Source organism: Mesoplodon bidens, assembly GCF_964165515.1.
Source record: "Mesoplodon bidens genome assembly, chromosome: 10".
Classification (NCBI taxonomy): Eukaryota; Metazoa; Chordata; class Mammalia; order Artiodactyla; family Ziphiidae; genus Mesoplodon; species Mesoplodon bidens.
Window position 1 is genome coordinate 96,587,504 of NC_138172.1, and position 72,089 is coordinate 96,659,592.

At 43.2% G+C, this 72,089-nt stretch overlaps 1 protein-coding gene across 1 annotated transcript; it reads right to left on the reverse strand.

Annotated features, from left to right (window-relative positions):
* Positions 1 to 49,477: 49,477 nt before the first annotated feature.
* On the reverse strand, positions 49,478 to 56,647 carry EDN1 (endothelin 1). The gene is made up of 5 exons (XM_081246228.1): positions 56,019 to 56,647; positions 54,286 to 54,454; positions 52,812 to 52,970; positions 52,542 to 52,655; positions 49,478 to 50,728 (listed from the first exon to the last, which is right to left on the reverse strand). The coding sequence occupies exons 1-5, from the start codon at positions 56,080 to 56,082 to the stop codon at positions 50,626 to 50,628; spliced, it is 609 nt and encodes a 202-aa protein (XP_081102354.1). The 5' UTR covers positions 56,083 to 56,647; the 3' UTR covers positions 49,478 to 50,625.
* Positions 56,648 to 72,089: the final 15,442 nt, after the last annotated feature.

Consider the following 72,089-nt stretch of genomic DNA (forward strand, 5'->3'; position numbering starts at 1 on the left):
ACCAACAGTGAAAGAGGGTTCCCTTTTCTCCACACCCTCTCCCGCATTTATTGTTTGTAGATTTTTTGGTGATGGCCATTCTGACCAGTGTGAGGTGATACCTCATTGTAGTTTTGATTTGCATTTCTCTAATGGTTAATGATGTTGAGCATTCTTTCATGTGTTTGTTGGTAATCTGTATATCTTCTTTGGAGAAATGTCTATTTAGGTCTTTTGCACATTTTTGGATTCTGTAGTTTGTTTTTTCATATCGAGCTGCATGAGCTGCTTATAAATTTTGGAGATTAATCCTTTGTCAGTTACTTCATTTGCAAATATTTTCTCCCATTTTGCACATTCTCTTTTTGTCTTTATGGTTTACTTTGCTGTGCAAAAGCTTTTAAGTTTTATTAGGTCCCATTTGTTTATTTTTGTTTTTATTTCCATTTCTCTAGGAGGTGGGTCATAAAGGATCTTGCTGTGATTTATGTCATAGAATGTTCTGCCTATGTTTTCCTCTAAGGGTTTTATAGTGTCTGGTCTTACATTTAGGTCTTTAATCCATTTTGAGTTTATTTTTGTGTATAGTGTTAGGTTGTGTTCTAACTTCATTCTTTTACATGTATCTGTCCATTTTTCCCAACACCACTTATTGAAGAGACTGTCTTTTCTCCATTGTATGTTCTTGCCTCTTTTGTTGTAAATTAGGTGCCCATATGTGTGTGGGTTTAGCTCTGGGCATTCTATCTTGTACCATTGATCTATATTTCTGTTTTTGTGCCAGTACCATACTGTCTTGATTACTGTAGCTTTGTGGTATAGTTTAAAGTTGGGGAGCCTGAATCCTCTAACTCCGTTTTTCTTTCTCAAGATTGCTTTGGCTATTCAGGGTCTTTTGTGTTTCCATACAAATTGTAAAATTTTTTGTTCTAGTTCTGTGAAAAATGTCACTGATAGTTTGATAGGGATTACATTGAATCTGTAGATTGCTTTGGGTAGTATAGTCATTTTCACAATGTTGATTCTTCCAATCCAAGAACATGGTATATCTCTCCATCTGCTTGTATCACCTTTAATTTCTTTCATCAGTGTCTTATAGTTTTCTGCGTACAGGTCTTTTGTCTCCTTAGGTAGGTTTATTCCTAGGTTTTTATTCTTTTTGTTGCAATGGTAAATGGGAGTGTTTCCTTAATTTCTCTTTCAGGTTTTTATCATTAGTGTATAGCAATGCAAGAGATTTCTGTGCATTAATATTGTATCCTGCTACTCTACCAAATTCATTGATTAGCTCTAGTAGTTTTCTGGCAGCATCTTTAAGATTCTCTCTATATAGTATCATGTCATCTGCAAACAGTGACAGTTTTATACTTCTTTTCCAATTTGGATTCCTTCTATTTATTTTTCTTCTCTGATTGCTGTGGCTAAAACTTCCAAAACTATGTTGAATAATAGTCATGAGAGTGGGCAAACTTGTCTTGTTCCTGATCTTTGAGAAAATAGTTTCAGTTTTTCACCATTGAGAACTATGTTGGCTGTGGATTTGTCATATATGGCCTTTATTATGTTGAGGTAAGTTCCCTCTGTGCCTACTTTCTGGAGAGGTTTTATCATAAATGGGTGTTGAATTTTGTCAAAAGCTTTTTCTGCATCTATTGAAATTATCATATGGTGTTTATCCTTCAATTTGTTAATATGATGTATCACATTGATTGATTTGAGTATATTGAAGAATCCTTGCATTCCTGGGATAAACCCCACTTGATCATGGTGTATGATGTTGGATTCTGTTTGCTACTGTTTTGTTGAGGATTTTTGCATCTATGTTCATCAGTGATATTGGCCTGTAGTTTTCTTTCTTTGTGACATCTTTGTCTGATTTTGGTACCAGGGTGATGGTGGTCTCTTAGAACGAGTTTGGGAGGGTTCCTCCCTCTGCTATATTTTGGAAGAGTTTGAGAAGGATGGGTGTTCCTTCTTGTCTAAGTGTTTGATAGAATTCGCCTGTGAAGCCTTCTGGTCCTGGGCTTTTTTTTGTTGGAAGATTTTTAATCACAGTTTCAACTTCAGTGCTTGTGATTGGTCTGTTTATATTTTCTATTTCTTCCTGGTTCAGTCTCAGAAAGTTGTGCTTTTCTAAGTATTTGTCCATTTCTTCCAGGTTGTCCATTTTATTGGCATATAGTTGCTTGTAGTAATCTCTCATGATCCTTTGTATTTCTGCAGTGTCAGTTGTTACTTCTCCTTTTTCATTTCTAATTCCGTTGATTAGAGTCTTCTCCCTTTTTTTCTTGATGAGTCTGGCTATTGGTTTATTAATTTTGTTTATCTTCTCAAAGAACCAGCTTTTAGTTTTATCGATCTTTGATGTTGTTTCCTTTATTTCTTTTTCATTTATTTCTGATCTGATCTTTATGATTTCTTTCCTTCTGCTAACTTTGAGGGTTTGTTGTTCTTCTTTCTCTAATTGCTTTAGGTGTAAGGTTAGGTATGGGGTTTTTTTTGAGATTTTTCTTGTTTCTTGAGATATAAACTTCCCTGTTAGAACTGCTTTTGCTGCATCCCACAGGTTTTTGGTCATCATGTTTTCACTGTCATTTGTTTGTGGGTATTTTTTTATTTCCTCTTTGATTTCTTCAGTGATCTCTTGGTTATTTAGAGAGATCTGCTAACGGGTGGGGTTGTGTTCCTGTCTTGCTAGTTGTTTGGCATGGGGCGCCCAGCACAGGAGTTTGCTGGCCGTAGGGTGGAGCTGGGTCTTAGCATTGAGATGGAGATCTCTGGGAGAGCTCTCACCGATTGATATTACGTGGGGCCTGGAGGTCTCTGGTGGTCCAATGTCCTGAACTCAACTCTCCCACCTCAGAGGTTCAGGCCTGACACCAGGCTGAGCACCAAGACCCTGTCAGCCACACAACTCCAAACTCCGGAACTCCACACGCCGGAGGCAGCCCTTTGGATGTGCCTACCAATTTTATAAGTTGTCCTTTTAATTTTTCCTTGCTAAGAGTCTATACGGGGAAATGGCAGGTGGTAGACCGGGGAGAAATATGAAGGGTTAAGTGTCCTAGTTTGAGCAACTTATATTTCAGTTGGTAGGCTGACCCCTTTGCTTATCATCTTTTCCACTGGTGGCTTTCAAACTTTATTGACCCAGAGCTGATGAAGCAGGTTCTCTTTGTATTACATGGTGCCAGTTATCATGACAGCTTCTTCCTCTTAGTTCATTAAATTCTGGATTCCCTCTGTAAAACTAGGGCTCAGGTGTTTGGATCTACTCTACTGTCCAGTCCAAAGGAAAAGTTTTTCTACTAGTCTCCAAAACATCGCTAAGGGGGAGCAGAACACTGCCAGATGTATGTATATTATTCAAGTCATCCCCAAAGAAACTCTCCTCGAGCCAGTGAGCTTCTCAACAGAGACTATCCCTTTGTGGCCTCCTCCTCCAATTCAAGCCTCAAAGAGCACATGCTTTCTTAATTCTTTGGACAATATGTGCCTAATGTTCCCTTTATGTTCCAGGAATATTAGCTCTATAAGCCCAAGCCCACTGGCCCTTGAGGGCAAGGACGGAGTTGGTCTTCCTCACTCATGTATCTGCAGGTCTTTGTGTTTATGAGCATTTGTTGAATGAATGCTAAATAGATGCATAACATTTGGGAGGGAGGCATTAAGAACAATAGGAGACATGCTCCTGCTGTCAAAAAGTTTTCTATCATGTTGATGAATTGGGGGAAGTTTGGTTGAGGTACATTGCAAATGCATCAGGAGTACTTTGTGAACACTTATAAAACAAAATATCATCAGTGCAAATTTTTCTAATATTGACCCAAACTTCAATAGATTAAACACAGGGGACAGAGGAAGAGGTAATCAAAGTGGGAGCCTAATTAAAGAAAGTAGCTTCCTGCATGAGGAGTGTAGGTCTTGAGAGCTGAAGAGACAGGAGAGAAGAGCAAATTCCAGATCAGTGGAAAGATTTGAACAAGCCTTAAGGGCAAACCTCTAGCCAGTCTTGTGAAGTGAGGTACAAGCACATTATCTGAGTTGAAAACAGAAAGACCACATTGAAGAGAAGTAAGAGAAGAAGGAAAGACGTAAAAATAAAGCCAATTGGACTTCCCTGGTGGCACAGTGGTTAAGAATCCGCCTGCCAATGCAGGGGACACGGGTTCGCGCCCTGGTCTGGGAAGATCCCACATGCCGCGGAGCAGCTAAGCCCGTCATGCACCATAACTACTGAGCCTGCGCTCTAGAGCCCCCGAGCCACAATTACTGAGCCCGTGCACCACAACTACTGAGCCTGTGCTCTAGAGCCTGCGAGCCACAACTACTGAGCCTGTGCTCTAGAGCCTGCGAGCCACAACTACTGAGCCCGTGTGCCACAACTACTGAGCCCACGTGCCTAGAGCCCGTGCTCCACAACAAGAGAAGCCACCGCAGTGAGAAGCCTGCGCACCGCAATGAAGAGTAGCCCCTGCTCGTCACAACTAGAGAAAACAGCCCGCACGCAGCAAAGAAGACCCAACGCAGCCAAAAAAAAATAGTAATAATAATAAAGCCAATTGATGGAGGTCTAAAGTGATATGCTGAAGTTTTCTTGTGTCATTAGATGCACTGCAAACAGCCTTTGCAGAAGCTTGTTTTGGCAGTTATGTGGAGGACAGAGAGGAAGGCTGAATGCTGGTAAACTGATTAGAAGCTGCTTCCACCATCCAGATGTGAACCTGATTTGAGGTGGTTAGTAGTAATGATTAGGAACACGAGATGACGCACAACTTTAGAAGGTGAAGGGGGTCAGGTGTTCAAAATCGTACTGAGGGTACAGGTATTAGTCACACAAATGAGAAATCTGAGACTGGGTGACCACCTGTTGGAGAAACTGATGCTTTTAACTTGTTCTGTTTGACATTCAATAAGTTTTAGGCCTGGTATTTGGGCAACACCAGCTCACCTTTACAAAGACTGGACCACAGAGAAGGACAAAGGAGGATAATCCCACTCCGTTCCTTCCTCTGGGATATTTTGAATCAGTAAGTCTCACGACTGCATAAAGTTGAGACTATTTCACCCACACTTGCTATCCTCTAGACACATTTAATGTATACATATGCCCTCCAGGAGAAATATAAGAGAAACAGTTAAGACAAACCTGGAGAAACTGATGGGACCACCACTTTCTGGCCAGGTAAAAGGGGCCTCTGCAGCTTACAGGTCTGACTAAGCCCTTGTCTGCAAACATTTGAACATCCCTGATTTGGAGCCAATAAACGAGAGCCCGAGAACCTCCCACAACTGCACATCAGAACTTAATAACAGCAAAAGCTAGACAGTGAGATGATTGTGTCCCTTTAAAAGGTGCCCTATGATTAATAACTGTGTTTATATCTTACTGTAGATATGCCAGCAAAGATAGACACAGTCAGAAGAGATTCTTCAGGGTGAGAACTGATACACCACAGATTTCATAAAATCCTCGCATGCCACGGAGAGCATTTATTTCATAATTGCCCAGGTGCATCACTGGTGGTCTCTTTTCCCTAAATTGTCAAATACTAGAAGCAAAGTAGCAGAACTGAAGAGGCAATAACAAAGTCTGACATGACCATTCTTAGAGACAGTGGGAGAGTATATTTTACCTCTCGGGTCGCTAAGCTGCTGATTGTGGATGTGAAAATAACAACAACAATAATAATACCCTCCAGGCTCTGGAGGATACATAGTGTTCTTGTGGCAGCAAAGAAGGGAACATAGGGGCTAGGTGATCTTTTTGCCAGGAACTCCTCCAGGAAATTGTTCAGGTAATTTATGTCACGGAACTATACAAATTGTCATCTTCCAGACAGCAAAAAAACAAAGGAAAGGAAAGGAAAGGAAATAATCAAAATAGAGCACAGAATAATATTCTTTGCAATATAGGACTTTAAATGTAGTTTGCCCCTATGATCTTTCTTTTTTTCCTTAATGAAATGAATGACTCCTAATATACTTGTTCCTGTTCTGGCACAGTGTTAAAAAAATCTTTTATTGTCACTAAGATGGGATTAATGCATTTTTAATTTGGGCATAGCATTTCTCTCTCTTTTTTTTTTTTTTTGCTAGTCTATATAAATGGTTCACCGAATTAAGCTAAAATTTGTTGCTTTGCCATGATTACACCATAGCCAGACACCCACTTTTCTGTTGCAAGCTACTTTGATCAACTACAGTGACTAAATGGCAATGGTAACACAAGTTCATGATAGGTTATGAACCTAGCGTTTTAACTCAAGATATGCACCATAGAAATGTGGAAAATATTCATCATTTCAGGCATACATGGCCTTGTACAAGTCAATCTCAGATTCCACTTGGTCAAAAATTCTGTTACACAGTATAGAGGTTCCTTAAAAAACTAAAAATAGAACTACCATATGACCCAGCAATCCCACTACTGGTCATATACCCTGAGAAAACCATAATTCAAAAAGATCCATGTAAAACAATGTTCATTGCAGCACTATTTATAATAGCCAGGACATGGAAACGACCTAAGTGTCCATCGACAGATGACTGGATAAAGAAGATGTGGCACATATAGACAATGGAATATTACTAAGCCATAAAAAGAAATGAAATTGAGTTATTTGTAGTGAGGCGGATGGACCTAGAGTCTGTCATACAGAGTGAAGTAAGTCAGAAAGAGAAAAACAAATACCATATGCTAACACATATATATGGAATCTAAAAAAAAAAAAAAAAAGGTTCTGAAGAACCTAGGGGAAGGACAGGAATAAAGACACAGATGTAGAGAATGGACTTGAGGATATGGGGAGGGGGAAGGGTAAGCTGGGACGAAGTGAGAGAGTGGCATGGACATATATACACTACCAGATATAAAATAGCTAGCTAGTGGGAAGCAGCCACATAGCACAGGGAGATCAGCTCGGTGCTTTGTGACCACCTAGAGGGGTGGGATAGGGAGGGTAGGAGGGAGATGCAAGAGGGAGGGGATATGGGGATATATGTATACTATAGCTGATTCACTTTGTTATATAGCAGAAACTAACACACCATTGTAAAGCAATTACACTCCAATAAAGGTGTTAAAAAAAATTCTGTTACAGCTGAAACAATATTGTTGAGGGAATTGGCAAAACTATAGCAGACACCAGAGGAAATTCTGTGAAGCCTCTTAAGTTATAACTGAAGTTGGGATTGGCTCTAAGTAACATTGTGAGAGGCAAAATGGGTCTTTGATGGCTCAATTTCAGAGGTATTTTTATGGAGGATGAAGGAGGAAAAGTGACCAGTAGACTATGTTCAGGCGATCATTAGTGGAGGAGAATTAAAAGATAAATCAGGGCTTCCCTGGTGGCACAGTGGTTGAGAGTCCGCCTGCCGATGCAGGGGATGTGGGTTCGTGCCCCGGTCCGGGAAGATCCCACATACCGCGGAGCAGCTGGGCCCGTGCGCCATGGCCGCTGAGCCTGCGCGTCCGGAGCCTGTGCTCCGCAACGGGAGAGGCCACAACAGTGAGAGGCCCGCGTACCGCAAAAAAAAAAAAAAAAGATAATTCAAAGGGCTCACTTGCCAATCAGGATAAATTATAGTCTCTGTTTGCAACAACAGAGGATCATTGAGAACAAAAACAACAACAAAAGCACGTGTCTGTTCATGTGCACCCAGACTCCTTTACTCTTTGTTCCCAGGGATCTGTCTTCATTTCCTCCTTTTGTAATAGAAAGATTATTTAAGTTAAGGTGGGGAGAAATGTGTCCTCCAAGCTGAAGCTACAACAAAAGTATTTTCTCACTTTGGTATTTTTAACATTCCTTGTCATGGAATTTGTTTGATGGGAGGTAAAGTGTGCATCAGTTCTTAAATCCAGGAATCCCGGTGTAAACAGAGGCGGCAGAATTGGCTTATGCTAAGGGTGAGTCTATTGTTTCTTGGGCTCTAAGTGTTCAACAAGTAAAAGCATAGTAAAAATACCTCTGCGACTAAGAATAAAACACCCATAAAAGTGAAAATGAGTGACCAAACCCAGTTTACAATCTGTGTTATTCAAGTTTCTTGCAAATAACACTGAGCAGTAAGCTTCGATGCTTGCCCATAAAGTTAAGGTGGGGAGGAATATTCTATCTTACCCTTAGCCAGAACATCCCATTAGGGTATTAAGAGTGATTCAGAGAAACTCAAAACCCATTCAAAACTCATTCAGAATACAGAGTAGCTCCTGGCCTGAGCATAAGACTAGAAGTTCAGGGGTTCTAATCCCAAATTGCTAAACGCACTATGGTTCGACTCCCAGAAGCCACCCAACACCCAAAACCAGCCATGGTCACACATTCTTTCATTGACTCATTGAACAAATATTTATTGTACCTTTGGTAGGAGCAAGGTACTCTGTTAATGCTTTGAGGGTGAAAAGATGAAAAGGCACAGAATCAAGTGTGGGAGGGACGTGTAAATCAGCAATAAGATTGTAGGGTGCTGGCAGGCTGTGACGGAGGTATGGCCTAAGGAGACCACACAGGTGGTGGCACCTAGCTCAGCCCGGAGGTGGCAGGGAAGCTGGGGGATCGCATTGCAGGTGTGAATGAACACAGTCCCTCGAGATCAAGAATTCAGGAGCTCAAGGTATGTGTAAAAGAGCAACAGGAGATGATGTTGTCTAGTTTAGGGCGTGTTAAAGACTCCTGCACCTCAAAGTGTTTCCTCATTAACTCAATGCTTGAAATGCTCTCGTCTCTGATGACTATAAATTAAGGTTCTGTTAATATGGAAATATTTCTTTGAATGAGTAAAATATCTGAGTATTATTTGCCACCAGCATTTTAGCTTAAATTAACAAGCCTTGAGAGAATGAAACCTTAGATAAGAAAGTGTCATGGAGGAGATAAAAAGAAAGACAAGATTCGTCTAGGCATAAAAGGTTTACAATGGACCAATTCAGTAGGACACCCAAAGTCAGGGAAAGTGGTCCTGGATGCTTGAAGAAACCGTACCAACAGAGAAAAGCAGAGTGTAAGAAGAAAGCAAGTAAGACCTTAAAAACAAACAATGTCATTATTGCCAGCTCATTTAGATAGATGTCGTGGCACCAGAAAGCACTGGCCATAGCTACTGAGCTGTTGTGATGCCTGAACACAGGGTCAAAGTCTTCTCTCATTTCACCCTGCCAGGCAGGCAGCCTTAAAGCAGTGCTTTTGGAATTTCAAAGGGAGCACATGGATCACTTGGAGGTCCTGTCAAAATGCAGAGTCCGATTCAGTAGAACTAGAGTGGGGTCTGAGAATTTACCTTTCTCACAATCTCCCAAGTGATGCTGAGACTGCTGGTCCCAAGACCATGCTTGGAGTCACCAGGGTCTAGCAGGCTGACCTCCCTGGCATCACCCACATCTGTTCTCTTGTAACCGTGCCCTCTGTTACTGCCTTAGTTCAGGCCCTCCTTCTCTGCCTCTCTCCTGGAGAATTATTTCTGGGCCAATTGATTGCCCACACAGCCCAGATTGATATATATATTTTTAAATAACGATGTTATAGCCCTGCTTAAGTCCCTTCAAATGACCCCCTTTGCCAAAGAAGTTATTTTAGAATTTTTTCTAGTTAAACTCTCAATACAGAAGCTTTCCTGAAATCTAATATTTAAAATGTATACAAGTGGCACTGCTCTGGAGAGGAGAAAAGCCTAGATTCTGTGTCCTCACTCACCCAGCTTCCTCTGTTTCCTGGTGAAGCCCTGAGAGACCTCCATGTAATCCTGGATTCTGATGAACCAGGGGTCTAACAATTAAGTCCAGAAGCTATTTCAGGCTGAAGTCATTATGTACCTTAAGAGAGGTTACTCTCATTTTCCTCCTTGGGTAAAGGAATATAAAACTGCCTCCACACAGAATTGTTCTGAAGATCAAATTAGACCACGTGCACAGCATGATACCTAGGACATAGTAAGCACTCAATAATTGCTTGTTCCACTACCCTTGAAACTTTGCAGTTAGATATGTTTTCCTTTGACTTAAGTCTTCTTTCCCTTAATAAAGATAACATGCCAATATTATTGGAAGAGGTAATATATTGAACTTTTTAGTGTGAATGGACTTGGTTTCGGCTCTTTTCCTGTGAACAGGTTTTGACTGGGGGTGGGTGTTGTTCAAAGAGATGAAGAGACCACCTCTGAGCAACTAGAAAGAGGGGATGGAGAGCTGGCCCAGCGGGTAGAGAAATGCACAAGATATGGGGCCTAGGCCATTGGAGGGGGGACCAGTTTCACACTAGTGCTTATCATCAGTCTAATGACCTTCATATTAATTTGTATACTGAATGCTTAGAAATTTGGAGCAAGTTGAAAGTAACTAGACAAAGCTCTTGCAGTGTATATACTCAAGGCATCAAACTTCCTAGAAAAGGGTCTAGTCCTGTTTGCCTCATTCAGGCTGTTTGTGACAGCAAGTTAGGGCTGAAGCAGGTTCCTTAGATCTGTAGCCGTGCTCCACAGGCGTGAGCACTGTCCCTGCGTGGAGTCCTCACTACTCACGGGCAAAAGCGGGGGCAGTGGTCCTTCTCCTCGTCCACATCTCTCCCCCTTTGACCCCCTAACCCTTCTCCTTGCCTCCCAGAGTCCACGTCGCGTCCACCCCACAAGAACTCTCCGTACGCAGTCCCAGAGGCCTGACTCTGGATGCATCTCCAGAATCGTCCTTCCCTTACGCTCCGCAAGGAGCAGGTTGCGCAGCACATGTCAGAGTGTCCTCGGGCAGCCCGGAGAAGTGGGCCACAATCGATGTGAACAGGCTGCTTATTTTCACCCGATAGGACAGCTCTACCTGAAACCCAAACCTTGTTACCACAAGGCTTTTGGCTGCGCAAGTTCCTGGTGTCACAGAAGGGCACTCTCCCTGCCCCCCTCCCCCCACTGCTCCCCGGCAGTTCATCCCCTCTGCAGGAACATGGGTCAGGCCCCCTGTAGGGCCACGGTTCCATGTCAGGCTCCTGGGAGCCCCCAGGAGCACAGTCTCAGAAGGTCTTATCCAGCCTCAGCATCTCAAAGCCCCCTGCAGCGCTACTAACATCAAATGATAACCTAGCCTATCCGGCAAAGTTAATAATTAGTTACAAGCCGTGAAAAGCTAAACACATCCCCAGCTCCAGTCAACAAAAGGGAAGCAGTAGAAATACCAGCCGGCTGGGAGCCTGGCAAAGCAGATGAAAGAAAGACAGATGAGGGCAAAGAAAAGAGCCACCCAAATCCACAGACTCGAGGTTGTGTAGACCAGGAGGGTGGAACGCACCTCACAGATTCATGCAGTCTCTCTCTCCCATCAGAAATGTGTTAGTAGCTAAAATTCTGCACAGGCAAGAACCGTGACCGACCATATCTTTCCGCACAATGGGACTGATTCCAACAATGCCCGCCGAATCCCTGCCAGAAGCAGCTGGCTGTCTCTCAACCCTTTTGCAAATACAACGAAATCAGAATATGTACACCTAGAAAATCTTTCAGGTGTCAAGCAACTGCAGATGGACTTTCCTGACACTCTCCTTACACTTGCCTCTGACAACACCCAGGGGTAAATGTCTAAGGCAATTTATCCAAAGACTATCATGCCACCTGTTTCTCCAGAGAGCTAATTTTGTAGCAAGTGAGAAGAAGAAGCATGGAACTCAGTATTATATCCAAAAGATGCACAGAGGACCTCTGCAAGTTTTCTGGGTTGGAGGTTAATTCTAGCAAGTCCTCAAGGAGTAGGAAGGGCACGTTCTACTCCTGTGAATTGCAATTCATTACAAGCCCAGATAATAAAACCTTTATTCACGCTTTAAAGAAATGCTTTCCTATGTGGTCTCCCAGTGGCCACACACCACCTTGAGAGGGAGTCATGTCGTGGTGAAGGAAGAAAAGCATGAAGATGCTGAGTGGTCTGAGCTTGGCTTTTTTTTTTTTTTTTTTTTTTTGCAGGATGCGGGCCTCTCACTGTTGTGGCCTCTGCCGCTGCGGAGCACAGGCTCCGGACGCACAGGCTCCGGACGCGCAGGCTCCGGACGCGCAGGCTCGGCGGCCATGGCTCACGGGCCCAGCCGCTCCGCGGCACGTGGGATCTTCCCGGACCGTGGCATAGGACCCGTGTCCCCTGCATCGGCAGGCAGACTCTCAACCACTGCACCACCAGGGAAGCCCTGAGCTTGGCTCTTTTGATCCCTGGCCTGGTGCTTCTCCTCTATGGGCTGCTATGACTCAATTCAAAGTCAGGCTGAAAAAACAGGGAGCGTCATTGAACATAACTAATCCAAAACCCTGACCTGAGCCAGTACAAGAGCTTGGGCCTCAGCAAGTCAATCCTTTGTCAGAAGCAACACTGAAGGACTTAAAAGAAGTTGGTAAACATGGAAAAGAAATAATACTTTCATTTTCCCCTTTGACTTTCCTAATTTTTTAGCAGAAGGAGACTTCAGAAAAAAGAAAAAACACAAATTATGCAATGAAGAGAGTTCCCTTTCATTTCTTTGATTAACAGAAACACAGACTTGCTGTTCCTTGATTGTGTGTTTTTTTAAAGTAAGGCTCCAAAGTAAGAAGAAGGTGAAGGTTTTTAGGGAGTGAGGTAGTATATTCGAAAGCATTTTGTCTATGACACAAATGAACTTATTTACAAAACAGAAACAGACTCACAAACATAGAAAACAAACCTATGGTTACCGAAGGGGAAAGGGGGTAGGGGAGAGATAAATTAGGAGTTTGGGATTAGCAGATACAAACTACTATAAATAAAATAGATAAACAACAAGGTCCTACTGTATAACATAGGGAACTATATTCAATATCCTGTAATAAACCATAATGGAAAAGAATATGAAAAAGAATATATATATATGTATACCTGAATCACTGAGTCACTTAGTACACCAGAAACTAACAACATTGTAGATCAACTATATTTCAATTAAAAAAAAATTTTTTTAAAGAAAGCATTTTGTATATTGTACAGTGTGATTGTTGAAGAGACTAGAATTTGAGAGCTTTTTGGTGACATACAGTATTAACAAAGGACTAAATAGTAGCTCCTAGAGAGTTTTTGTTTTTGTTTTTGTATTTTTTTTGCAGTACGCGGGCCTCTCACTGTTGTGGCCTCTCCCATTGTGGTGCACAGGCTCCAGACGCGCAGGCTCAGCGGCCATAGCTCACGGGCCCAGCCACTCCGCGGCATGTGGGATCCTCCCGGACCGGGGCACGAACCTGCGTCCCCTGCATCAGCAGGCGGACTCCCAACCACTGCGCCACCAGGGAAGCCCGGGTTTTTGGTTTTTGATAGCTCTGCCCCAGCCATGCTTTTCAAGCTTTGAGGCTGTCGACCAACGATCCCAGCTTTACCCAACCTCAAGGGAGTCAGAATCTCACCTCCACCAATATCTCACCTGCACAAAGCTTTATGGACTGTGGACAGAGCTGACTCTCACTGGATGCTAATGTGTAGGGGATTCATTGGTCCCTTGATTTAAGAACAGGTGCTACAGGGCAGCCAACTCAGAGACGCAGCCATTCCCAACGTGGTGCTGAGGGGGCAGGGAGGAACTGGTGTCTTCTTGATCTTCTTGCAGGTGTCAGGAAAGACCCTTGAGTGGACTTCAGTGATCTTCACTCGCCTGTAGTGTAAAAAGGGGTAAAGGATCCCTTTCTAAACCTTTGGTTATCCGCGGAGGGAAGCTGATACTGTGGGAATGGAAAGGGTTAGAATTCCATTTGCCATGTTACTGTAGAGGCCGTTTCTGCTACATCACCTCACTGATCCTAACTCAGTGTAATTTACAAACACAGAAGTGCTTCATGCATCGGTACCATGAGATGTAGTCCTTGGAAAGGATATTTCCAGACAACTGAAACGTGTTTCCCGAAGCACCAACATTTTTATATCAGGATCATTTTCATGGAATTTTTTTCTAAAGTTTACTGCACCTGGATCTTCCTTATGAAACAGAGCACAGCAAACATGAGTAGCCTTTGCACGACGACTATGAAAAATGGTTGTTCCAGTGAAACAATGAAAATTTTTGCTCCACTGGACAGAAGTGCCCCGGGGACCCAGGGTGGGTATGAGACCTTTTGTCTCTGCCCTTGGTGGTGGTGACAGGTGACTGTGTCTTTTGAACTCTCCTTTCTGCCTGTATGGAGGTGGGTCTTCCCCTCACTCTCACCTGTTCCCTCTATCTGCCCTGGGCTGAAAATGCCAGGCTTGTCCCAGTTGTGCTTACATGAGCAGATCAGCCTCCAAGTAAAGGACTGAATAACTGAATACATCCCAGCAGTGTCTGGAGCGGGGATTTAATGGCATTGACTTTATACGTTCGGAAATGTTCTTACTCTCATCTCTCTGGGGTGTGGTGAACGTTACTGGACAAACCCCCTCGAGATGGATGAAATGCAACTGTATATTCCAGCTGGTCAAACTGGTGGAACAGTTACTGATCAAGCCAGCATAGAAGTCACTAGAAGCAGCGAGAAGTTTGAGAGTCCTTGTCTGGTAGAATTATGGAAGATATGGACTCAGATCTTCAGCGGGCATTTGAAGAACCTGCGTCCCGGTTTCCTCGTTCCTGGAAGAGGGGTGGAAAGGAGGTGAACTTGGGAGCATCCAGCCATTCTCACTGTGGGGTGGGGACCAGGCTGGCAGAAATGATTGTGCGTTTTCTCAGGTTCAAAGGGGAGGGGAATGAAATACAAAGCTTGTCACTCCTGTTACTTTAAGAAACAAAAAACAGGACTTGCAGCTTCAGGGTAAGTGCAAACTCCTTAGACAGTTCATGGTGACGCTCACCTCGACGTCTCCCTTTTCACCACTTGCCCCAACGAAGATGACGCTGTCCCCTCTTCCCAGAACGCCCTCCCCTCTGACCTCAGCAGCAGCGCCTTCCTCAGGCCTTCCCCCGCCCCGCAGTGATGTCTCTAAGGTCACAGGCTCACTGGACCTGTGACCCATGGCTCACATCCTGTCCTAAAATTGCACTTTTACCGGCTGGCCCCCTTGACTGTGAGGGTTCGAAGGACGGAAACTGCTTATCATCCACTTCAGTAACTGCAGCACCGAGCCCCGGGCCTGCCACACAGGGGCTTTATGAATGTGGAATGAATGAGTGGATGAATGTACATTTTTATTCCTGAAAGCAGCACAAGGGAAGCGAGATGCATTAAGACGTCACCTTGGGAGTCTGTTAACTGTTTAGATACCTGGGCCCACCCCAGTGCCACTACGCCAAAGGGACTCTAGGAACACATATTTTATTTACTTATTTTTATATTTGTGTCTCTGTATTTTTTTAAATTTTTATTGGAATATGGTTGATTTACAATGTTGCGTTAGTTTCAGGTGTACGGCAAAGTGAATCCGTTATACATATATCCACTCTTTTTGTCTTTTTTAGATTCTTTTCCCATATAGGCCATTACAGAGTATTGAGTAGAGTTGCCTGTGCTATACAGCAGGTTCTTATGAGTCATCTGTTTTATACATAGTAATGTGTATATGTCAATCCCAATCTCTCCGTTTATCCCTCCCAGCCCCTTATCCCCTGGTAACTATACGTTTGTCTCCTACATATTTTCAGTAAGTGTTCCCAGGAATTCTGATATGGAGAGGAGTTGAGGGTCGCACAAGCCACACTTCGGAAGGCATATGGTCTATTACGGCCAGACAGAGGTAATTACCGATGGACAGGGAAACCGAGCGCCAGAGAAGGTTAGTGACTTATCCAAGACCACACGGTAAAGTCATGGTGTGGCCTGCATTTCTGGGAGAGGAGTGGGGAAGGCTGGGGTCACAGTCATTCATGCTGGCCCATGGTGGGGTGTCCCAGGTCCGGGGCCAGCCCCAGGCTGCCGTGCCTCCAGGACGACACCCTGATTAACAGGATGGGACCCCTGGCGTCTGAGAGAAAGGGAGGGAGAAAAAGCACCTGCTGTCTCTCTCAGCAGCTCCACGGCCCTGAGGACTCACTGGGGACCACCAAGTCGGCTCCCACCCTCATTTTTCTCCTGACTGGACAGTTCATTCCAGCCACCGAGCTGCTCCACAGGGGATGTCGGGCTCACGGCTGGGCTGACAGAGAAATGTCATCTGCACATTGTTACCTGGTGGAATGCCTCTTCCCCACGTGTCAAATGAACAAATGAATCAGCTGACAAATGGCCCAGGTGGGGACACAGCCAGGCGCCCAGCCTCCGGCTCCACTTCCAGGCAGGTGGCATTTCGGTGGCACCTCAAGCAGAACTTTCTTTCTCCACCTTGACAGACCCAAACAGCTGATAAGTCACCGGAGCGAGTTGCCGCCGTCCTGATGAACTTTGATCTTCCCAAGAGTCCATTTATCACCGATGAGTGGACCTCCCATGGATAAGGCTGCAGAGAGAGAAGGGATGTCAACACTCCCCAGAACAGAGCAGAGTCTCTGTAGCCCCCCGTCCCTCACCCCTCAACAAAAGGTGACACAGAGTGACCAGAGTCCTCCGGCCTCTGGCCCCAACACCAGAATCCCAGGGGAGACAGGACTTGAGCCAGCCCTCCAGGGCAGTCTGTGTCCTGCATCACACATCGTTACCATGGCAACACACAAGGGCTCCCACCTCCAATTCCACTCAGTCCCCTTGAAGTCCCTGACAACTCTCGTCAACTCCCAGTATGGATCAGAGAGATGGGTTGATGGGGATGCAGGGGTCCCCAGCTTCACTCCAAGAGCCTCTCCTAGCCTTAGAGGCTCACTGTGAGAGGAAGCAGACGGTGAGGTATTTCTCGTGCCTGTTGGGGTCCTGCTGCACCACGACCCTGGGCAAGCCACTTCATCCTCTGGGCTTCTGTTTCCTTATTTGTAAATTAAAGGGTTTGGATTAAGTTGCCTTTCGGTTCACTTCCAGCTTTGTGGGTTACAAGTCCACCCCTCCCATGTCAGAGACCCTGAATTTGGTTTTTTTGTTGTTGTTGTTTCCTACTGGGTGCAGGTCCAGGAAGGGCGAAGTTCTAGCAATCGTTCCAGGCAGGAGGGCAGACACCTGTTTATAAGATTCTTAACGGTAAAGCCCTTACCTTGTTTATCTTTGCATCATTAAGACAAAACAGGTGTTCAATAAATGCTTGTAAAATGATTGTGCAACTCATCTGAAAAACAGGGCTCCACATGGCCTATTCCTGACCTGCTAGTCTATTCAGAGGAACCATGTGTAGCCACCAATAAAAATGTAAAAGTAATGACAATCATTAATATGTCTCTGGAGGAACTTTTAGGGAGGAAGTCTAATTCACAACCCTCAGAAATCCTTCTTAAAACTCCCATCTGGGGCTTCCCTGGCGGCGCAGTGGTTGAGAGTCCGCCTGCCGATGCAGGGGACGCAGGTTCGTGCCCCGGTCTGGGAGGATCCCACATGCCGCGCAGCAGCTGGGCCCGTGAGCCATGGCCACTGAGCCTGCGCGTCCGGAGCCTGTGCTCCGCAACGGGAGAGGCCACAGCAGTGAGAGGCCCGCGTACTGCAAACAAAACAAAGCAAAACAAAAAAATCTCCCGTCTGTTTCTGTCCAGCTCCCTTCCACGCCTACTACTCATGAACCTCTTACACTGTAAAAGTCAGATGCAAGCAAAGACCACATTTCCTTTGCATACTTGGGGGAGTAAGAACCGGGAGAGCAAAGGAAAAATTGTTTCTAGGAGACCAGGGCTGAGGGAGGGGCTGGAGAGAAGTATAAGAGGAAAGATTAGGATGCCCTAGTTATTAACTTTTTTCTCTCCTATTGAGTGAGTGTCAGTGTCAGTGGACAGATACTGGGGTGTCGGCATCATCAGCTTTGTAGATCTGTTGCCCACACATCAACAGTTTTGAAGGAGCCGCCTAGGTGCTCTGATGTCCAAAAGAGTCAGAAAGTTTTCCCAGCCTCTGTCAACTGTAAGATCTATTATTCTAAATAGACACCTTCATTGCCTTAAGTCTCAGAGGCTTCTGGGCTTCCATTGGTCAAATAACATAGGAAGCAATGTGACCGGTAACTTTCCGGGGACCCTAGACAGTTACCCAACGTCTCCAGGGTTCTGTTAAATTGAAAGCACAGGATTGGGTGAGGAAGGGTGACACATGATTCCACCAGAATGGGCTGCAAGAACGGGCTTGGGAACGTTTTTAACGCTTAGTTTCAGACCGTTCCTGCATTAAGTGGAGACACTTAGAGCTATCGTGAGGTTTCAATCCAATAATAAAATATAAACATTTAGCAAAAGTCTTGGTCCATAGAAAGCACCCAATAAGTGTTAGCTGTTATTATTAATACTATTTTTATTGTTAGTGTTGTTGTGAATCTCCAATGTTGCTTTGAGCCTGAATGGCCCATGGATCTCTAGGTGTTGTCTGACTCAAACTAGGAACTACCTAGGTGAAGATGGTAAGTAAAATGAGTATGAGTAGCCAGAAATTACATATGACAGTGTCTGGAATGGAAGAGGTCTCATTAAGTGGGGGTACTTGATTAAGTAGTTCCTCAATTCTCATTGGAAAGAGAACTACACAAGAGGAAATAAACATTCAACACTAAATTAGTACTGGAGGATTCCCCACTTCACCTGTCAAAAGGTAAATTTTCCCTGTAGGAAAGTGACAAGGAAACTGTGGTATCAGCTGGCAACCGAAACCACAACACTGCCTAGGTGAGGGGTGTGGGATGAAGGCCCAGAGACAAGCCCTTCATTCTTTCCCTGCCGTGCTTAGGGCCATTTCTGTGGCCTTGTGCCAAGCAGGTGAAACGTAGTTGCTTGTAATAGCTTCAAGGACTGTTTCTAGGTTCTTTCAGGTTTAAGGCCAGGGCTGCGTGACTGCAGAAGCAGTTTCCAGTGATTTCTTGACTTCCAGCTATTTCTCTGTTTGCTCTTGTGTTATGGCTACTAGTAAAAACTCCTCCTTTGTTTATTTGTTTGTCAGTAGGTATGTGAGATTAGTCAGCTCTCAGCCAGGCTCTGCCCTGAAGGACTCTGCGGGGAAAGGGCTCACTTTACCACCAGGGACCCACCGGGAAAGTCTGGATGTGGTCTTTCTTCATTCCAGCCCAAAGAAGCAAAAAGGGAAGAAACATACAAATAAGGAATTTTTGAAAGCAGGGAAGATCGAAAGATTGGCCTAAGAAAATAGGGCAGTTGGAAAACCTGGGCTGTTGAGAAAAGGCAAAATCCCTGAGTTAATCGCAGAAGAGGACAGATCTCTATCTGCTTCTGCAGGGAGGAAACCTAGGGTGGGATTGGCATCGGCTCACATTTTCTTCTCTGACCTCTCTCCAGGGCTGAGGGAGCAACCCTTGAGAGGCTCAGTTAATCAGTCCACCTAAGGAAACCCTGGAAGCCCAGAGGACTGGTGTTTTCATTGTGAGTGCAGTGTTTTCAGGAGCCTGGAGGGACTCTGATAAAAAGCCCACTGTTCGCTTTGATAAGCGAACCCCTTGTGCTAACCCCTGCCTCCATTGGCCCATCAGCCTGAGCAATGAGCAGAGCAATACCATACCATACCCACTGCCGTGTTCCCGATCCTTGCCCTCCTCCTCCTTTGGAGAAGCAATAATCCCACATGGGTGATATCAGAGTAGCACTTTACAAATGGCTCAGTGGCATTCATCCCAGGAGCCACCAGCTATTCTTGCACCAGCTATTCTTACTCCTTGTTCAGCTCCTTTAATAATTTTGTTTTCAACTGCTTCCCAGTTTGGCAGGGCCTCTTTTCGGGATGAGCCCAGTTAGCAAGAATGTGTCTATAATCAGCAGAGGCCCCTGTTCTACTGCCCCGAATAAAATTATGTGAGACAGGGCTTCCCTGGTGGCGCAGTGGTTGAGAGTCCGCCTGCCGATGCAGGGGACACGGGTTCGTGCCCCGGTCCGGGAGGATCCCACATGCCGCGGAATGGCTGGGCCCGTGAGCCATGGCCACTGAGCCTGCGCGTCCGGAGCCTGTGCTCCGCAATGGGGGAGGCCACAACAGTGAGAGGCCCGCCTACCACACACACACACACACAAAAAATTACGTGAGACAAAAATTTTAAAATTTCATTAGTTCTAAACCTGTACCTCCCTAGTCAGAGCTCAAGCTAAACTCTTCTGTCCTCTTTCCCTCTGCATTAACGCTTTGCTGATCCTCAGGGACCACTCCCCCAGCACCCCTTTACCTGAGTGAGGGATGCTGGCAGAGCCCATTTTCACGTGCTGCAGGTGGGAGTGTGCTAACATGTTTGCTCTTGGTTGATGGACAAGGTAGAGGCCAGGGAGTGAAAAGAGTCAACGGTGAGAAGGGAGAAGGTGTCTGATTCATAGTCACTTCCCTTTGTGTGAAGGTTAGGGTGATGGCTTCTCCCCACTTTAGTGTTCTCAAACAGACTTTGGATACCTTCTCTCTTCCCAGAGCCCAGATGTCTTACAGGTGAGCTCTGATGTGGAAACAACAGGAGGTGTGGGAAAGGAGTGGGACTTCGTGTGTTTGCATGAGTGTGTTTAGCTTCAGGCCTTGGGAATTGGCAAGGTGGGGGGAAGGAAGGAGAGCAAAACCTTTGGAAGGTGTTTCTTGTACCTGCGGATCCTGCTCTGAATCTCCTCCACTGTGAATTGGGATGGGGATGAGGGAGCGAGGGGTGCTGGGGAATAAATCTTGTATGAGAACAACAACAAAAAATGTCTCCTATGAGACAACAGGTTCTAGTGAACAGAACAAGGGCTTTGGAGTCTTGGCTACAACTCTCTCTGTTTACTAGTTATGTGAGCTATGGCAAATGATTCAACTTCTCTTAGGCTCTCTTTCATTACCTATAGATAATAATAATAATAAATTAAAAGAAGAAGAAGAAGAATATATGTATTACAGGGCTATTGAACATTGAATCTGAGATAAGAGATGGCTTGTACTTGGCACAGTGTCTGGCCCAGGGCAACCCTCAATAAAAGTTATTTACTGAACATCATTTAATAAACTGGCCCTTCACATTGAATGCTCCTAGACTTGCAAGAACTTTTTGGTTGGACTTCATATGTGACCTTCCAGGAAGGAAGCAAACCTAGCAGCCTATTAGCGTATAGTGGGCCAATTTCTGTGGTTAAGTAAATAACTCACTCACTAAAAACATGAAAGCTACTCTGGGAGCATTCTGGTTGCTGTTTGAAATTACAGGAGTAATATAATAATTGTCATAAGAATAAACATACTGAGACTTCCCTGGTGGCACAGTGGTTAAGAACCCGCCTGCCAATGCAGGGGCACGGGTTCGAGCCCTGGTCCGGGAAGATCCCACATGTCATGGAGCAACTAAGCCCGTGCGCCACAACTACTGAGCCTGCACTCTAGAGCCCGCGAGCCACAACAACTGAAGCCCACGCGCCTAGAGCCTGTGCTCCGCAACAAGAGAAGCCACCGTAATGAGAAGCCCGTGCACCGCAATGAAGAGTAGCCCCTGCTCACTGCAACTAGAGAAAGCCCATGTGCAGCAACGAAGACTCAACACAGCCAAAAATAAATAAATAAAATATAAATAAATTTTTTTTTAAAAAAGAAAAAACATACTAATCCAGACAAATAAGTGAAAGCTCTAGGGTTTTATTATTCACTTCCAAGTAACTAGAAGTGCCTGAATCTTCAAACATAGAGTAACAAGAAGTGGAATCCAAAGGCTGGGATTTTCCTTGAGCTTCTTTAGGGATACTTTAGGGTAAATCCTGTGCTTCAGATTCTAGATGTATCAGATTCCAATACACAAGTTGAAAATTGTGTCTTGAAGTGGGAATTATTTCTCTCAGAGGCCAAATTGCTAAGGAAGAGTTTGATACTCTGCCTTAAGGGATTAAAGACTATTTCATGGAGGAATGTAACAACCAGTTTTTAGTTTACCATTCACAATGTCATTCATTCATTCATTCCATTCATCATAAAAAGAGCATTTATCAAATTGAAATGTTACATATATTATTTACTTAAATTAAACATCAGTATTATGGGAAAAAAAAAAGGGCATTTATCTACTCTATTTCAGGCACCATGCAAGATGTCGGAGATACAAACCTGAATTGGACAGGAACTAGACATGGTTTCTGCCCTCAAGGCTCCTGTGCATGAGTCAGGAGTACAAACCCACAGAGTTAAAGGGCTTAATGTGACAAAGCAGGACAATGGGTATGGGGTACGCTGTTGTGACAGCTGAGGGGAGGTGCCCTCGAATAGAGGCATTAGGAAAGCCTTGATAATGCATGAAATCGCTTTTGAGTTGGTTCTTAAAGAATAAGCGGGGTTTGTTAGGTAGAAAAGAGGAAACATGAAAATCCAGGCAGACAGAACAGTCTGAAAGTATCAACCACAATAGAGGTTCCAGGTACAGCAACAGTAGGTGAAGTTTATTATGTGGATTTGTGCCAAGCGGGACATGGGACTGGGAATATGGGCAGCTGGAATTCACTGGGAGAAGTTTATTTTTATTATTATTTTTTTTTATTAGTTTCTGCTTTATAACAAGGTGAATCAGTCATACATATACATCTGTTCCCACATCCCTTCCCTCTTTCGTCTCCCTCCCTCCCACCCTCCCTATCCCACCCCTCCAGGCGGTCACAAAGCACCGAGCTGATCTCCCTGTGCTATGCGGCTGCTTCCCACTAACTATCGATTTTACGTTTGGTAGTGTATATATGTCCATGCCTCTCTTTCGCTTTGTGAGAAGTTTAGAATGCCATCCTAAGCGAGAAAGAAGAAGAAACACGTGTGAAATGGAAGAGAGGAGTTAGGTCCAGGGAAAGGAGGACTTTCTCTCAAGACAAAAACACTCAGACATTGGTAGAATTAGGAGAGGGGCATCTCAGACGATGAATCATTACCTGATGAACCCCAGGACCAGAGATGAATTGTGCTGTGTGATTTCTCAGCCTTCCCTGGTCCTCCACATACGTGTTTGTGCAAGTTTTTGAAGGTAGGTTGGAGATTTAATAGCAAGTGCAAGAAAAGTCAACCTAAGGTGGGGAAGGGGATTATATTTTGCCTGGTGTGAGATATTATGGAACGAGTGCATATTTCATTTGTTTTAATTATTAAACACATGTTTTTATATTTTCTAATTCAAGAAATTTTATATTTTCAATTCAAGAGTCATATATGTTAGTGTTTAAAATATGAAAGTGAAGGCTTGAAGAAGGAAATAAAGCTTTCTATGTGGATTCTGATATAATACATATGAGGTGCTCTTCTGTTATCGACTTTCTACTTGGGCTTTTGTGCTTAGAAATGTCTCCCTTTCAAGAGATCAGATAAAAGTGATCCTCTTATATTTTCTTACAATTCTTTTATGTTTCATGTTTAACTCTGAAGTCCATATTGAATTTATTTTTATGAATGATCTTGGGTAAGGTAAAGTCATGGTACATTTATGAGCCTTGGACCTCTTTTTTCCCATTAAACTGTTTATTTCTTCATCATGTCATTAGTTTTGTCCATTTCCTGTTTTTGTAGTTATCAACAGTAGGACATGCATTTCCTGGGTAGTTTTCTTGCACTCATAGTAAAGTACCATTGCTAAAGCCAATCCTTCTGCTCTTGTTATTTCTGTCCCCAAACTTGGCCTTTTGCCCCACTGGCCACCTCCTTGACTCATTGAGCCTTTGCTAGCAGCTTAGAAACTGAAAGCAGGGCCTGTCAAAGGGGCCCCCACTTGGAAAGATTTGCAGCAACAGCCAGGCATCTGTGTGACATATTCCTGTGCTTATCTGGGGACCTTCCAAGCTGAGGATGGGGTGGGACTATCCCAAAAGGTTATCTCACATCCACCCCTTGAGCAATACAGACCTCCACTCGTTCCCTAAGCAAACATTGTGCACCAGATACAGGGGTGCATGAGCGGCTGCCCCTGCCCCCAAGGTCCTCACTCGCCTTCTAGAATGTTCCAAAGGAGCTGCTGAGCTGAGCTACCTCATGGGCTGACATCATGGGAATCTCCCCAATCTCATTCAATTGACTCAACAAATATTTGTTAACCTCCTACTATTTGCCAAGAACTGTGCTGGGTGCTGGGCTACAAGACCTCAAGGAGCTGACTGCCAACCGAAAAACAGATAAATAAATAGGCGGTTCCACTACAGTGTGACAGAGCTAAAGTAGGTGAAAGCTTAGGCCTCAGATGTTATGGGTTTCTGGGTTACTCATTCTCGCCTGCCAAGGACTTATCAGCTATGTTAACCAAAGCATTTCTTTTATATTCAAAGCAATAGCAACTTCATTGTACTCTAGCTCACTCCCTTCAGACCCAACTATTAGAGTTACAGAGGAACTCTGCTAAGGTGGGTGACTGGATGGATGAAAAAATGACTGAAAGGATTACAAGAAGTAAGGAATGAGGGAATGATTTAGTCCTCTCAACCAGGAATTTCATTGGCTACTTGGCCTCAGAGCAGTCAACGCCAAGAGCAGCAGCCTGGGAAGAGATAACACAACCCAGGCAGGTTATAAATGTCTTTTCCTTTTATCCCAGTGACCCAAATCCATGGGCCCCACTGATGTTTGTTTTGGGTTCTTTGCTCTGAAGCCTAGGGCAGCTCTTGTGTGGTTGGCTGTTTAGTTGACAAATCTTTTAATGGACGAATTAGCAAACTTCTTATGTGGTCACCTGATATGTCAAACAACTTTCAGCCACACACAAAAAACTGGAGAATCAGCTTTTTTTTTTTAAACCCCCAAACTTTAAGCGACCAAATCTTGATCATTCTATGATAAAATCTTGGAATAATCTGTGCTCCCTTTGTCTGCCCATTTTCCTATTAGGAAAGGAAGAGAAAAGACATAGAAGGAAAGTAAAATATAAGTTATGAATTTAGCTACTTTTTAGCAGTCTTTCAAGCAGGTTGGTTGAAGGAAATTAAAATGAGGTTTTGATATTGTTTCATTTTGTTTTTTATTTTTATGTCCCTCCCTTCTTCCTGGGACCCTTAATGACAAGCAATCAAGAGTGGGTTTTAGAACAGATATTTGCTTCCTTATAATCCCCTTGAAATGTTCTCTTACATCCTCTTTTTTTTTTCCCCCAGCAACTACTTCAAATCTTCTTACAGTCTCCTTTGCAGTTCTAACACTTGAACCTCCTTCCCCAAAGAAATAAGTCTGCTTATGTTTAACATTGATAATTCACACTTTTAACCACACAGTATTGTCATTCTAACATGGCGGCTGGGGTAAGGTGGGGAGGTATATATGCAAGTGACCCCCTCCTGTTGGTACCCTGTCTGCTCTCATTCCTCTTGGATACTTTTATTCATCCCCTGAACTCCAGTCTGCCAGGGGTATATTAAAGCACAGTGTCACACGCTACTACACTGTCAAAGATAATTAGAATCTAGTTTTTGGAGCTTTCCTATTTTCCTTCAATTCATTACTGCTTAGAGTAACTCTCAGCTCTACTCAAGGCTATACGTGGGCTTCTGTGAGAGAGAAAATAGCAGAGAGAAAGGTTTCCAAGGAACAAAATTTCTAGATTCATTTAGTGTTTCCTAAGCCTCGATTTCTTCATATATAAAATAGAGAGAATCCCCACCTTAGAATGCTATTGTGAGAAGTGGGGATAACACATGGAAAGGGCCTTCTACTGAGCTTAGTGAGGGGAGGCACTCAACAATCAGTGGACATTACAGCTGGCCATTGAACAACATAAGTTTGGGCTACGTGAGTCCACTTATACATGGATTTTTTCAATAAATATATTGGACAATGTTTTGGAGATTTGCAGCAGTTTGAAAAAAACTTGCAGACAAATCATGTGGACTAGAAATATCAAAAAAAATTAAGAAAAAGTTAGGTATGTCTTGAATGCATAAATTATATGTAGATACTAGCTTATTTTATCATTTACTACCATAAAATATGCACAAATCTATTATAAAAAGTTTAAATTTATCAAAACTTGTGCACACACTTACAGACTCTACATGACACCATTGATTAGACTAGACTACCATGATGCAATCGGATTGCTGCTTCTTCGTTATCAATGCATGAATCATTATACCTGTAATAAAATATGAGTTTCTTTTTCACATTATCTTTTCATTTTTAATGTCTAACATTAGTAATATGTGTAACATTACAATGTTTTGTATCATTTAAGACAATACAAATGCAGGTACTGACAGACAATTATCTTGTAAACAGATGATGTATAGTTATGGTATTGATAAATACAATGCAATACTGTAAATGTATTTTCTCTTCCTTATGATTTTCTTAATAAAGTTTTCTTTTCTCTAGCTTACTTTATTGTAAGAATGCAGTATAGAATACATATAACATACAAAATATGTGTTACTTGACTGTCTAGATTATTGGTAAGGCTTCCATCCAACAAAAATTAGAGGATAAGTAGTTAAGGTTGGGGGGAGTCAAAAGTTATATTTTTAACTGTGTAAGTGGTCCGTTCTTAAGCCTCACATTGTTCAAGGGTCAGCTGTATTATCATTATCATGTATAACATTTCTAGTGCCTTATTTTCTGAGATTTAAGTTGTGGTGCAAGTATCTGTGATCCAGCAAGAAAAAGATCCAAGCAACTGCTGTGTTTCTTCTCCCAGTTGGTGATACACAGTAGGAGGGACAGGAGAGAAGCAATCCCTAATGGAGAAAATGCGAGTGAATTCTCACATCCTCCTCCCTATTCCACCTGGCTGGTTTTTTATATCATACTTACGCCAAAATCCTTTCTTGGTTCCACTACTTGCTTTTCTTCTTTCCTCTCACTCTTCTTCATTCTCTGTTTTGCTCATTGAGTTGTCACAACTAGTTTCTTCTTTATGCTCCCAGCCTAAAGAGACCTTAGTCACCTGAACAGGAAGTGACCTGAGTCTCACAAGACGTGGAAGGACAGACAGGCCGAGTGATGGATGACAGCACACACTTGCTTAACTTCCCCCCTGCCCACCCCACCCAGGGCTGCCTGGCTTGGAATTCCATTGCCCAGAGGCCACTTTTGCATCCCAACCCCAGGGAGGGGGGCCAGATCAACCCTCTCCCCTCTGTCTCCCTCAGGAAGGCTTGTTTAATAAGACAAAGCGCATCACTGATGTGCCTTGTTCCAAGCCAAAAATAAAATGAATAAGATTATTTGAAAACAATTCCCCACCACGATCGTTATGAATCCTCAAGGGAATCCTTAGTTGCTGGCTAGGTTTTCACTCTACTTCAAGTCTCTCTTCTACTCTATGGTCTCTCCCTATACAACATCATTCATTCAGTCATTCATTCATCCATTCATTCAACATTTATTTATTAATTACCTACCTTGTTCCAGGCACCACTGTAAGCTTTGGAGATATAACAACCGCAACAAAACCCGTACTCCTACAGATTTACATTCTAATGGAGTCAGGGGAGGGGAGTTGGCAGATAGTAAACAAACGTATAAACCCTGTAAATTAAAGACAGTCAGGGGCTTCCCTGGTGGCGCAGTGGTTGAGAGTCTGCCTGCCAATGCAGGGGACACTGGTTCGTGCCTCGGTCCGGGAAGATCCCACATGCCGCGGAGCGGCTGGGCCCGTGAGCCATGGCCACTGAGCCTGCATGTCCGGAGCCTGTGCTCCGCAACGGGAGAGGCCACAACAGTGAGAGGCCCGCGTATCCCAAAAATAAATAAATAAATAAATAAATAAAGAGAGGTCAGGGATGGGAAGTGAGAGTGGAGGAAAGCTCAGCAGGAAAGGGGAAACGGGGATGTCAGCAGCAAGAAGATGGCATTTGAGAAAAGAGGTCAAAGGAAGGAAAGATGAGTCAGGTGGACTTCTGAAGGAAGAGCATCCCTGCAGAGCAAACAATGAATGCAAGTGCGCAGCATGAAAAAGTGCTTCAAGTGTTTGAGCAACGAGGAGAGGAAAATGAGATGACAATAGAGTAAGAATTAGGGGAGCAGCCGGAGATGAGCTCAGGAAAGAAGCCAGGGACCCATCCAGTAGGAACTTGCTGGGTAAGGTTACGGAAGTGGATTTCATTTTAAATGAAACGGCTGCAATTGGAGAGTTTTGAACAGAATACAGTCTGACAAGTTTTAATACAATCATTTGGGCTACTTGGTGGAACAAAACATTGGAGAGTGAGGGCAAAAGAGAGGAGACTATTCAGGAACCCATTTCCACAGTCCAGACAGTGGATGGTGTTGTTCATCCTTGGCGGTAATGGAGTCCATACCAGCTGTTGTGCTCACCCCTTCCTCCAGCAATCCAGACAGAACTTCACAAGGGGTCTCAAATTCTTCACACACAAAAAAACAACGCAAAAGCCATATAAACCTTTGTCTATTTTACTGAAGATTCCTTTGAGAGGCCTGAAGAAGGGGACTGTTTATCTCGCAAACACCACAGGAAGCCATATTGAAAGCTTTGACCATTATGCTCCCCTGGGCTCCTCTGTGGTACATAGCTCTCTTCTCCCTCCTGGATCCCCATTCCCTATAGACTTAAGATTTCCTTCCTCCCTACTGTGCCAAGATATCCATCTCTGCCCCAGTTTCTGCACTCAAAAAGCACATAATAAAATCTCCCACAGAGTTTTTGGAAAATAAAGCACCCCATCAGTTAACAAGATCTACTCTTCCCTCAAGGCAATGCAGAAACCATCCATGGTTATGTCAGTATATTTTTGCAATTTTACTTCCTACCCCAAATAGTTCATCCAAACAAAGAATTTTCTCCAAAAAGAATTTGGCTAATTGAGATTTTCTACATCTCGCCACACCTATATTTAGTATATATTTCTTTCAATCTTACAGTGAATCTGTTTATGACAACGTGCTTCAGTAGACTAAACCTTCCTGAGAACATGCAATCCCGTCTAACCCCACACCTCTGGCCTTACTAGCACATGCCTGTCACTTAGCAAACATCAGTGGAATAGACCCAAAGGGACTGAAGTCTTTATCTTGTTATCTTTTTATGAACCATACTATATAGATTTGGAGCTGATGGGTTGATGGTTTTCTGAGTCTTGTACGCTGCATGTGAACTAAGAAGCCGGGATTTCAAAGTGGAGTGTGGAAGTTTAAGTATCAACTGTTCTTGTCTGAGACAGTAATAAAATCCTCACCTTACTTCTTCTCTTCCTTCTTCCCTTTATTCCTGGATTGTGTACACAGGTTTCTGAGCCTTCCTCTTGCTTTGCCAGTTCAAGCGCCTGCAGTATTCTTGGGGGAAGGGGAAGGAATATCAGTGTTCCATGGAAAATGGAAACTTCTCAGGGGTGGGGACCTACTGGCTCCATGTTCTTCTGTTCAGTACCTGGGACGTGTTTCTCTTAACCACTGCACCAGGATACACACTTTCCCGGAAATTTGTCTAATTGCACTGAACAGAATATGCATGAATTAATTCGGTAAGTCCCTGTGACCTATGTGCATCTGGTTACAGAACTTTGTATGAAGGGTGCCCAGTAACTACTGTGGATCGGCTGCCATGTATTCTACTTTCACCACCTCTCTCTCAACAGCTCTTTGAATGTAGAGTTGAGGGTGGAAGGCAGCCCCAAGGCAGCAGCATAAGAAGCCAAAGAGGTGAGCTGTGACCAACACACAAGCTCATCTGTGAGACCAATCTTTAAAAAAGCAAACTGTGATGCATAGAGGATCTCTAGCATCTAGCCTGATCTATATATAATGCCAGGCTTTAAAATCTAGTTTTTCAATATTACTATGTATTTTATACTAAGTAAAAAACAACAAGAAACCTTAATAAATCATTGCATTCTATGGTGGGTCGATTATGAGCTACATGAGGGTTAAAGGGTGGGTGCAACTAACTTATTCCCCAGGATAATCTTGCACACTCTCTGTCTCTTGGCAGGTGCTTGAGTTAACTTTTCTGAGTGAATGAATAATCATCCTCTGTGTGCTTCCTCCAGGTTGGCTTTATCTTGCTAATTGTAGAGAAATTATGCTTCATCATGTTCTTTAAGATAGTTTGGGGAAGAAAAATCTCACAATATTCTTTAGTCTTAACATCAAGTGCCTAGTAATTCTTCCTGCTGGGAGTCTTTATTACTCTCTTCCAAGTCTCAGCAGTTACTATATGTTTAAAGATTGTCATATTGTCACCCCATTCCTGTTCCTTTTTCTTAAACCACTTAAAAAAAGAAATACCTCTAATTCCACCAGAAAAATTTTAATTAGATACCTGGATCCTGAAACAAAAACTTAATGAGTGAGCTCTTGTAACAACCCTTGTGATGTTGACAAGGTCCTTCCTCAGCCCAGTCTCCCACCATGAGCTGGGGCTCCTACCACCCAGAAAGTGATAGACAAACCAACTTTAGATGCCCTGCCCCTCGGACTACTACAAACTGGGAAAACAAGGCAGGGCCCCATCCAGAGCAGTGAGATAACCTGATAGGCCTGCAGTGGGGAGGGGGTTCGGGGGCTCCCTGTCCCTGTATTTCCTAACTACATCCTTGCTGGAAGAGCAGATGAGGAGGTGAAGCCTCAATTAGTCACCAGCAGCACTCAGCATGTATCTGCTGACCTTATCTTCATTATGATTACACAGTAACAGCTTAAAGCGCAAATACCCCGTCTCCTTTCCCAGAGTGAAGGAGAAAAGAGACCTACATGGCGGGAAGTAGGAGACATATTGATTTGGGCTCCATTCTCCATTGACGAGATCAGCATTCCTGAGTCCAGACCTTCTGAGAAATAAAAAGGAAATGATTCCCCCACGACCTAAGACAGGGTAGGTGCACCAAGATCAACAGAGATCCAGCCTTTTGGATTACAGATCCCCTCTTTCTAATTCAGAATCATGCAGTCCTGTTTGGCAAGCCAGGATATTGGCTGAATAAAGAGTGCTACAAGGATAGCAAATACTGCCTGTGGCCTCCTTAGGCTGAGTTAACAAATTCCATGCTCCTGACTCACACCTGGGACACGCCTTGTCCCCAGAGGCCCGTAGAAATGAGTCGCTAGGCACTGTATGCCTTTCACTTTCTTGTATTTCTTCCATAGACTGACCTCTTCATTTGAGATGGGCTTTCTCTTCTTTGACTTATATAGTCATTTAAGAGGCCCCCATTCACAGTAACATATCTGGGAGGTGGATATCTAGAGTGCAACCACAAGCAGATGGAGCTGGCTGGGGTCCTATGTCAGGATGGGTTTGATGGGGACAGGTGTGTGCTCCAAATACTCACCTGTGCCTGCGACCTGGCAATGACATGTCCTCAGTCCTCAACCAGAGCTCTTAAAACCATAGCAATTTTAAGAAAGAGTTCTAAATCTCATGGACCCAGGATATCTATTTAAAAAATCGAATGGGTAAATAAGGGGACAGTAATTAAAAGAATTAACGAAAAGATGAAGAAATTGTATTTCATCCATTGATGAGATTTTCATTATTTATTAGTCTGAGAAGATTTTTAACGGAAAAGGAAAACTGCTGGAACTTTCTGTGAGAAAGTTGTATGACAATACAGAACAAAAATATACCTGCCCACACATACACACATCATTTACTTAAATGGTTTGAATTGAAATATATTTGAAAAACATTTCCCCACTAACTATTCAAGCCTCAGTGAAAAAGCCTCAGGACCCAAGCATAATAATAAATCATCCATTCAAATATTTACCTCAGATAACTAGAGCAAAAATAACCAAAATAAAAGCCAGCAACCCACATAAGTCTAACTCATAGTACTTCTCTGTCTGGGTAAATTGGTTGTAAGACTTATCTTGTCCCCAAATTGATTTTGGAAAACATAACTTTCTACTGGTAATTGAAAAAATGCATTTTTAAAAAATGCTGAGTTTCAACAAGTGAGTTAAATTTATAACTCAAGACTACAGCCTAATCAGTTGTTTATCTTTTCACAATTTAAACAGTATTTGAGGCGATGCTTTCAGAATAGCCATGATCACGAACATGGCTTCACTGACACGCTTTTCTGTTGGGCAGGTATTTCCTTCCTCCAAAGGCAAAGTCCGAGTAGTCACCCATATATTATCTCAGGGTCCAATACAGTGCTTCAGAGTAGTAGCCAATCACAACTGTGGAAACGAAGGGATGGTTTTGCAAGAACAACCAAATAAAGTGAGGAGATACCTGACCTAGTTAACTTCAAGCTGCAGAATGTAGCTGTATTAACTCTTGGGACATGTATTTCAAATGCCTTAGTCCTTTGACAAGTACTGGAATGCAAGCACTGGAATGCTTGGGGAAAGGCTTCCTAGAAGCGACCTACCAGATGACAGGTGGCATCTAAACTTCATTCCCTGAGTCATTCACTCACTCATCCATGCGTTCATTCAGTCAGCATTTATTATCAACCTTACCATGGCAAGTCATTGTGACCAGGGATGTGGCCGTGTGTAAATCCACTCACTGCCTTCCCAGGATGAGGTAGATAATACATCTACTCTTCCTTTCCTTCCCATTCCTTTTTGATTTGCTTGGTAGCCACCAGAACTTGTTGATGGGGAAACAATGACTGAATCTGCCGTGGGCATTTGTTCATGCTCCTTTCAAACAAGGTTTCTCAACATCAGCACCATTAACATTTTGGATCAGATGACTTTGCTGCTGGGAACCGTCCTACTCATTGTAGGATGTTTGGCAGCAACCCTGGTTTTTACCCACCAGATGCCAATAGCACTCTCTTCCCATCCACAACCATCAAACAAAAATATCCCCTGGGGGTCAAAAGCATCCCCAGTTGAGAACCAGTGACTTAGAAGAGGTGGGCATAGAAAGTGATGTGGTTGGCTGAGTAGGGAAAGTCTTAAGAGAAATTAGGAAATAGGGAGTGGCTTTGTACTTTTTTTTAATGGGTGGTATAGAATTTCAGTTGCCAAGTGATTTTTTAATATCATTTTTAGACATTTGCTTCCTGCTAGGATATAAAAAGTAGCAAGAGATTATTGCTTCTACCTTTATAGCAAAACACATCCAGACAAGCTACGTAATGATAGTTTTAAGAAACCCATCAAAGAACCGTGGAGCAAAAAAACCTAGATGAGATGGATTTCAGGACAGAGAAGCCCATGACCTTGACTGAAACCCTGGTGAAAAGGAAGAGTCTTCTGATGCCCACGGGTTAGCTGGCATGGTGGACTGGAGTCTCAAGGAGGCCTAGTCACAAATCGAGTGACTCACTCTCCCAGTCTTTCCTCCAGGCCTTCACCGGCTGCACGGGGACAGTGCACAGAAGGCTGGGGGCCAGGGCAGAGTCCTGACAGAAGCCATATGAGATACAAGGGGAGTTGACTCATGCAAGGCAGAGGCTGCCAAGAGCTGGAGACCAGGCAGGAGAGCTGATAGGATCCCAAGAACGCACTCTGGGCTTTTGCTGGAGGCAGGGTAGGAGCCCTGCAAGATGGACCCCTGGGACCAGGACCTCACAAAGGGCAGCCCAGTAGCCTGCTGAAGGCTGGGGTCAGGGCGAAAGAACTGAGATAAATCCTTTCATGGTACAGTTACCCACAGTAACCGCCTGTTTAGGAACTGAACACAGGGAGGAGAAAGGCCTCATAAAGTACAGGAGACCAGAGGAGTGATCAGAGAGAAAAACCTGATAGGAAAATCTGGCAGCCAGACGAAAAAGCAGAGAGAGAGATCTCAAGAGTCAGAAAGCTGAGTCTCCCAAGCCCAGGTGAATAAAAAGTCCTGATCGTGCCTTCAAAGATTCGAGCCGATGGTGAATGGAAACTAACAAGGCACGCCAACTACCCAAACCTGAAGGGAGAGCAGAAGAATCGAGAACCTGCCTCCTCCCTCAGGCCTTACACCAAGCCCCAGGGAGTGACCGTGACAACAGGGAAAGGGCTGGGAATTCTGAGGAATGCAAGAGAATGCCATGTGCCTGTGTGAGGGCGAAGCGGGAGAGTGAAGAAATCTGCCCAACCCGTCTACACTCCAGAACCCACACTGAGTATCAGGCAGGAGCAGCCTGCCACCAGGGGGGTCAGAGCATGGAAAGGGACCCCCCTGAAACACAGGTTCTCATGGTCTGCGGAAGTCTGAGGGCAGAGCCTGAAAACCAAGAGAATCCATCCTGGACTCTAGACCAGATGCTAAGTACGAGGCACCATTGTCTGCCTGTGGAGGAGGGGGCGGGGTAGCTGAGAAAGCACAGGTGCAGGAGGCTTGTGAGAGTAGAGGTGGGTCAGAAGAACTCAGAGAAACCCGATCTCCTGGCTTTACACCAAGTGCCACCTCTCACTGGGGTAAGGGAGAAATACTACGAGAGACCCCCTCCTGCTGTGCAGGGCACAGGGACTCCTGAAGTCTGAGGGTAGAACAGGGGAACTGAGGGACACCTGGGACTCCTGTGCTTATAATAAATAGGAGGCTGCAGAGGGCGTTGCTGGGAAATGTGTGGTGTACGGGCATAACTAAAACGACGTGGAGCTCAGCCCAACCCAACTGCAATCGTTACTGACCAAACCACTCTACTAAGTTTTTTTCTTTTTTTTTTTTTTGCGGTACGCGGGCCTTTCACTGCTGTGGCCTCTCCCTTTGCGGAGCACAGGCCCCGGACACACAGGCTCAGCGGCCATGGCTCACAGGCCCAGCCGCTCGTGGCATGTGGGATCTTCCCGGACCGGGGCACGAACCCGTGTCCCCTGCATCAGCAGGCGGACTCCCAACCACTGCGCCACCAGGGAAGCCCTCTACTAAAAGTTTGACAGAAGATGAGACATGCCCTTTCCTGGATGTAAATAGATTTGTCTTAGTCTCTACTGTTGTTTTCAATGCACAATGTTTGCAGTAAATCTACAATTAAGAAAAGTATGACAAAGCAACAAAAACAAGCAAAAAATAAAAAAAACAAAAATCATTGTCAAAAGAAAAAAGTCAATATAACTAGACCTCAAAAAATATTGGTATTTTCAAAGAGAAACTTTAACATTATATAAATATATATAAGCCTTAATGAAATATTAGCAAATAAAATCTAGCGACATACAAAAAGCCATAATTAACAAATAATAAGTCACGACAAGTAGGGCTTATCCAGAAGTGCAAGATAGATTGCTTTAACATGTGAAAGTTAAAAATCAATGTTATTTGCTGTATTAGGAGAATAAAGAAAAAAAAATCTCAATATATGCAGAAACTTCACTCAGCAAAATCAAACACCCACTCATCATAAAAACTATCAGCAAACTAGAAATAGGAGAAAAGTTTCTCCATCTAATTACAAACTACTCTTCAAACTAGTAGCACTGAATGCTTTCCCTCTAAGGTTGTGAGTAAGACAAGAATGTCCCCTCATAACAGTTCTAACATGGCCAAATCCCTAAAACATTATGTTGAGCAAAATTAGCCAAACCCAAAAGAATACATATTGTATGACTCCATTTTATATAGGCAAAGCTAATTTATGATAAGAGAAATCAGAATATGATAAGAGAAATCCGAACATGATTGGTTTTTCTAGATGATGGTCATGTTCTGTATCTTTGTTTGAATGGGTGTATGGAATTGTCAGATCTCACTAAACTGAATAAATAAGGTCTGGGCATTTTATTGCATATAAATTATACCTCATAAAATTATTTTAAATAAAAAAGATTCATAATTTGCCAAACTGCTTGAGAAACCAAAGGCAAGCCCTCTGAAAACATGTATTGGAGTAAAAACAAAACAAAAGCATCCTGAATCCAGGTGGCTGCAACACTACTGCAACCTGACAGCAAAGATAAGTCTTTGCATCTACTTCCTGTGCACTTAGCACAAGCCTTTCTGGCGTTGCAATTGTGTCTAGCTTAGTAGAGGTGCTAAGTTCTCTGGCCCTGGGTCAGATAGTCATGGAATTGACCAAGTGGAAGGACCAGAGGAATTGACTGGAAGAAAGCAAATGGTTGGTTTGATCTTAAAGTCATGTGTCAACCGACAAACACTTACTGCCAAATGATGCTCATCCTCATCCCTGGTTTCAGGTCACAGGTAGAGAGAAAGACGTTCTTAGGGAGCCTACTGCTGTCTGTGAGTTCCAGGAGTAGAATTCTCCAAGCTGCTCAAGGCAGTCAGCGACAGCGAAGAATTGCATACACACAGGGCAGACCTTCCTGATGCTCTTTATTTTTCTGGATGTATGTGTTGATGGGCATGGGCAACAAAGACAGCTTAGAGCGAAACCCAAACATTAGTAAGAAATCACAGTTGACACATCAGCATGGAGTGGGTGGGGAAGGAGGGAGGGGGAACAGCATCTCCAATGTCAAGCGTATTTCCCACTAGTTACAATGCTCCGTATTCTCTGATGTGTCCTTCCCCACCCAGGAAGTCCTTTGGGGTGGGGGATGGGGATTGAGCTAGCTCATGGGAAAATATGTCTCAGGCTGTGAGCAATAAACTGTCTCGTGCCCAAGCAATGTCTTCCAGGTGTGCCACGAGAGGTGAAATCACCTGGCTCATTTTACCATCTTTGGGATGGTGTCAGGACCTGACAAAGCCAGGCAACACGTACAAGGAAACTAATCTGAGGCAGGGCAGTGGTGCTCATGGAGCCTTTTGTATGCAGCCAAGATGGGGACCTTATTCAGGAAAAAAAATGCTAAGGAGGCCTTTACTCCAAAGAGGAAAGCCAGGTTGTGGAACAATGAAATGAGTTGCATCAAGTGAAATGCACATCTGATGCCCAGACAGACCAAAACATATATGCCCCGTGAAGCATGCTACACTTCTGGCACTACTTCAAACTATTATTCTGTATATATTTGTTCAGCATTTATTTACTGAAGAAAGGGGGAAAAATGCTTTAAGGAAGGGAGAAGTAAGCATTCTTGAAATATGACACACCCAGAGAAGAGCATATGTCATAAGGTACAGCTCAAAGAATTCCCCCAAAGTCAACACAACCGTGTTTTCAGCACCCAGAACAAGAAATAGAACATCACGAGTCCCTTGTACTCTCCCCTGGTCATGGCCACCCCTCAAAGGGAGGGACTCTCTTCACTCCTAACGTTGAAACAGCTTTCCTTTTCACGAGGTTGTAAAGCTCTTTATGTTCACGTGATACTAAATTTATCATTTGAACTTATTGGGAATTATCTTCCATTTCATGGCTTATTTGGTTGCTCATAGCTAGAGAGTAATGTTTATTCACACTCCTAAGTGCAGGTCAGCAAATAATTACAAAACATTGTTCCCTAGAACGAGCACCTCATCGTGCCTTATTTGGTTTCAGAATGGCGGCTGCTTGTTACCACTGATTCTGGGTGACTGTCAGATGGGTGCACTCAGAGATGGTAGCACCCTGTCATGGCCCTAGTAACATATTCATGCACAAAAATAGCAGAGATAGGTTGATGCTGAAAATGTTTTTATTTCTACTCAAAGGCACTGTCTACTTTGGCAGAAGTAGAATAAATGTCTATTTTACCAGTAATGGAATGAGTTGCATGTGGAAACCTGAATTAATAGGCACCATTCTTCGAACTTATTACTGTCATGTGTTAGCATCCTTTCTTAGAGACTGGTACCCCAGAGAGATGTCCCGTCTTTCATCCAATATATGCATTGCAAATATTTTTTTCCAGTCTGTGGCTTGACAGACCTCACTGCTTTCTGGCCTGAACCTTTGTAAGACTCTCAGTTCAGGATTTTAGATGAATTTAAAGCCAAGGACAGGGGACATCCCAATCATTCTCCTCGAAATTTAGTGTTGAGATTGTCACTTCATCTAGCAGACATTCAAAGCCTACCTCCTCTTGATGCTGAGGACACAGAGATAAGTTAAGACCCAGCCCTTCCTCTACAAGAGTTCATTGTCAGTGTGGAATTAGACATGTAAACAAATACCAGAGGAGAGATGACAAAGCCCTTTTACCTTGGGGAGTCCAAGAAGACCTCATAAAAGAGAAAACATTTGAAAGGAGCCTTGACGAATAAATAAAATTTCACCAGCAGAACCCTGAACAAAGAGCATTCTGCTCTGAGAAAGCAGCATATGAAAACGCAGGGTGGAGACAAAGTCCACGGCCGCGAACAGCTTATGTAATATTTTTTTCAATTGTAATCTGAAGACCATCTACGTTGGAACCGCCTGGATGGTAGCTAAAGCAAAGTTTTCTAGACCTTACCATGTACCAGATTATAATTTCTGGGGTTTGTGATCTGGGAATCTTCATTTTGGCAAACTTTACAAGTAATTCTATTGCACACAAAATTTGAGAAATGTTGCCCTAAAATAGTACCTAAAATAGAAGGTAGAGGTGAAGGTTGAAGATAAAAGAGGAAAAATAAGTTGAAGGCACACAGCAAAGGGTTTATATCATGTATTGAGGGCTGGTATCTGGAGTTTTCTTTTATATGGAATGTCAGCCTTTACAATCACACTGTGCAGTAGGTGTTATCATCTCCATGTTATGTATGAATAGATGGAGAGTCAGGACAGTAAAAAAGCTTCCCAACGGTCATAGAAGTGGTCTGGACCAATGGTATATCTGAACCCAATGACCATGCTTTTAGCCATTTAGCTGCATTTGGGCTACTTTCCTCCATACATTTGTGCTGACCTGGCTCCCCTCTTTCTTCCCACATTCTCCTGGGAAACAAAGACTCTCTCAGTTGGATGCAATGACTTGGATAGAGCTGGATCTCACCGTCAGATCCCGGTTCCACCCAGGATATGAGCTATCTGGAGCCCTTTGTGTCCCTGACTGGCAATTCGGGGACCCAGTGGGGAATCTGACTCCCCTGCTGCAGACCCTTGTTTATAGGGAGCACAGTAAAGATCTGATTTTGATTGTTTTTGAGCACTTGATTTCTGATGCTATCTTCTTTTGGTTTCATGGTGTAATCATTTGATGGTCTCTGTAAACAGTTGATGGCTTATAGAGATCTTGTCTCTGCTGGGTGAATGGTAACAGGGAATTTGGCTTGTTAGTCTCTTCTTTTTATCTAATTTGACCTCAGATCAACTAAGAATTTCAAGCCAACCAGGAAGTGAATATCTGGACTAGTGAGTTTTTTATTCTGGGTTTATGCTTGACCTATGGCTGAAATTTTAGAATTGAAACTATAAGCTCCCTCTGTGTGTGTGTGTCTGTACATTTATTTGTCTGTAAATTAGAAAGGCTTTTGCCTTTTATTGTGTGAGTATATAATATTTTCTTATCTCCTGGTGATATTAATAAACTGATTAGAAAATCTTTTAAATTAAAGGAGCTCTAGTCTGATTGGCTTAGAGATAAATAAGTACCTCTATAAACTGAATATTCCTTAAATTCTCAGAAATTAAGAAAATCGAATCTCTAATACTTTCCATGTGAAAAACAGTGGTATTTTTATAGAAACTAACTGAGAAATAATTTAAGAATATAAGTGAACATAATTTAGGTAAACAATACTAGTTTAATAATTTTGGTTTAATAAAAACAGCTATGTTTTCTCTGATTTATCTGTGTTAAATATCAATGTTAAATAAGCATAGATTTTTATTCTACTTGTATATGTTATTCCTAAACTTATACAGATGTACTGAATGAATAAGCTAACATAACTTCTAGTATATGTTTAAGACCACGACAAATGTAAATTTGTGGTTAACCCACTTGAATCATTACTCTGAAATTTTGTTTGTTTGTTTGTTTGCGTTGTGCGGGCCTCTCACTGTCGTGGCCTCTCCCGTTGCGGAGCACAGGCTCCGGACGTGCAGGCTCAGCGGCCATGGCTCACGGGCCCAGCCGCTCCGCGGCATGTGGGATCCTCCCGGACCGGGGCACGAACCCGCGTCCGCTGCATCGGCCGGCGGACTCTCAACCACTGCGCCACCAGGGAAGCCCTGAAATTTTTTATGTTTTACAGTATGTCAGCTTGAAGATAATTTGCAAGATATTTAGTAAATTTAAACCTTTAACTGATGCTAAATTGAGTTAATGTGTGGATCTTCATTAGATGTCTGGGTCATTATAATTTTGCCTCTTATTTGTATGGGGTACAAAGATGGTCATATGTATGTATGTATATATGTACGTATGTATTCCCAGAGGGCTTCTGGAAATACACCAAGATTTGCTTTCATCTTTGTAAAAGGGAAGGTGCTAGAAATAATGAGATCTATTTGCTATGTTACTGTCGATGAGTTAGCACATTAGAAGAGACGCTTAGTTGTCCCTGGATAACATGTGCATATGGATGAAATGTTACAAGCATTTGAGAAATTGTGTGCAATGTGAGAAGCTCCTGGAGAACTGCCAGTTCCACAACTGTCCATGATATGTTTCTATTGATGAGTCCTAGTGCTGCTCTGCCTAATATCATTTAACAGCATAGTGCTATTGGTCATAATTTCAGTTTTTTAAAATATTAAGTTGTCACAATTTTACTTATTTAATTTGCACCTGGCATCTTCCAGGCCAGTGACTTTCATTTGGAATTCCCATCACTTACTTGTGGAGTTCTATTAACATATAGATGTTTAGGACTTGCAGAATCTCTTTACTTGATATTCTTGATATATCCTTGTAAACTATATGCTGGGTATACTATATTCATGATTTATTGTGTCAGGATCATTACAATTACATCTGAAGAATTTTTTTCTCTGTAAAGATAATATTCATCTACTTTTATAAATTAGATGTAATATCCACTCTTCTTTGAAAATCGGGGTAATCAGTATGTTTACAATTATTTTGTCCAGAACTTTTGGGGCTGACTTTATTACCTTGTTTTGCATGCCACATGAACAACCAAATGTCTTTGTCAGTTGCATTATTTTGTAATGAACCATCATCAGATCTTTCGCTATTAAAATGAGCAGTAATAAGTTAACCATAGCCATTTAAAGTCTGTTGTCATCTTCAGGTAGGTTTTTATTTGTTTGTTTGTTTGTTTGATTATTTAGTCTATAAATAATTGTTTGTTTTATTGTTTGTTTGTTTTATTATTTAGTCCCATAGAAAAGGACTATGTCAAGTACTTTTGGGTACAGAGTTCCGATGGCACTGCTTAAATAGCTTTGAGAACATACTAGTGGAGTGAGTCAGGATTTCTAGACTCTAGTTGAGAAACAGATGGGTTATGACACTGCTAACTCCAGACTGAGCAGAATAAGATTTAATTACATAACACTGAATGAGCTGATGAGGAAAGACGGTGTTTTTTGTTTGGGATATGGCTGTTCTAATACCCTACTTTTTGGATATATAAGGAAGCCTTTTCTTTTTCCTCTTAAGCTACCTATATACCTCATGGTAATTGAGTAGACTGTTTTTGTAAACTGAAATGAAACATTTGTAAATGATATCTTATTTTCCTTGCCTGACTCTTCCAGAATTCAGAAAATCTTGTTAGTATTTTTATTCCCATGGCAATGTATGTGCATAGGTTCAATAAGAATCTCTCCTTCTTGTTATTATGACATAATTTAAATCATGAAGTATGTAACCGAGACCTTGCCTGGAGTGTCATATTTGAGAATGATACTCATTTAATCAGATATGACCAGATATTTCTAAGGAATTAAGGCTGGCTTTATGAAGCTGGTATTCACAGGGTCCTCGTGGGTGAGTAGGTCTGATGGCTTATAGATTCCCAGCCTCACAGGTGAGTAAGAAAGGTCTCTTCCTGGCAGACCCAGTAATCTTAGGGCATTTGGGAGACTTCAATAAGAGACAAATTTGCCCAAATTTATAGCTATTCCAGGTAAAATCTGGTAGCAAGTTCTTGGCTTGACTCCTTAGCTTCTAAAGGCTTTTATAAAAGTTCAATCTGAAATTCCTATGAAACATTCCAGAAAGCAAACTTAATATTGTCTATATGATACATCACCATTCTTGCCATGCCTGTCTAAATAACTATGCCAAATTTAATGAGACTAGCCTTATTTTGCCACCAAGAATAATGTTTCTTTGAGATTATCTTTCATCAAAAGTATGGTGACTGTAGAGGAAAATTATTTGTTTTAATAGAAAACTGTATGTTATATAGCACAACCTTCCAGGTTATCAGATTCTAGCCCTGTTCATTGTCTTTGAACTGTTTTGGATCTCTTTTCAAATTGTCTCTATCTTGTCTGTTGGATAGACAATTGACTTGCTCCCCAACTCTGGAAAACTCGGTTTGTGTATCCATTTGTAAATGGGACTGACTCTTGTTACCTTCCCAAATTGTCGATCCTTATCAGATTTTCAATCCTTCCAGTTTCCTTCAAGGTCTAACTATAATCCTTCAAACTAATGTTTTCAATTTTTCTCCCTGCTGCCTGTCTCTGTGTCACTGAGAACTAAAACCAGATTACCCTAGGTCCCTACGGGACTCCTGGTTGCCTGGCCCTTTTCCCTAGGATTTGCAGAAGCCCTGTGAGCTAAAGCCCAATGGCTTGATATGTACTTTGAAGGACTGACCACCGTAGAAGACCATTCATGGGTCTGATTTCTCCCTGGCAAAGGCACTGACTGGACCATTCGGCAAGCCTAGTGGAATTCTAGGGTCAGGTATACCCTGTAGACAACATGACCAAAACCACCAACATCCTAGCTCAAGAGCTCCAAGAGACTCACTTAGCAGTACTGCATACCTGGAAGATGTTCTTCCACTGACCTCCTGGAATCCACTGGGCTGGTACCCTTCAGGTTCAATTCTTGGCTCTTTATTTTAATACAGTCTTTAACATTTCTCTTCTTCATTTTAGGCATCCTTCTTTTAAGGGGTCTGATCTCTAGGACCCTAAAACCACAGACCTTAACCATCACTTCTGTACAGGTAGTTCAGCTGCTTTTACAGTAGCAACATGAAGACTCCTTGAGAAACTATTTCTGGGACTTTGCTTCGTCTCACTCAGAAGGTTTAGGATTATTGCCTAGTTGTTCAGTGATGATGTATGTTCATCTTGAACAAAAAGAGGAAACGAACAATGTTGAACTTTGCCTGAGCCCTGTGTTCCCCAAAAGCAAAAGTCAAGAAGTCCCCCTCCAGTGTTCTGAGAAATAGCTAACCTCGAAGGACCCTGCCTCTCTCATATTCCCCTCCATCCCTTCTCAACGATTCAGAGAAGACCATCTCCATCCCTCTCATGACTCCCATAAGACTCAAGGACAACTTCCTTGTTTACCTGCTTCTATAAAATCCCAAGCCCCCTTCCTTCTCTTGAAATATTCTTTCTTAATGAGTATTGTCTTTATTGTAGTAGGCTGCATAGAATCATCTTAATTGCCCTGTGCATCTTGTCTTTCACCAAACTGAGGAGCACCACCGATGGCCATTGATCAGAACAAAATGCACTTGTTATGGGGGGAAACAAACCAGTGAGCAATGTCCATAGCAAGGTGATTGCTAATGGCATCTTAGCAAATTCTTCAAGCCTGAAGGAGACATTTAAGTTGACAGCAATCCCTACAGCAATTCCCTGTCGGGAATTCTCAACATGTGAAAGGACATTTATGACCATGTGACAAAGAGTAAGAGAACAGCAGAGCACTTGAACTATACAATAAATTCTACATTTGGTTAAATACAGAGACTTCTAGTGGAATCATTGCATCTAATTAGCCACAAGTTTAGATAAATCTTCTAACTTTAGTTGAAATCTATTCAAATTGATTTCTTTTTATTTTTAAAGGCATGTCCCCACATTTCAATCCAGTTGATGCCACTTGAAATTAAGAGATTTTAGTCCCATTTGCTGTTGTTATGCTCTTTAAGGATTTTCAATATCATTGAATTAATTACCCTTTCTGGGTTTTAGCAGGATAATTTAGCAGAAAATATCAATGTCACTTAGGAAAATGAAATTTTTATTCTCTTTCTTGTGGTTGTGATGCTTGAAGATTTTCAGTATCATTGAATTAATTATCCTTTCTGAATTGTAGTGAGATAAATTACCTCTGATGAGATAGATAGCATGTTAGGCTACATTCTTCTTATCAAGGCCTCTGTAGATGAAGCATTTTATTGAGACTCTTCTATACTTTTGATTGAGTTATAAATCTCTCGGGCATTTTCTTGCTTAGATAAGGGTCAAGGCCCAGCCTCACAGTATCTTCCCAAGAACGCATCACACCTCCTGTCTTCACCCCCACGCAGAATGGATCACTGTCACTTTTACACCATCACAGGACTTGTTCCTATCCCACAGTGTAACCCCTATCCCTGTATTCTTCTTAGTCACAAAGCATAGTGAACTCGTTTATCTGGGTCATACGAAGCTCTGTCTCTTAATTAGCTGCCTGGCCTTGGGAACGTTACTACTTAATCTGTCCCTGAGTTTCCTCATCCATAAAACAGGGCAAATAAAAGTACCTACCTCACAGGGTGATAGTTAAGGAAGAAATGCGTTGATCCCTGCAAACCTCTCAAAAGAGTATCTGGCCTACAGTAAGCACTGCATAAATGTTAGCTGGTAACATATTTGTTTCCTGTGTTATGATGGGTCCCATGAGGTCCGGGGACATTTATTGTTCAATCCCTCTAAGCTCCAGACCCTCATATCCAATTGGCTATTTCACATTTTACTTGGTTGAACACAGCATATCAAATGCATTATATCCATATTGAAATATTGACAGAAGATGGGACAATGACACCTGGGGTTGCTTCAAAGTCATCCAGGAAGGGAGGACAGAGTGTCAGTAGAGGTGAAACTGTATCAGCCAAATCCTGACAACTGTTAACCCTGTATGATGGGTATACTGGGTTTATTATACTATTCTCTCAAATGTTGGCTACGTTTGAAGATCTTCGTAATAAAGAACTCAGAAATTATCGTACCTCTTTCTAACCTTTCTTTCCATCTGGTCCTTCTCCTTGCTCACTGTCAGTAGGTAACATTTTTTGTTCTATAAGCTGAGAATGGCAATGGGAGACTTTTTGAGATGGAAATATATAACATCATTTATTTTTAAGTTCTTTCTAGCTGTGCATTTATGGACATTATGATTGAAGCACTTGGGGAAGGTTATTATGATGATGGTGATATGCAGGGTGAACTGGAGTACAAAGACATAGAAAGACTCACCCAGTTGGGACAATTACCACTAAAGTGGAGCTTGAATAAAGGAATATTTTACCTATGCAAACTCTCTAAAGAGATCCCTATAAATGGGTCTTATAAATCTTCTGTAGTCTAGTCTCATTATCACCTTTGCCCCTCTCTTACTGAACCCTGTAACCCATCTGTGCATTTATTAATTCATTGATATATTATGCCTGAAATTCCGTACTCAGGGCTGGAGGCCCTAGAAAAGGTGAAAGTTCTCTGTCCCCGCCTGGTCTGCAGATAAAGAGATGTAGACATTGAGTCTGCTTAAACAGAGCCAAGGTCCAGGTCACCTCTAAGAGATCAAAGTGGGTCTGAAATTCTGACCTCCTTCGAGGCTTCTCCTGTTCTAGGGTGACCATATGTCCCAGTTTGCTCATGACAGCCTGTGGTCGTTGTTAAGAGCATCACCAAGCACTATCCAAAGTGTCCCCATTTTAATGAGAAATAATCTGGCCACCCTTTCAGGGTCCAAAGTTAATCTAAGAGGCAAAGACCCAGCCTTACAAGTAGCTCCTTCATGTGAATCCTAGAGCAGATCTAAGACCCTAGCAAGTTCTGGTCTGAGGCAGACCCCAGTTTAGGCCACCATAAAATTGTCCTTCTAAAAGCCTCCAAGGAGATGAAGAATACCTTAAAGTATTTCCACTTCTACCAAAGGAGGTCAGTGTATGAGTGAGGGGGGCATGGAGAGTGAGAGGATGATACAGAGGGATGGAAATGCAGCAAGACAACAAAGGTCCAAGGACAGAAAGACGTGGGGCTAGACTTCAGCAGGTGTGAAGACAAAGCGGGCCCACTCAGTGAATGTCAAGAATATAACTGACCAAGAGTTTTGATACTTCCAAGTCTGATATGCACGGGTTCATGTACCAGTGAGACTATATTAGTTTTTTTAAATTTTTTCTTTACATTGGAGTACAGTTGATTTACAATGTTGTGTGAGTTTCAGGTGTCCAGCAAGGTGATTCAATTATACATGTAAACGTGTCTATTCTTTTCCAAATTCTTTTACCATTTAGGTTATTACAGAATACTGAGCGACTTCCCCGTGTTATATAGCAGGTCCTTGTTGGTTATCTATTTTACGTATAGCAGCGTGTACATATCAATCCCAAACTCCCAATCTATCCCTCCCCCCACACCCTTACCCATGGTAACCAGAAGTTCATTCTCTGTATGTTTCTGTTTTGTAAATAAATTCATTTGTATCATTTTTTTTTAGATTCTACGTATGATATTTGTCTTTCTCTGTCTGACTTACTTCACTTAGTGTGACAATCTCCAGGTCCAACCATGTTGCTGCAGATAGCTTTATTTTGTTCTTTTTAATGGCTGAGTTACATTCCATTATATATATGTAACACTGCTTTATCCATTCATCTGTCGATGGACATTTAGGTTGCTTCCATGTCTCGGCTACTGTTGAAATACTTTCATAATGGCTGATAAATAGCCGTAGAAGCAAGAAATCCGGAAATTCCATCCTGGCTGCCCATGCCTTCTCAGATGGCTGGACCTTCCCACAGTCGAACACCTGGAGGTTTAACATCTGGCCTAGCTGGGGACCACCCGGGAACCTGGTGGCCTGGGGGCCACAGAACCACCCCCTGGCTCTGTCCTTATCAGTGCCCACGCCATGCCAGTGATGGCTATTGTTAATTTCATCCCTGGATATTTCCACAGCAGTTTAGGGTGGAGGCCTGGAATGATTCAGAATATGAAAGAGAAAAATAAGCTGCAGAAACACAGAAGACTCTGAACCAGCAAAACTGCATGTCAGACTCCCGATGTGCTGCTTCTCAAGAGCACGTTGCCTGTCGGGCTGGGCATACGTCACTTCCATCAGTCAGTGACCCCCAAGGCTGAGGCCCTTCTCTCTTCAGTATCCAATGGCACCAGCCCTAGATCTTTCTCTGATTACCACCCGGGATTTGAGGAAATGCTATTGCCTCTGCCATCGCATTCATCACTGCAATTTCTTCCCGTGTGTTAGATCTGTTTCCAGAAGAAGTTGTCAGTGAAGCACTCATGGCACCAGATTTGGAGGCTGGCATTGTAAATTATAGTAATTTTTCTGCCAACTGTGTAGTGGCATCATGAGGATGATGTAGTAAACAAATATTTTACAACTAAAATGCTTGCGACTGGGGCTCAGGAGCCCATTGATATTCCTGAGAGAGTAACGAAAAGGATGGATCTGGCAACCGTCATCTGTGAGGCTGGAAGGCAAAGCTTTTGTGAAAAGCGATTTTGCTTTACCACCTAGAACCCTCTAATGAGGTTGGCTTGGGTATCTGTTTCCACTGACCTCTAGGTGCCTCTGAGTGAAACAGCCGTGCTCAAGGTTTCAGGCTCCAGAGATGCTACAGCTTGCTGTGTGACCTTAGGTAAGTCACTTCCCTCTCTGGGCCTTGGCTTTCTCCCCTGGAAAGACCAAAGATTGTTCTTTCTTTCCTGAGGGAACCCCTGCTTAATGTAATACCTGGAGTTGTGAGAACTCTACTTAGTTTCTTTGTCTAATACCCTGAGTATTTCAGGGAAGCACAGGCAGGATAAAAGCCAATCATTTCCATCACAAAAGAAGACAATCCCTGGAGTGAAAATGACGTACCCCTGGAGTGGATACCTCTCCCTTCACCAAAGGTCACATCTCCCCACCCAGGAGCCTCGGGTCCTTGGATCCCTGAGATCAGAGCTCTGCCTGTTCATTAGTGTGAAGAGAGAAATCTGTTCTAAGTGGGCTTCCAGAAACCATGCTTTTACTGGAAGAGCAGGAGGAAGCATGACAGACCGGGCCATCAATTCACCCCTCGAGCTGGCATGATCCTTGAGTAATAGTCAATCTTTCCTACATACTCCAAAAATATTTATTTCCTATGAACCTTCCAACATATTTTACTACTGACCCTCATGCCCTAGGAGCGCTGCTTCACACTTTTTACTTTTCTTGCTGGTTACTGAGGCAGAAAGCATCGGGGAAGAGGATTTAAAAGTCTGAATAATAAAAAATATTCTTAAAAAAGAAAAGAAAAGGAAAATCTCATCACCGTTGCTTGCCCTGTTTTACTTTTGCTCAGTGGCTTCTTCCCATGCCAACTCCCTCTTTTTTTGTTTTGTTTTGTTTTTTTGTTTTTTTGCAGTACGCGGGCCTCTCACTGCTGTGGCCTCTCCCGTTGCAGAGCACAGGCTCCGGACGCGCAGGCTCAGCGGCCATGGCTCACGGGCCCAGCCACTCCACAGCAAGTAGGATCCTCCTGGACCGGGGCACGAACCCGTGTCCCCTGCATTGGCAGGCGGACTCTCAACCACTGCGCCACCAGGGAAGCCCCCAACTCCCTCTTAAATATACTAGATCTATGTCCTCCAAGCTCAGATCTTCACTCTCCTGTCACCTCCACTTCTTCCTGCCATCTCAGGCTCGCTCTTGGAGATGTAGAGACATTCCTCCCCTTTTTCATTTAACGGATGAGGACATTCATGATGCCAGGGGATGGAATGGTTGCTCAAGATTAACAGGGGCTAAGTTCAGGCCAAGTCCCTTGTCAATGTGGACAAAACTTCACCCTCCTCTTGAGAACCGCACACCGAGAAACAGTTTGCTAGATGAAATGAGTTTTATAAGCAATTCCCCAAAGACACTGGACTGCCTCCTAAAAACAAAAAAGTGAAAGATGAAAAACAATGCCAGTAAAGATAGAAACTCTGCCCAGGACACTGGTTCTGCACACCTGAAGACTGTTATTTAACATCTGTCAGATGTGTCACTGTTTGGACAACAGCGATCCCTGTGAGCTACTATTTGAGGAATGCCAGGCATTCTTTCAAACATTGTTCAAGAAAGGCGGTCTCAGAAGCTGATCAAGCTCTTTTGGGTTTCTGTTGGTAACAACCATCTGCAGCACTATTCTCCCCAACGGGTTGGCAGTTCAGCCAAGGCCAAGTGGGGAGGAGGGAGGTGCCGAGATGCAGGAGACCCAGAATCAGCATTTGGTATCTCTGGCTCCAAGGGCACGTGTCCAGTCCTGCGCTACCATGAAAGAGCGAAGGTGCTTGGTGTTCCTCAGTAAACACACTTCTTAATCTGAGCAAATAAAAAGCCAGGGGGAGCCCTCACTTGCTCTGAGCAGGCCATTTTCTCAAAGCAACTCTGGTGTGGAATGTGTATAATTAGGTACCTTTGGGGAGGTCGCCTTGCCATTGCTTCCTTCAGTCTATTAACATGGAGAAAGCACCTCTCACCACATCATCAGCTTAAACTGCTGGATCCCCTCTAATAGCCAGAGCATAGCTAATGGATCAAGTCCCTGGAGAGTTTGCAGGTGAAGTGGAAGCAGAGGCGGCTATGCAGGGAAAGACAGAGGTTTTAAGCTTAATGCAATCTAAAGGCAATTTTAAGATATAAATCAAATTCTTGTTTTCATTAGCCATGATTCTTTTCCTTCTAACTGTCACCTTTCCAAGAAACCATCTTTAATCATCCCCCTACTTAATTCTTACCACTTTGGCCCACTTCTCAGAAATTTCAGAAATGATTCAAAGTCAGTACAGTAGGGAAAAAAAATATTTATTTTCTAAAGTCATTACCTTGACAGGCAAAACAAAGCATTTTCTCAATTTCATTCAGAAATACATTAAAAAAAATACATAGACCAATATGGCCTGCCCAAACATATATTTAACATGGTAAATATAAGGAATAAATTGTTTGAATATAAATATCTATAAAAAAATAAGTACATCAAAATGTAATCCAACCTCTTCCATGAGCCAGTTACATAAAGGAAAACAATTTGACTGCTTTAAATCATCACCAATGTTTACCCTTCAGTGTCTCTCCTAAACAATCCTATACCGTTGTGTTTCCAAAAATCAAGGTAAGGGAATCTCCTGATTCAACTGATCTTTCTTTTCTTATGGAACAGAGCTAGTAGATTACCCTGAAAATGTTATATCTACTATTGACACATTAGACAGACTTCCATGAGGCTAGGGCTTAGTGTGGGGATTTTAGAGGGGGAAGAGTTTGGGGAAGCAATAATTAAAGGTGGGGAAATACTTTGCCAGAGTGCAATATAGGTGAGGTAGACTCATATGCATGAAACTCATCCTGATTTTACAGTAGTAACAGTTTCTTTCAGTTTTGCATTTTATGAATTAAAAAAAACAAAGTCTCTTTTTTTTTTTTTTTTTTTTAACTCGAGTGTTTGTCCTTAGAGTGTTTTCAATTTGTGCATTCCCTAGAAAAATCTTTGCAGGGACTTTGGAGTTTCTTCCTGAAATGTGCCAGGCACCTGAGTGACACACAAACACTCCCTTCTGAACCTCTTCGGGGACTCAGCCCGCAAGTGGAATCTCCTCTCCTCCTCTCCTCCTCCCGCTAGGAGGAGGCCACCCTAATTTGCAGGTCACTGCATCTCTCTGCCTTTTGCATAGCCCGCTGTCACCCCAAAGGAGGAGAGAAACGAAAGCAGTTCCCACTGATGGAGGCAAATGAAGACGGGCTGGGGGACTCCTTAACCTTTCCTGGAATGTTTGCACCCAGGGCGCTGGTCCTGTGCTAGTCTGGAACGAGAAGTGGTCTAAGCAGGGAGGATGCATTTGCTCTGATCCCAGCCTCGTGGAGAGAGCGCAGAGTCAGGCCCAGGGCTCTTGGTGGATGAGAAGAAGGCTTCAGACAGGCCCCGGCAACCTGCCATCAGTGTGTTCGGTTGTAGGTCACTTTCTTATCTCTGTAGAGCTTGGCTTTCAGCTTGGCAACATGAAAAGACGTTTTGATGCTGTTGCTGATGGCCTCCAACCTATTAAAACCAGACAAGAGAAAACAAATGTTATTATTATTTTTTTTTCTACAAAAATCATTCCTAGGCAAAAGAAACATCTAAAATTAGAATCTGGCAAAAACAAATCTAAATCTGGATCCTGAACTTTCACCCCCAACCAAAACCACATGTTACTCAGCTAACCTCAAGTGAAAATAAACTACCTCTTATGACTAGAATGGCGGTGGGCAGGGCGGTGAGCAGGGAGAATAAGGGTGATAATGGTCATATCTAAAGGGAACTGGGTATTAAATACAATTTTAAAGTACAATTTTTAAGGTCCGCTAGAGCTATTCTCTTTTCTTCTTTAGCCCTATCCCAAGCACTATCCCAACCCCTGTGGGACTGTATGGAGAGACTCAGTCAGCAGAGGTTTCAAATAGCCAGGAATGTCTTCTTAGTCACGTAAGAAATTGAATGGGGCTTCGTGGGAAAGAAATTCAAAAAGAGGCCTACAGGCAGACCCAAAACAATATTCTACGGCAATTAAAAAAAATTTGTTTTTGCAGGTTTCATGTTTTCTGTTTCTAGGAGAAAGAAAAAGGGAAGGACTGTAACATTGATTTAACAGTTGATGTAATGGGAGCTAATAGAAAAAAAAAATGATTTCCAAGTCAGTCCAGAAACGGTGATTTACGTAATCTTGTGATCTGAAGACGCACTAGTGGCCTGAGGTTATAAATATGGAAGCTTCAACAGCACATGGGAAGTGCTGAGGATGGCCCCACACCAGCAGTAAACAACTCAGAAGTCATCCATGACCGCCAGGCCTGTGCTCATAATACTTGGATCCTAGGACTTCTTGCCACTGGATTTCCATCAAAAGTTGCCACTGACCATGATAGGGAAACGTAGAATATGGGGCAGATCTGAAAGCAGGATTCCTCCCTGCAGCTTGTGAATTCCAAAATGTTTAGGATTTGGAGGACTTATCACTCTAAAGCTGCTCAGGGGACTTCCCTGGTGGCGCAGTGGTTGAGAGTCCGCCTGCCGATGCAGGGGACACGGGTTCGTGCCCCGGTCCGGGAAGACCCCACATGCCGCGGAGCGGCTGGGCCCGTGAGCCATGGCCGCTGAGCCTGCGCGTCCGGAGCCTGTGCTCTGCAACGGGAGAGGCCACAGCAGTGAGAGGCCCACGTACCGCAAAAAAAAAAAAAAAACTGCTCAGAGCAATCCTATGGTATTACTAATCCAGATCCCAGCTCATGATTAAAAAATGAGAAATCTTTGGGGAATGACATTGGGTCTCCACCAAACGCATTTCCCTATTTAAAAAGTAAATAAATAAACCTGAAAAATGGCATGTTCTAACTCTCACCAACCCTGCCTCATGACTTTATTTTCCCTTTGGTCATTTGAATAACTGCCATGTTTTGAAGAATTTGATTATACGTGACGCTTTAATTAAAAAAAAAAAAAAAAAAACTCTTCCTGAAAGGATTTTTAATTTCTCAGGGAAAGCTGTAAATATATTGACTCAGAGAGGCAAAAACTAGATGTGACTAAATGACAAAGGTGTCTCTAGATAGATGTTGTTTGGAAAATCTACCTTTAGGATGAGAGGTGTGTGTGCTAAAAATCACCACAGTGTACAGAGGGCAGCTGTCAGCATTCAAGGTCTTCAAGAAAACATTTGAGAGGGATTCCTTTGCTTGCTTTAATCTAGAGAGCACAAAGATTCCCCTTTTGTTTGTTACTGTCCTCTGGGCCTTTCTCCCATCAAGGCAAGAAAGACTAGGAGCGTAGACCATTCATAGGTGACGGGGACCAGCTGTTCTTAGGAGCCTCTTACCTTCTTATTTTCCTTCCATCCACCAGCTGCTGATGAAGACACTTCTCTCCCAGCTTGGAACAGTCTTTCCCTTTCTTTTGTTTATTCCAGCCTTTCTCCATGGTGTCTTGGTCCCTGTTAAAATACACGTAGGGAGAACATTTCAGCAATAGAAACTTCAGTTGTTCTCAGTGCCTCTGTTAATCTCTTTTAAACAAGAAGACAGCATCATAAGAGGAAGACGGTCAGGAGGGCATAAAACTGAAGGAAAACAAAGGTGTTTCTACTCACCTGAGTTCTTTTCCTGCTTGGCAAAAATTCCAGCACTTCTTGTCTTTTTGGCTAGCACATTGACATCTCTTCCTGTGGTCTGTTGCCTTTGTAGGAAAGAAATCCTTTAAGGATCGCTTGGACCTGGAGGGGCTTCCGAGTCCATATGGAACAATGTGCCTAACATGGAAAGAGAGGAACAAAAGTTATGAGCATAGCTGATCGTCTCCAAAGGTTGCATTCTTTGGGGCAAGCTCCTAAGGAGCTCACACCACAGGATTTGGAAGCGAAACTCAGCAGAGTCAAATGTTGCTAACAGTCAGGACGGCATGCCGGTCAACGGCCCCAAGTGTGTGGACCCACCCAGGAGAAAATCAGGTTTTCTAAGTCAATGAAATTCCATGTCAACTCTCAACACAGCAGCCTTGTCTTTTGGCCGAAATTATGACATCTCTGCTTTGGTATCTGTTTCATATTTTCTTCCTTTTTCTGACTCTCTATTTAGTTAACAGGACTTGGGGGTGGGGGTGGGGGACTTCCATGCAAAACCATGACTCACAAGATTTCGACAACCGATTTTCAGTTCAAGTGATACATGATAATGCTAAAAGGGCCCCCTGAGGAGGCTGGGGGAGACACACTACTGCGTGCATGGTTCACACCAGGTTTGCACACCTCCTGTGATTTGGTGATTATCATACGACTATAGAGGGACTCCTCGCCAGGAGGCTCTCCAGTAATTTCCAGTGTGTCCATTGTGATTCTCACCTAAAGAATAAGGTCCTCCCCTTGGAAGTATCACCTTACGAAGTACGAGGCTCGCTGTGGTTTTTGTTTGGTTTGATTTGATCTTGTTTGGATTTCAGTCATCCCTCACCATAACGGGGCACCGCAGGTACAATCAATGTATTTTTGTTTAGGATTCCTTCTGATGGGTGAGCTACTTTTCAGGGGGAGATGGGGGAAACTGCTTTCTTCACTCGGGAGGCAGAAGGGAACTCTAAGGACCGTGTTTCTATTGCTGTGTTGAAATAGGCTTTTCCAAAGGGGGGAGTCGGGACACCCAAGTTCTAGGTCTCGCTCTACCATAAATTCATCCTGGCAAGTGACTTCAACATTTCGGGTCTTAGTTTTTCTCCAAGTAAGATAAAGACATTAGACTCTGACTCTCTATAATCCTTTCTGCCTCTTAAGTCTATACCCTCCCATGAGAAGCACAGGTTGGACCAAGCCACATATGACCTCAGCAACGTTTTCCCTAAACCCAGGCAGATCCCAATGGAGAACATTCTCCCCGGAGGCCCAACACAAAGTTTCTCCCCTGAGACGAGCGGTAGCCTCCTGAGGGGCATTTTCCCCACTGGGGCACTTTCATGTGGTCAGAAATGCTACCTTCAGAGTCCAAACCCAAAAGTAACGGGAGTAACTGGGCTCCAGTCTCCCGTGAAGCCGGAGGGGAGGAAGCCTGGAGTAAGGATGCCCTCTAGAGACTCACTCTGGAGTGTTGACCCAAATGATGTCCAGGTGGCAGAAGTAGACGCATTCTTTATCCATCAGCGAAGAGCAGGAACAGCGCTTGGCCCGGCGGGGCCTCCAGGGCGCACTGGGAGAGGGCTTCTCCCCTCCGCTCTCAGCTCCTGTGCTGAGCTCAGCGCCCAGGACCGCTGGGGAGAGAAAGAGCAGGTCAGTGGGCCGTGTCTCCCCCAAGGCCCGAAGGCACACTGGTCACAGCATCGATGCCACATCTAGCAGAGCAGATAAAAGCAGATGAAGCACCCAGCCGGCCTCCAGCAAGAAACACAGAGCAAAAAGGACTCTATTATTTTCCCTCCTTAACATGACCTCACCTTTATCGCCACTGGCTTATCCACCTTCAGAGAGATTGTACAAGTGCAGGGGAAACAACCACCTGAAAAGGGACTTATCAGCCCCTTGAAGCAGCCTTCAAGGAAACGCTTAGAAATACTGCCTGTTAGACATTTGGGTTGGCTTCTGCATGGAACTTAACACAACCTACAGTGGCTTAAAATTGGCTGATGACCAAAAACCTGAAACAAAATAAATCATACTGCCTTTTCCTAGACTCAGAGCCACTTCCTCTTGCGGGATGACCTTCTGTTTAGGGCAGTACCCACCACTTCACACCCTGTGTCAGGCGGGGAGTAGCCCAGATGAGACACACCTCTTGAACTTAGGTGGAGGTCCAGAGCTTCGGGGAGGTGATTGGAGAGAGAGAAGAGAAATCAGCTCTGCAGTAAAACCACTGACCTAAGGGAAAACTGAGCAGCAGCTCCGGGGACCCAGGCAAGGTTCCGTGGGTTTTGAATTCTGAATCCCCGGAGCAGGATGGTGTGGGTGGGATTTGCCGTCTTCCCTTCCCCACGGCAGCCTGCTTCCTCTTACTGACAAGTTAGCCACGCAGCTTATCTGCCTAATTTTGTACATTTCAAATGATCAGACACATTCCAGGATTTTCATTCCCTTGACATCCTTTCTCTTCAGTCAGGGTCATGAAAAGACAAAAAAAGTGCACTGACCCTAAAAGAGGGAAACGGGCAGATGCACACATACTAGCTAAATCCTTCAGCAGCCAAGATTTATCCAAGCTTCCCTCCCAAGACAGGTGAATAAAACTGGAAATAGAGCCCACACTGTTCTGAGTGCCAAAAACTTGCCGAAAGAAATCTAAAGTCAACAATGACAATTTTAAAGAAAACATCTGCTTCACCCTGAAACCGCCTGGGGGTGGTTTTCACCAGGCTGTTCTGCAGGTGATTTTACTGCTCATACATTGCTTGAATGACTTGAATAAAATTCCTTGGCTTCAAGCTGAGATGTTTAAATATTTCACACATTAACACACTATTAAAGCAGTATTTGAATAAGATATAAATTCCTATATGTCCTATTACCTGTATGAACACATATATTGCAAACATACATTTAGCTAAATTATATCTCGCTTTAATTGAGTCGTATTTTTAAAAGCCAAGGAAATACACTAGGCAATAATAATAATGTTATTTTAATGCTAGAGGGGCAACGGTCTTCAACAGAGGATTTTTTTTTCCACTAGAAAACTTAAGCACCTTTGAGCAATAATTCCCCTACACTTGATTTCTGAGCGGCAGTCATAAAAAGAAACAGGGGAAAACACAGAAGCAAGAAAAGCATTAAGGTGGAAAAGAAGACGGCAGCATTCAGGGATTTACAAGTCAACGTGCCTACCTGCTTCTGGAGCTCCTTGGAAAGCCACAAACAGCAGAGCGAAAATCATGGGGAAATAATCCATTCTGGAAAAAAGGGGATCAAAATCCTTCCCCACTGCGAACTAAACCCGAAGTGAAGGGGGGGGGGCGGGGAACGCAGAAAAAAAACAAACCAGCTTCGGTTCCTTCCTAGCGCTTCGGGTTCTTCGGATCTCAAAGTGATCCTTCAGCCCGAACGCTCTTTAACGGGGAGAAAAAAGAAGCGTCTGCCAGGAGAGAAGGCAGTGGGAGCGGTCCGAGGACGCACGCGGTGGCGGCCGTGGCGCACGGGGACCCGGGGACCCTGGCGGCGCTGGTCCCAGCGCAGAGGCAGCAACGCGTCTGACCTGGACAGCTCTCGGCCGGCTTTTTATACTGAACCCCTATAGAGCGGGGGTAAACAGCTCCAATTTTATTCCAGCCCCAGACAATGTTATTGTGTCATTAGTCACCACCAGGCAACGTGCAGCCGGAGATAAGGCCGGGCTCTAAAGGAAATCACTGCTAACTTCAGAGGCAGACGCCCGCCGTCTGACAATTCGGGGCAGGGCTAAGAAAAAGAAAATACCCATTGGAGACCTTTGGTAAACCTGCCCGTGCAGCGCTGCCGTCTGCTTCCCCTTTGCAAGCTGCCAGCCCCGGAGTTCAAGCATCAGAAGAGGGACTCCAGAAAAGTCATACCATTGGTATGAAAAGTATGAGCTACAGTTTAAATAGATTGTATTGTTGTGTGCGGGGGAATTTTTTTTTAATTGTTGTTCGCTTCATTTGCCTTTTATGTCTCTCCGATGTCTTAGTGCTGATCAGTGCAGGGGACGCTCTCGCTCTTTGCTTACGCCTCCCCCCGCCCCCGACTCGGGGTCAGATTATTTTGGCAGATAGATGGACGCACTTTGCTCCTTCCAGCCCCCGCCCACCAAGGCTGTTCGGCTCAAGTTCTTTGCGTCCACAGTGGGAAAGATCGGACAGGGTTTGGCAAGAAAAGGAAGTTTAAAAAAAAAAAAAAAAGAATCCTTTTAGGCACATACCCAGTCCTTTCAGGATTGCTGATTAGAAGCCCCCATCAGCTTTTCTTTTTGCGCCCACCCTCTTCCCGTCCCCGGATCCCCCCACTTGCCGGGGCACCAATCTAAAGAAATAGCGAGAGAGGAACGCCAGAGGGAGACGAAGAGCTACCGGGGCTGATGTTTGAGGGAAAAAAAAAAAAAGCCACAGCCTTGGCTTCCAAATAACAGAAGGAAACGCCGCCGCCACCTGAGGTGGGAGCCTAGAAAGGGAGGCACGGCACCTGACACGGAAAGCGGGGTTGCCCCTCGGAATATTCCATTTACTCCCTACATCGGGACAGCTTTTCTGGGTCTTTGTTTTCCTTTGGCTTTTTCTTGTAAGTCCAAGGGGTGTTCTTGTAGAGGGTTAAGTATTGGGAAGGAGGAAATGCCCGCCCTGAATAAGGCAGCAGACGATACCTCGCCTTTAATAATGTGCTTATGTTTTCAAAACAATTTCCTGTCTACACAAGCACGAAATACCCCTTGAGGTCCTCACAGGGCAGTCACTGCGGAGGAGACAGCATGCTGCAATGTGTACAGCATGAATGTAAGACACCTGGCTTTTTCAATTAGCCTCATTTGTCAAGTGAGAAAGCCGGGGTGCCCAGAACTTCCCTGCTCCATCAAAGTTCTCGGTGTGCCTGAGTAAGGCCCATGGGATAAAGGTAGAGCATCTTCCCTGCACACGAAAAAGATGTGTCTACGTCTAGCTCCTAGGGACACCATCAAATAGATGCTGCTTCCATTTCCTCATCTTGTTTTACTCTAATCCACCCCCCCCACCCCACCCCCCCACACACGCACACGCAGGGATTCAAATGCGGATTCATCTGCAGTTCTCAGGAGGATTCCACAGAATCATTTCCTCCTCCTTCTCTCTGTTTATTCTTCACCCCTAGAATCAAAAGGACAGATTTTATCCCAACACCTAAGCCGTGGACCTGGGCACACTTGGTCTCCCTGGACATCCCTCGAAGGCACAACTGGGGGGACAGTAGCAGTAGCAGATCCGTAATGAGCTCTGTCCCCTAAACCAGCCACTGCAGCCAGAGTGGAGGTGGGGGGAGGCAGGGACCCTCCCCCCAACATCCACACCCAGAGAGGCCTCCCCCGCGTCCTCAGGTGTCTCTGCTTGGGCCCTCGGCCCCTCCTCTATACGCTTGCCTCAGCCCAGTCCCGGGGGCCGCGGAGGGCACAGCTCCCCCTGGACTCAGTGGCAGCCAGCAGGGAGCCAGCTCTGCTGGCCTCAGCCCTGGCCAGTGCGTTCCGACTTCTTCCCATCCGCAGAGCACAGGAGAGCAGAAGAGAGCTGATGTCACATTCACAGGATCCAAGCTTCCCCCAGGGAGGGAGAGGTGGCCTGGGAAATATGTCTCGGCAGGGGTCCCCCCCAAAACTCTTTTTTTTTTAATCTCCTGGAAACTTTAACAAAACACTGGCCACAGTCAGGACCAACCTGTCCTCAGCTCCCCGGAAACTACCGCCTGGTCCCTCCCAGTCCTTCCAGGTCCAGCCTGGGCCACCCTCCGGCAGGGAAGCCCATCTCTCGATGCCACACCCACCTCCGTGAGGTTGCCCAGGCAGGTGCCAGCAGCGCCCAACGATCAGGTGGAGAAGTGAAGCAAAATGAAACTGCCCACGAGCCTTTCCACAGCCCGCCCGCCCGCCCGCCCTCCTCTCCTGTGTCATCCTGTGAAGTATTTGAATGACAAATAAATACAAAAAGTGGGCAGCAGTGATCCGCCCCGACCCGTCACCCCGGGCCTTCTGCTCAAGTCAATGCGCAGGATTTCAGATCCAGGAGGGTCGCATTGTTCCAAAGCCCACCTTGCCCCCATGTCTTTGAATCGTGAGTTTCCAAGACGCACCCTCACGTGGGTGTGCACGTGCCCGTTTCCATTTTTCTTTGTGTGTCTTGGGGCAATGGTGGTATCTGCCTTCCCTGTCCATCTCTCCACTTCCATCTCTTGCAGCAGCCTCTTTTCTTCCTAGAGGAGGGAAGGGCGGGGGGCCCTTTCTCTGCAGAGAAGGCAGCTATCCTACTGCCAGGCAGCTGCCCAACAAAACATTTTGCCAAGAAGCAAGAGCAGGAGGGAGGAAGAACCCCAACAGACCAGTTTTACAAGCTAGATGCTGCCGCTGCTGCTCCGCCTGGAGCCTTGCTGGGGAGCGTGGAGGAGACGGGAAGGTTAAAGTTGCTGGACAAAGTAATAAAAGTGGAGATCCCGGGCTTCCCTGGTGGCACAGTGGTTGGGAGTCCGCCTGCCAATGCAGGGGACGCGGGTTCGTGCCCCGGTCCGGGAAGATCCCACATGCCGCGGAGCAGCTGGGCCCGTGAGCCATGGCCGCTGAGCCTGCGCGTCCGGAGCCTGTGCTCCGCAACGGGAGAGGCCACAGCAGTGAGAGGCCCGCGTACCGCAAAAAAAAAAAAAAAAAACCTTGGAGATCCCACCTCTGTCACCAACCCCCAGCCCAGCCCTCCAGGACCTAGCAGGGGAAAGGCTCTCTGCAGGCACAGTCCGCCTCAGAGAGGAAAGGGAAGGGAGACAAGAGGTAAAGAATATGGGCTTTTTCCCCAACAGAACAGTCTTCTGTTGCTGTTCTTGCTTTTAATGTTACACTTGAATACTGGAAACTATTTGATAAAGCTATTTTGTATGTGTTTCTTTGTGTATCATCTCTTGCTATGTATTAATAGATAGCTATAAATAAAACACCCTGGGCCCCAAATACAGATACTACACAGTAGCAAAGTGTACTGTTTTTTAGCACTCCTCAGCTTTGCTCTTTCTGAACTTCTGCGTAAAAAAATTTGCAACTTTGCCCAGCCGATAAATCTGGGGCGGGATGTGGCAATGAGCTCAGCAAAAAGAACAGCCGTGAGATTGCTTGACGAGAGAGAGCGTGAGGCGTGGAGAGCGGCCTTAGCGTGGGCTCTGCTAAGCTGTCCAGGCCACAAGCTCAATCATATATTGTTGCCTATTTTACATTCCTACTTTGCATAGCACTGTTGTGAAAGACTGCGTAATACAGACATTACCTCATGACATATGACACACGTCCAGGAGTCATGAACAGACACAGCTTCTCCCTGTGTCCAAAATCGAGTGGTATTTAGCACAGGAAATAGGGTGCTGCTCAGCAGAGATTCATCCTATGTATCTAAAAGCATAGAACTAAAGAGTTCGTCGATAGGTCAATGGATAAAGAAAACGTGGTATATATATGTACACCACATGGGATACTTCTCAGCCATAAACGAAAACGTGGATGGACCTAGAGGGTATCGTGCTAAGTGAAATAAGTTAAACAGAGAAAGAAAATACCATATGATTTCACTTATATGTGAAATCTAAAAAACCCAAAACAAACCAATAAAAATAACAAAACAAAAACAGACTTGTAGGGGCTTCCCTGGTGGCGCAGTGGTTGGGAGTCCGCCTGCCGATGCAGGGGACGCGGGTTCGTGCCCCGGTCCGGGAGGATCCCACATGCCGCGGAGCGGCTGGGCCCGTGAGCCATGGCCGCTGAGCCTGCGCGTCTGGAGCCTGTGCTCCGCAACGGGAGAGGTCACAACAGTGAGAGGCCCGTGTATCACAAAAACAAAAAAGAAAAAACAGACTTGTAGATGCAGAGTTCAAACTGGTAGTTGCCAGAGGGGAGGGGGTAGGGGGCTGAGTGAAATAGGCAAGGGAGATTAAGAGGTACAAACTTCCAGTTATGAAATAAATAAGTCATGGGGAGGTAATGTACAGCGTAGGGAATATGGGTAATAATAACTTTTGTGATAAATGTGTATGCTGACAGATTATAACTAGGCTCATCATGGTGCTCATTTTGTAATGTATAAAATTATCAAATCACTATGTTGTACACCTGAAGCTAATATAATATTGTAAGTCAATTACACTTCAATAAAAAAGAAAGAAATATGTAACATATGCAACGTTGCTTCCCCTACACGTTCATCCATAAGATGATGACAGATAGCAGCTGTTTAGCTTAAAAGAATATGTCCAATTCTCTAACCTAGCGTTTCCCAAACCTCAGTCATTCATAAACCTCTTTCACAACTTTTGCCATATTGGTGTGCCACCCATATATTTTTACTGAGTATTTTCAACCGACTTACTTCTTTTACTTGAATAGTTTTAAGGAAACTTTCTATTGCTTCTATCCTAAGCAATAATATATATGGAATCATGGTCTGTATGGTTAAATAATATACATTTTATATGGTTAAATAAGGCACCTGAAATCATGGTTTAATACATGTTAGAATGAACGTCATTACACCAGCATGCTTACTGCGCCTGGGGAACACCATTCCTTCCAATCTGATGTCTTATGTCTTATTATGTTAAGAATTAAACCCTGGTTTAATTCCACTCTCTGACCTCTACTTTCAAGATAATCTCCACATATTCTACATCAAAACTCTCATATGGATGCATTCCAAAGAAACAGAAGCTCTGGCATCCAGAATCTAGAAAAACAAGGAGTCCACATCCAAAAAGTTCCTAGTTCATGCTTCCCCTTGGTTTATCACTTCAATGTTTTGGTAGTTGCCTTTTATCTTATTTTGATCCTCTATCCCGAATTTAAATATCCTCTCTGAGTGTTTACACACACACGCACACACACACACACACCCCACATGTGAACCTATAGATTGAAATGAGATAGTAGTTGTAATATTTCACACATCAGGGAGACCAGAAAAATGCGACGGCCAGTAGCTGCCTCCTCATCTTTTTCTCTTTAATTATAATTCTATATCATTCATGATATGTTGGAACTGAAGAGATTCTGATGCAGGAGTTAAAAAATAAGACTACTTGGAGGTGAGTGGAATAGAGTCAAGTGATTTCATTAAACCTAATTTACGTAGTCATTCTAGACAAGCTTTCCTTCCACATGTTTGAATGGAATAGTAAAAGGAACTAATTCTGGAAGGCAGGTGCCATATAACTAAGATGGCTACCTTCATGTTTTCTTAAGCAAACTGCATGTGTGTGACATCCAGGACGGTGACTGTGGTTAAGTCCGCTGTTGTCAGAACCCTTTTCATGACACCATTTCATTTCAAATTATGCATGTCTTTTGGTTTTTAGAAGTTTCCCGTAGAATGGTGGTTATCAGTGGATGGAGGTGAGGGGGGTGAGGGAAATGGAGGGTGATGTTGGTCAAAGAATACAAACTTACAAGATGAATAAGATCTGGGGATGTAAGGTCCAGCATGGTGATTATAGTTAACAATACTGTATTATATGCTTGAAAGTTGCTAAGAGAGTATATCTCAAATGTTCTCACCACAAAAAAGAATGGTAATTATGTGATGTGTTACCATCAAATGGTAATTATGATGAAGGTGTTAGCTAAAGCTACAGTGGTAATAATTTGCAATATATAAGTGTATCAAGTCAACACCTCGTACACCTTAAACTTATGTTATATGTCAACGATGTCTCTATAAATCTGAAACAAAAATTTTCTTTCGCACCTCATATATAATGACAAAAAATACTCCAGAGGTCTTAGCTCTTTCTCAGCTTTGGTGTAATAAAACTCCTTTGGTATCCTGCTGAAATTACAACAGGATACCAAAGGAGTTTTATTACACCAAAGCTTTATTGCTGAAATTTCCTACTACCCTAGGAAAGTAGCAAGAAAATGATTCATTCGAAATTCATTTTTATATTAGAAATCTGAAAGCTTCCAGTATTCAATTTCATGTGCACATATGTTTATGGAGTCCCCACGGGTGCTAAAAGTAGTTCTAGGTACTTTGTGGGTTCCAAGTTCGATGACTTCATATTCATCAGTCAACAGACTGACATAGGATTAATAAAAGCTACCAGGGGAAAAGCAACACCAGGGAGGAAAAAGGACAATCATTGAGGTGGGAAAGCTTTCCCACCTCAATGAGTGGGAGTAGTACTTACTCATTTAGGTACTAAATGGTTCAAGGAGTAATCACGGGATGAAAGAGGCTGAATGAATGTTTTAAAAGATAGCAGGAAAGGGCTTCCCTGGTGGCGCAGTGGTTGAGAGTCCGCCTGCCGATGCAGGGCACACGGGTTCGTGCCCCGGTCCGGGAAGATCCCACATGCCGCAGAGCGGCTGGGCCCGTGAGCCATAGCTACTGAGCCTGCGCGTCCGGAGCCTGTGCTCCGCAACGGGAGAGGCCACAGCGGTGAGAGGCCCGCGTACCGGAAAAAAAAAAGATAGCAGGAAAGATCTTCAAAGATGAGAGGAGTTAGGAGCTGTGGCAAAGAGGCTAAGAAGGGGCAGGGAATGTCAGCAAGATGGTTTGGTTATTGGATTGACACTTTCACTGGGACCAGATGGCTGATGATGATGAAAGAGAGAAAGAGTGTATAGGTGACATATATGGTTAATATTTCTAATATCTCTGCAATGTGCCAGCATAATGTACAAGGTCTGTAGTTCTCACACCGTGAAATCCTAAGGGTGGACATGGGGCACAAAAAGGAAAAGCCACGGAAACCATGAAGGACTCCTTCCTAGTGAATAAGCTGAAATGATTTTGACAGTTCATTGTATGGACTATGTCACCATTAGAAGGTCTGGATTTTATTTGTATTAGAAAATATTAAACGAGTTAAAATTATTCCCATATTTTGCACATCACCTTTTTAGATTCAGTCATTTGCAGGAGGGGGAAAATCTTCATATGGAGTTTTAGAAACATTCTCTGACTGCCTACCTTTCTTCTTGTCCCCTTCCTTTCATGAGAAAAGATTTGATACAAGGATTATTTTTATTACTCTCATCTGCTGCCTACCTACAAGTAATTCAAGTCTCCCTCTTTAAACAATGACTTTGATAAAAGTAAATTTCTCTTCAAATAATATATTTTCTTAAATATGAGTATGCAGTGAAAAAGGAAAAATAATTACTGGTTGTCATTGTAGGAAAAAAAATTGGGGAAAAAGGGGATTACTTTCTTAAAGGGGCATTTAGATTCATTGAAAAATGCTAATTTACTTTCACAAGTTCCAGAATACATCTACCACTAAGGGTTTTGTTTGATTTGGCATTTGCACTTCTTTTAGTTTGTTCTTTTGATGGGGAAAAAAAACTTTTTGGACTGGTTACAAGAATAATTTTCCTGTAAATTGATGTCTTTAAATTTTGTTTTTCTGTGAAGCTTAAAAAACACCTGTATATTTTTCATTCATATTGTTTAATATTTATTGATTATTGTCTTTCTGAGTGTAGCTTTTACTAAGGACAGTGAGATAAGTCAAAAGACATTGAAGGACTTTATTTTCTACATGTGACTCACAAGCAAAGAATGTGGAGTGATGACATTGTGTTTGTTGCTACCTTATTATGTTGATTTTATTTTAGAGAAATATGGGGAAAAGAAAAATGGAATAAAACGAAAGCTAATAGTAGGTGTCTGCTTATGGCTGAATTTCAGGCTACGGTAGGACTCCAAGGAAAGCAGTACTGAAGACTCACTTTATTTAATTTTTTGTCTCTTTTTTGTTGATTTACAATAGTATATTAGTTTCAGGTATACAACATAATGATTCAATATTTTTATAGACTATACTTCATTTAAAATTATTATAAAACATTGGCTATATTCCCTGTGCTGTACACTATATCCTTATAGCTTATTTATTTAATTTTTTCAAGTATAGTTGATTTCCAATGTTGTGTTAATTTCTAGTGTACAGCAAAGTGATTCAGTTATACATATATATATATTCATTTGCATATTCTTTTCCACTATGGTTTAATCACAGGATAGTGAATATAGTTCCCTGTGCTCTACAGTAGGACCTTGCTGTTTATCCTTTCTCTATATGATAGTTTGCATCTACTAATCCCAATCTCCCAATCCATCCCTTCTCCAGCCTCTCTGCCTTGGCAACCACAAGTGTGTCCTCTAAGTCTGTGAGAAGGCTCACTTTAAGAGGAGGAGGAGGAGAGGGAGAGGAGGAAGATCAGGCATGAAGCCGTGGCCCAGTTCTCAGCCCTCCTTCTTCCTAGGATGTGAGGGAAGCAGGGAAGTATAAGTTAGAGAATCTTGAACCTGAACGTTCATGTAAAGCACATTGTCTTGCTACAAAGTAGAAAAGATTTGGGGAACTGCAAAGTAGCTTGTTTAAAGACTATTTTTCCAAAGTTGTTTCAAGACCAGTCAGGGAGGGCTGAAGTTTTCTAGATAAAGCTGTTAATAGCATTGTTTCTTTCTGGCTGTTCTTTCTCCCTCAACATCCATTCTATTTTTGTGCATTATCTGAAAGAAACTATCTTTTTGGACGAATGACCAGGTCTCTGCACCAGCAGCCTCCTTTTCCCCAATTCTCTCCCACCCACCTCCCCTTTCCAAGGAGCATTTTGCCACTTTATGGTGACTTGAATCCCACGAAATGGGCCACAGAGTACAGGTTCCCAACACACACACAGATTTCCAACCAAGCACCCACCTCCCCTCTTTGAATGATTAATATCTACTATATATATATATATATATATATATATATATATATATATATATATATATATATATATATATATGTTGAGATGTGGATTGTTTATTTCCTGCTCTCAAAGGATGACTGGAAAACACCTAGGACAGTTTAATCCTAATATCCTTTTTAGTTTCTTTCAATCAAATGTATACCTACTTTATTCCTTTCACTTAAAGATAAGATGATATGGGTTCAAAACCCTAGCTACATGACCTAACAAATGATAAATAAGTAATAGATTCTTAGTAATTTTTCAAGGGCTTTGTTTTCTTCCAAGGAACCCAGAATCTGAAAAGGACAGCCACCTTTGGAAGAGCCAGCACCCACTAAGTTAAGAGCAGGAGGAAAAAGAACACATTGAAAAAAATAGAATTTAAGGAGGGAGAATGACCCAATCTATAATTAAGCCAGAATGCCAAATTATGAGAACACCCAATCCTTAGGAAAGTGAAACTCTTAATAATAACATGGTCCAAATGTAAGTTATACAACTTATTAGGAACTAGCATCGGCTAATTAAACAACCCCTCACTGAGCAAAGTACTTAGTCTCTCTCTGTCTGCCTCTTCCCAATATAAAATGAGAAAATATCACCTGCTACTTATCTCAAGATGCCTAAATGAAAGTGTTTAGCTGAGGCTCTTTAGTTGAGACAACCATGTCAATTAGACAGGTTTAATTAGCGAGGTATACAGAGATCCCCATCAATTCCTTTTAAGTCAAGGATCCAGAAAAAAAAGAGCAAGATGTTGTCAAGGGCAGAATGTAAAAAAAGAAGTAAAGAAAAACAGAAGAACAGTTTTATATAAGCTCTATTACTGGTTGCTGACTAGGGAAAAACACTTAATATCAGAATCATAAATAGTGGCAGAGATCTTTAATTTGAAAAATCAAAACCAAAAAAAAAAACCCTGAGACACTGTGTAAACAGATGTCTGAAAGAGGAAGGATTAGGCGATCAGAATAAAGGCATGGTTTCTAGACTGAGCATATGAGGTCTTAATTCTAGCTGAAAATGTAGGACTCAAGCTACGCAGGGACAGTGGAAAACACATAGTTTGTAAATATCTACAAAAGAAAAAATTATCAGAGGAAAAAAGCCCCTTTCACTTTAATGGACTATAGTTGTTTCTTTATATGAGATGAAATTTGTTATAGAAGTTTTCCATTGGGCTGTATAGATGTTAAACCCGTCATACAAAAAGCAAAGCACTAAATGCCTTAAGTGAGAAGATAGAGAATGAAAACTTTTGGTTTTCTCATTTATGACCATATGTTAAAAAATAGATATGATTAAAAACAATAGTGTATGTAAAATGTTATTGTGGAGTATGAAATTATTAATAATGAAAATATGCTATTAATAAGACCAAGTTAGTATAGACTATAAGGAAAGAAATGTTCTCTCCTGGTCATTATTTTTCTATGATTATAAGTCCCAGAAACACAGAAAGCAGAGCTGGTGCTACTCATCTTCATTGAAAACATAGGTTTTAAAGACCCTTTTATTGTTCTGCTTGAGTATTTTTGCGAGTTTCAGCTCACTTCAGAAACTAGCTTTTCTTTTCTTTTATTGCAGAACTATTTTTTCACAGATAGATGAAAGCCACCATTACATCTGTACTTGGTTATATTCCTCTCCTTACATTTTTTATTTGGGTTTTTTACAAGCAACTCCAATAAGACTTCTTCCTGGTTTATTATACACATTTCTCTCTCTCTTTTTCCTTCTTTATCAAAATGGTTTCTGATTGGATTTCTCATAGCTATACTTTATTGAGTCATAGTTTTAGCCCTCTCATTCTTCTTGAACAGTTTCCCTTTTAACAATCTTGGAGGTTGATACCTAGTTTTTACTGTAAGTTTTGAAATCGACTTTCCGGAAATCTATGGTGTCTGTCTGCACCTCCTTTCACTGTTGAAAGGAATAGTAGGTTGCAGTTTCATTTAAGGTTCTTAGCATTTTTGGTTCACCAGTCAGATTTTCCTATTCAGTTCAAATTTTCCTAATGGCATCTTTCTGAGAAATGACATTGCCAAGCAAGGGTGTGTAAAAGGAGAGATAAGAGGGAATCTGTTCTCAGACTCCCTGACTTAGCAAAATTTATCCTACACCAACCCTACATTGCTCTCTCTCTGGCTCCTGATCCCATCCTTCCAGTTTCCCATGTGTATAAGTAAGTGCTCATTTTAGCTCCTGTCTTGGTTTACAGGCTCCTATATCCTCCATCCCAACACTTCATCTTCTAGTTCCCAGCTCAAACTAACCCCCAACTCCAAACTCTAACGGACCCCTCCCTCAAACTGAGTACTGACACTGAGCTTCTCTGGGTAGCTTCAGGAGTGGACAAATCTGCCCATCCCATCTCCATTTCTAGGGACCAACTTTCTAGGATGTGCCTCCTCTCTTTGTCTCTGGTACAGTGTGCTGCAATTTTCAAAAAGCACTGAGCTTGAATTGAAAATAGAATCTGCACTGTTGAGTTAAAAAAAAAAACACACAATTCCTGTCTCTTTAGATCTTTAAGGTAGGGGGAGAAACAGCCGGACAAGGAAACGGATACATAAAAATTGACAAGTTCAGCCAAGGGCTATACAAGCAAAAACTCTGATGGTTTTATGACACTAAATTGGGAGTTTAGCTGCAAACACTGCCAGAGAAAGGGGGGGGGGAAACGTAAACATTCAGGTGGAAAGGCAGTATTCTTTCAAAAAGCAAGCCAAGTGTTTAACTTTATAAAGGACTCAAGTATTCAAGCTAGCTTTTCCAAGAGAATTTTAAATGTAGAACTTGAAGGAAAAGTAAATATGTGGTGTGAGTGACATATATAAAAGGTCTATGTGGCTGTGACTAGTCTCAGAAGGGAGAGTGGCCAGGCATCAGGGATTAAAGACCCTCGGGGACCCCCAGGAGCTGCCCCAGCAAAGCTGTTGCAAGGACGAAGACCGGCGGATCACAGCCCCTTCTCGACCTGACACAATTCAAGAAAAGGAGAGGGAATGGCCAGCTACCCAGTGGCCTGAGACAAGCAGAGATCCCCGAGAATTGATGTCGTTTGCTGAATTTTGATCCAGAGAAAACATTCAGTGAGTTTACCTTGGTAATTATTGTAAATAATAATGATTGCCAACAAACTTTGTGAGCTGTAAGCTGTCAAGGCTAACTGTACCAACAATGAGTATTTGGAGGATAATTGGGGTTTTCTCCTTCTCCTCCTAGATACTTTCTAACCAATTTTTAGTGGTGAGAAAGGAGGAGATATAATATAAATCAGTTAATTTTCTAACCCATAAAGTGTTGTAGTAAAAAAATTCATGCAGAAGAAATTAGACTAGCAGCCAGCACTTATAATAAAGGGATAATCTGAATTGTAATGCATAACTAATAACTAAGTCCCAGTCCCTCATTCCTTATCATTCCAGATAATCAAGAATCCAAAAATAAAAATAAGAATCATGTGTCAGTCCTCTGAATGCTGCCTTGATGGCAAAGGGGCCATGGAGCAGTGGGAAGCACACGAAGTCCAGGGCTGCAGTGAATTCCAACTCTACCACCTCCCAGATTCCATTTTCTCCTCTGGAAAAGGCAGGTGACAACCCCAAAGTGCAAGCCCTTGGCATCTATCACATTACTGTCTTCTGAGGTCTTCAACCTCTTAGGCTGATCCAACTCCATGTCTTTCACAGACATCTCTTCCTCTGCCAGGAATTTCCTGAGGTCCTGCCCTTGGCTCTTTCCTTTTCTCACCCAGCAGCTCTTCTAGGTAATTCCGTCCATTTGTTTGGTCTTCAGTACCTCTATAAACTGGCTACTCCTAAATTTGTTTCTTACTAAGTATGTAACCTTGGGCGAACTACTTATCCTTTTCTTGTAAGTGCTAAACGAGTTGCATATACGTAAAGCGTGTAGAATGGTACCTGACATATAGTTAGTGCTCAAGAAATGTTAGCTATTGTTCTATCACCATCCTCCTAGCTAACTGCCTGAGCCAGAAAGGCACAAGTCACCTTTGACACCTGTGTCTCTCCCACCCACTCCTTCCCAGTTTCATCCATTCTGTCTCCTGGTAGCATTTGTCACTCCTTCTTTGCTCAACAACCACATGACTGGTCCCCTGCCTCCAGTCTCACTTTCTGCATAATCCGTTCACCGCATTGCAAGACCATGAACCAAGATCAGTTTATTTTATAACTTACAAGAAGTTCCAATAAAAAGTTTCACGGAGAGAAAATTAGGCTAACAGCCAGCATCATAATCAGGAGATCATATGAATCAACATGTATTGCAAGGTCCCTGTCCCTCATCACTTATCATTCCAGATAAGCAAAAATCAAACAAACAAAAATAATCATATGCCTTTATTCAAAATGCTGAGATTTATTTTTATAAAATGCAAAACCAATCCTATTTTTCCTCTATTTCAATCCTTGGCCGCTTTCCCACAGTCAACAAGATGAATCTGAACTCTTTAAAATGGCCTTGCCTCCCAGCCTTACATATTTGAGCAGTGTCCTTGAACTTGTCAAGCCCTCTCTTGCTTCTAGCAGCTTCCTCGTGCTTCTCTCCTCTCCCTGCAATGAAGCTGTCTCTACGGTTCTGCACCAGTGCTTCAAGACTTACGGTGGAAGTAAGGGAAGTCTTCCTAAAACCCCGTAGGGAAGACTTCCTGAAACCCTCCACATACATGTTTACCAAGCCTGCTCTGACTGCCTGTACTAAGGCTTGGCGTCCTTCGGCTAAGATTAAGTGGCAGCGCTTCTGCATAATAACTCTGTACAGACGTCTTGCATAATACTTATTACACCCGATTATAATCACCAGTTGTTCTCCTGCCTCACCTTCTAGACTGTAAATTCCCTGGCGTAAAGGAATGTACTTTATTCATCTTTGTTTCCCAGCCTTTGCCTAGTAACTCACATTTAGAAGGTACTTGGGAAAACAGAGTTTTAAGCACAAGTTGAATTCATGATGCACATAAAGTCCCTAACACAATGCCTGCACAAAGAGTCACGGGGTTCCCTTCTCTTTCCCCTATTAGAGCATGCCAGCTGGATAAAAATTTTCCCTCCTAGAAATTGTTCTGAAAGTATCAACATCGTTGTGTAAATAACAAAACTCTTTGTGTGCTAGGATTCTTCTTTTTCATTTGTATGCACAAATAGGTGCACGTGCACGCACGCACAAACACACACACACTGAACACACAAGCCAAGCCCCTCTCACTCTAAGTCCTCACTTTGCACCCTAACCAGCTAATTAAGAAGGAAGATTTGAATGCGAGGCCTCTGCCTTTTAAATGCCCCCTATAAAATTTTCCAGAAGTAACGTTTGTTTAGCCTACCTGAAGGTGTATGCTCTAGATCTTCTTATGAAGAAAGTGGGGGAAATTTTATATTTTTATGATGAGTTATCATCTTCATAGTGAAGTCCAAAGGTGGGGGGAAAGTGAATTTTGGTTACAGTAGAGAAGAAAAACACTAACCGTACATCTGCTGCGTCAAGTGAAAGATGTCTATTTTAATCAGGATTTTATAACAAAAGAAATATGTGTAATCAGGCCAAGTCTCTCTCTTCAAGAATTCGCGCCCAAACTCCTTCCCATCCCTCTCCTGCCTCTTGAGTGAGAAGTGGCTTCAGGGCCAAAAATGACTCATCAGGACAGTACTTTCTGTTTGCCCCTGTGACGCTTAAGGAAGCCTGTGTGCAAAGGAAGGAGGAGGGTGCCAGCAGCAAGCAGTCAAGTGAGGGGTCCTGGAGCCTAGTGGCCCATGTATGAGTAAGAGCCCTTGGGGGGACCCCATGGGTACCACTGGAGGTGCTCTTGGGATAGAAGTTCCTGGAGGTTGCATGGAATCTTGGCATATCACTAAACATTTAGGTCTGGAAGGACATCGACTAGTAACTTACGTAGTACACGTCATGGGTCTTTGAGGATATATATACCAGCAGCAGAAGAAAAACTTCCATAAGTTTTGCTGTAGTCAGGACCCAGCCCTCCCACCAAAGAACTAAAATTATTCCCTAAACTCAAGGTAAACAGAAACATTATTGAGAATGAAGTTAGAAAACCTGAGTGGAATCCCAGATCTGACACTCACTGGCTCTTTTCTTGGACAGTTAGCCTTTCTGAGGCTCAGTTTCCACATGGACCAAGGGGAGACCTCACTAGCTATGATGAGAGTCAGTGAGATGAAGATTGCAAAACCCTCCCACACAGTGCCTGGCCCAAAGTAGGTGTGCAGATGATTTTAGTTCATCCTGGAAATATTTATGTAGCATCTGTTATGGACCAGGCCCTGTTCTAGATGCTGGCAATGCAGTGGTGAACCACACAGTTCCTGACCTATGTCCTTAAATTCCAACTAGGGGAGAAACACAAGAAATTAGAATTTGGGCTGAAACGCAATCAACATTTTGAAAATAAATTGCCACTTTTCCATCAGGAACCTATCTTCGTTTACTGGGGACTTTCCATGATTTATTAAATA

Excerpts from the sequence above, each read along its gene's own strand:
- EDN1 (XM_081246228.1), bottom strand. The coding sequence starts at position 56,082 with ATGGATTATTTCCCCATGATTTTCGCTCTGCTGTTTGTGGCTTTCCAA. Across the intron at positions 54,455-56,018 it reads CCAAGGAGCTCCAGAAGCAG|CGGTCCTGGGCGCTGAGCTC; the intron begins GTAGGCACGTTG and ends TTCTCTCCCCAG. Across the intron at positions 50,729-52,541 it reads GATGGAAGGAAAATAAGAAG|GTTGGAGGCCATCAGCAACA; the intron begins GTAAGAGGCTCC and ends TGGTTTTAATAG.